This window comes from Elaeis guineensis, chromosome 3, assembly GCF_000442705.2.
Source record: "Elaeis guineensis isolate ETL-2024a chromosome 3, EG11, whole genome shotgun sequence".
Classification (NCBI taxonomy): domain Eukaryota; kingdom Viridiplantae; phylum Streptophyta; class Magnoliopsida; order Arecales; family Arecaceae; genus Elaeis; species Elaeis guineensis.
The window spans coordinates 1,143,710-1,215,798 of NC_025995.2; the positions used below are offsets into that span (position 1 = coordinate 1,143,710).

The 72,089-nt window shown below is 38.3% G+C and overlaps 3 protein-coding genes across 15 annotated transcripts in view; all 3 read left to right on the forward strand.

The window, feature by feature from the left end:
• The window catches only part of LOC105042434 (uncharacterized), a 9,476-nt gene extending 7,064 nt beyond the window's left edge, over positions 1 to 2,412 (forward strand). For 4 of the 6 annotated variants that reach the window (XR_831521.3, XR_002164107.2, XR_002164106.3 and 1 more), the window contains exons 3-5: positions 1 to 94; positions 993 to 1,403; positions 1,913 to 2,325. The exon at positions 1 to 94 is cut by the window's left edge and continues 154 nt beyond it. Coding sequence is in view for 1 of the 6 variants with exons in the window: in XM_073253486.1 (XP_073109587.1) it covers positions 1 to 94; positions 993 to 1,349 (451 nt within the window). In the remaining 5 variants the exon portion in view is untranslated. Of the gene's footprint in view, positions 95 to 992; positions 1,633 to 1,912 lie in introns of those variants that run through there. The other 2 variants (XR_012139522.1, XM_073253486.1) reach the window with 2 other exon arrangements.
• A 10,105-nt stretch (positions 2,413 to 12,517) lies between these two features.
• LOC105042433 (ubiquitin carboxyl-terminal hydrolase 8) lies at positions 12,518 to 34,162 on the forward strand. Of its 5 annotated transcripts, XR_012139523.1 has the most exons (14): positions 12,527 to 12,830; positions 12,935 to 13,228; positions 13,491 to 13,635; positions 14,126 to 14,185; positions 14,288 to 14,383; positions 16,765 to 17,106; positions 17,280 to 17,420; positions 17,540 to 17,710; positions 18,029 to 18,286; positions 18,402 to 18,550; positions 31,323 to 31,889; positions 33,049 to 33,322; positions 33,551 to 33,899; positions 34,002 to 34,162. XR_012139523.1 is itself a non-coding variant. In XM_029263747.2 (13 exons), the coding sequence occupies exons 1-12, from the start codon at positions 12,763 to 12,765 to the stop codon at positions 32,494 to 32,496; spliced, it is 2,388 nt and encodes a 795-aa protein (XP_029119580.1). In that variant the 5' UTR covers positions 12,518 to 12,762; the 3' UTR covers positions 32,497 to 32,508; positions 33,049 to 33,186. The 5 variants fall into 5 exon arrangements, 4 of the variants coding, with proteins under 4 accessions (XP_029119580.1, XP_073109588.1, XP_029119579.1 ...); XM_029263747.2 differs by lacking the exons at positions 33,551 to 33,899; positions 34,002 to 34,162 and adding an exon at positions 32,400 to 32,508 and having other exon boundaries at positions 12,518 to 12,830; positions 33,049 to 33,186; XM_029263746.2 differs by having other exon boundaries at positions 33,551 to 34,162.
• Positions 34,163 to 40,265: 6,103 nt separating this feature from the next.
• On the forward strand, positions 40,266 to 49,487 carry LOC105042432 (protein YABBY 2). Of its 4 annotated transcripts, none has more exons than XM_010919639.4 (7): positions 40,266 to 40,404; positions 40,522 to 40,645; positions 42,595 to 42,711; positions 44,303 to 44,429; positions 44,863 to 44,914; positions 45,062 to 45,137; positions 49,179 to 49,487. In XM_010919639.4, exons 2-7 carry the CDS (start codon positions 40,577 to 40,579, stop codon positions 49,236 to 49,238), a joined length of 501 nt encoding a protein of 166 aa, XP_010917941.1. In that variant the 5' UTR covers positions 40,266 to 40,404; positions 40,522 to 40,576; the 3' UTR covers positions 49,239 to 49,487. The 4 variants fall into 4 exon arrangements, with proteins under 4 accessions (XP_010917941.1, XP_010917942.1, XP_010917943.1 ...); XM_010919640.3 differs by having other exon boundaries at positions 44,866 to 44,914; XM_010919641.4 differs by having other exon boundaries at positions 44,312 to 44,429.
• Positions 49,488 to 72,089: the final 22,602 nt, after the last annotated feature.

Genomic DNA, 72,089 nt, shown 5'->3' on the forward strand with positions numbered 1-72,089 from the left:
TGAAGGTCTAGAACAGAAATTTCTTCATGATATAATGAAATTATCCAAGGAACATCAGGATGCAGAAGATGCAGAAAACGCTAGGCACAGGGAAGTAAGTTGAAGCATAGTTTCATTTAAATAAATAGTCTAATTGACTGATTATGGTCTGCAGTTTTTTTTTCCCCAAGTTTTATAAAAATGGAAAAGCTGTGCAAAACTGTATGTTGGAAACAAATCTTTTTGTATGAAAGGCGTAAGCTTTTATTTCTTAGTATATGCTATCTTAGCAGCATGGTCCTTCTACTACATACTCTAATTTTAATTGCATGGATTTAGAACTTGAGCATGGTGGTTATTGTCTAACACATTGTTGACTTCGGAAACTTGGTTGAATATGTGCGTGTGGTGGGAGGCATATCTGTATATAAATGTATTTTTTAGGATTAAGTAATGCTAAAACCTTCCTGGTAGATACTTCTTGCCAGGTATTTTTTTAACATCAAATCAAATTGCTAATTAGGTTCATTAAAGTGATGTGGATGTTGTTAAGCATGTCCTGAAAGTTGAGCAACCAACTTTACAAAAGTCAGTCATAAATAATCTCCTGGAGCAAATTGTGTTGGTATGTTGGTCTCAGAAGTTGCCTCACCAGTAGCTAAGAAGACAAATTTGGTGCTCTTTTTATTCCATGGTCCACAGTTTGAGTAGCTTTAATCAATCGTATGCTTCTTTTCATGGAGAAATGTGAAGGAAATGGTTGAAGACTTGCATTTCTGTTTGTGCGTGTATGACATTTCTGTGGGCTTGTGACTCTGTGTTCCATTTCCATGAGCTATGTTCCTGCTAGGGTTTATTAATTATGCCTACTTTTTTCTTTTGGTTGCTAGTTTTATTAATTTCTTGGTCCACCCCCACCCCCCCCCACCCCCCCTCCAGCGCCCCCCAAAAAAAAAAGTTTTTTTTTTTTTGCATGAAAGATGCTAATCGTTATTATTCCTGCATCTTACCAGAGGCTGAGCGAGATCAATGCACAGTATCAGGAGAAACTATTGGCAGTCCGAGCTCGTCAAGCTACCCACCGAGAGGAGTTCCTTCGCAAGGAATCACAAGCACGCCATCAGCAATACCAACAGGCTAATATGAACAGCTATCAGAACAGTGCTGGACCCAGTGAGGCTTATGGTTATGGTTCAGCTGCCACAGCTGCCAGTGCTTATGGAGATGCACATCGGGCCTATGCTGCAAGTCATTTGGACCCCTATGGGGAGAGGTCTGAATTTATGGGAAGTGCTAGGGGTCATGGTTTTGAACCTCGTGGTCAGTATCCTGGTGGCCGTGCTTACAACATGGGTGGTCGCCATTTTTGAGGAAAAGTTGCAGGAATTAGAGCTATCTTTTGAGCCTTCGCTTTTAGTTCACTGGTATAATATTGCTGTGTTCTTTTTCTATTCCACTAGTGTTGTTTACTCATTAATAGTTGCTGTACTAGGCTACAAGGTTTCATTGATACCATGCTTGTGTCCATGTGAGATGGGTAATGGTGCAGGTTACTATGGAGTCATTGGGATCTCATTTATCATGTTTTGTTAACTGATGGATTGTGTTAGACCTCCAACCCTTAATTGCACTATCTTCATTTGCTTAGCCTAAGTGGGCAGTTTGTTTCAGGTTTTAATTTACATGTAGATGCCTATTCTAGCTAGGAAAAGAATCGTTGTATATTGTGAGAGATGGAGTTTCAACTAGCTTGCTACCTTTGCCTGGTTTTGCTGTTTGATGCATTTGTCTCTGCACAAGCATTAAAAAGGACTTATATACAATTTATTTGGTGTTGAGAATTATTTGTTTTGTTTATTTGTACTTACACATCTCATTTGTTATCTGGGCATTTTATATGTTTCTAATGGGTCATGATATTTCTTGTGGATAGATTGCATTTGTATAGGATCGCATTCCAGCTGCAAAATTGAGTGGCGGCGAAAGATCCATGTCATCTGTCAGCACCAATTGCCTTTGGACATTGCAGTGACGCTTAATGTGGATAAGAAAGAAGCTTATCATATCTGTTTTGGAACTGATTCGAGGTGATCTTTCCTTTTTTTTTTGGGAGCAAACTGATGTAGAATTGTTGAAAATCTAGCTCCGATTTTATAAAGACCAAAGGATTTTGGTTCCAGGCTCAACAGAATACTAGAGTTTTAGTAGTTTTTGTTTGGACATAGGATCAACTTATTGGACCTGGAGGTTGGTGTATGGCCAACTGAACCCGGCGTCCTGGATTAATTGTCAGCATTTTCTTATACAGGTTTCGAGGCGTGCATTGCAGAGTTCCACTTCCATTCACATTTACAACCGCTCAGTCTGATTTTATGCAAATTTGTATTTAACTATTTCTGGAATGGTCTATTATTATTTTCTCATCACGGCAAATTGGAGTAAAATGAACTAATGCCATAGCTGTTTGAAAATTAACAGATGACAGAACCATTAAAAATATCAAATAATAAATGACTAGATAAAGCACACCATCTCTTGAACAAGCAAACAGAATTTCTTTATTTATATTTTGCCAGTATTTATCTTTTTCCTGATTAGCTTACTTTTGACAAAATTTATAAGACCTGTCTATCAATGCATGCTTCTATTATCAAAATAAAACTCCTCTTTATTTAGGTAATAACAAAAAAATTTCCTCTCGTTTTTGTACGAATCCAGGTTACTATGATTTTATAATTTCCGCCATGATTGTTTGTCCTCCATACGCAAGCGTATAAGTGGGCTTTTTAAATTGAATGTCAACCACCTCTATGGGCATTCAGTTTTTTTTCTTTTTAGTTAAATCGAGTAAAAGGTTTCATGTATTCTAGGTGTGGATCAGCCACCTGTGGTTAGGTTGCGGGGAGACTCAGACTATCGTTAGGGTAATGGGTTACATGAATGTGTTTAGGACTTATTTTGTTCGTGGGAAGTGGAGAGGGGGGAGAGGTAATTTTTGAAAAGAGTGGAGAGGAATTTTTTATTTGATTGGAGTTTTACTAGGAGAGAGTAGAAAAATTTTTTCTCGTAGAAAGATATTTTTTATATTTTATAAAAAATTGAAATCTATGAGGGAGTTGAGTTTTGGTACTTTCTATGGGATGAAAATTGATGATATTTTTTTTTTCAAAAATATTTTTTTAAAATTTATAATTAAAATTTTACAAAATATCAATGGACGGTTAGGATAAATAATAAATAGTGATATAATATTATATTAATATTATCTTAATATTTATATAAATATAATATTAATATTATAATATTTATTATATTTTAATATTTATATTAATATAATATTTTTATTAATATTAATATAGCACTTATATTATTATATTAATATTATATTATATTTATATATATTAATAAATTTATTATATTAAAATATTATGATCTAATGTTATATTATAATATATTATAATATAAACATATTATTATTTATATAAAGTTTAGAAGCAAAAAGATATGTTCTTATATTTATTAAGGTAGCGTTGGGACGTTCAAATTTTATTCTTGGAATAGAGATATGAACTACCGGTGAATAGCTATTCACTCTTGTTATTCCAGATTTCTATTTGGTTAGAAATTTGGCATTTCACATTTATTTTAGTATAATTAATGCAGTATTATTTCAACTCTTGTTTGGTTGACATGGGAATAAGTCTCTATTCCTTGAGGAATAGAGGATGAATTTTTTTAAAAACTTAAGAATGCCCTTGGCTTATGAATTTATGTTTTTTTTTGATACAAGCTTATCCAACAACCTTAGAACAGTAGTTGCTAATATTGGAGAAGTTCTTTTTTATTCGTAATGATATTTATTTTTAAAGTTCTTGTGTGCTTGAGACTCCTCAAATGACATTGTGTTCAACTTTACAATATTTGATAAAAGAAGACTGAATATGTATTAACTGAGAAGTAATAAGAACTGTACAATAGAATAAAAAGTAACCCAACAAGAATTTACAATTGTAAAGTCAAAATGTTATGAAACAAAATGTTATCCAAACTCAAAAAAGAGAGTAAAAAGGAAGATATATCAGTTTGATCCAGAATATAAGACAGTGATAACCCAAAATAAAGATCGAGTATGAATAATTTGTATGGCAGACCTGCTAACATGAGATCTGGATGATCCATAATATATGAGTTTTTGGATAGTTATCTGCAAATATGAACAGTTATCAACTTCCATTGACACATCATTTGGGAAATAATAATCAAAGCACACTATGCAGAGAATATATTCCCATTCTCATCAATTTCAGCTTCTATTGACACATCATTTGAGAAATACTAGCTAAGGCAGCAGAGCCAAAAATCCAGTTGTATGTTTTAGGATGAGCATGTGGAATACGAGCCCGCCATGCAATCCAAATACAACCATACAATTGTTCAAATATGTATAATAGAAGGGACTGCCAATAAACTAAACATAGCACAAAACAGCACATTCATAGGCTGCCAAGATGTTAAAGTTCAAATACATCATTAACAGTTGCCTAGAATAGTATTAGAAGAAGAAATGTACCGTGGCACGTAAGGGCTGAAATAATTCTAGCATTTCAAGAGTGCCAAATTAATCATGCCATGATACTCATCATTGCTTTAGACCTGTTCCCTACCTAAGCATTCATGAATAAATCAAAAAATGCTGGCAAAAAATAATAGAGGGGGAATTAAGCTCAGAGGTCATGGCCAATATGGGCTGACAACAATTTAGACTCAAAACTCAATAATCAAGTCACTAAAAGTTCAAAATCAAGAAGGAAATAAATTCAAAACAACTTGTACAACAAGTTAAATATTTGTACAGAACAAGTCCAAATACATCATCACCATGGCAAAAAGTAAAATCCAAACACATCATTAACTTGTAAAATACTTTGAGTTAAAGCCCGCAAAGAGGGCATCCAATATTACAGCGTAAATAACACAAGTTAAAGATGTCCAAGTCCAAGCCCAAGAAGAAAGCCTACAACAAAAGCAACTACAATCAAAAGTAGGGTACCATCACATGCACACACATTCATGGGGTTGCCAACAAGGATTTTGTCCTCTTTAAACTTTTATCATCATATTGTTCGCAAGAGGAGTAAGGAGATTGTAGATAGCTATTAAGTGCAGCAATGGCCTCTTCTTTAGTTAAAAACTTTTTGTATAAGGCATGCTTATATCCAGAGACTTTCCGCTGACACTCAGTCCAGGAGTCATAAATTTTTCATGTACGTCCCTTAAAAACCACATAGAATCTTTCCGAATACATCACTAGAACTCACTGAACACCTCCTCGAGTTCCTGCATTTATGTGCAATCAATATCAAATACATTATATATAATAATATAAACTATGCTACAATTAGTATACACATTAACTTTACTATATAGCCCCAATTATGAAATGTAATCCATTGGTTATGAGTAACCCATAGCCTATTAGCTATCGAATTGTACAGTTCTTCGCCTCTACGGATTTCATCGTCCCCTACAACCAAATAGAGGTCGACGTCGTCAGGACCTTCAAATAGCTATTAAGTTAAAATACATGTTAAAGTTTTTTTTCAAGACCTTCAACCAATTCTTGAGATTTCTATACATGAAGATCTTTTTGGTTCGCTCGTTAAATATATTCGTCATTTTCTTTCAGATTTTTTGGGAGAAGATACCATTTTGACAATTGCCTTCATCATTCTCTTGCCTCATCAAGCCAAGCATGACTAGATCAAGGGCATTAGTCTAATTCGGTACCCTCCTACGTGATGATCCTACCCTTGTAGGTTCGAAATCATCGGTCGTATGGACTCTCGGCATTTTAGCTACATGAATACAAACTTTGAGACAATCAATTGCAAGAAGCCAATCTATGGCAAGGATAAAAGGGCATACAAAAAAATATATAAATCATTATACAAGAAGAAGAAAATTAATAAAAAATGATATGGAAGGTGGCTCAGGACATGCGAAGTTGAAGTCAATGGAGCATCGTGGCTACAAGATATAAAAACTAATTATATAGTTAAACGCTTGTCTTCTAGCTATGCTCAATCATAAGACAGCCCATCAACTGTCAAAATAAAATACAAGAAAAATAATATAACTTAATATAGATACAAAATAGGTAAAAAGCATAAAAGTTCAAAGTCAAGAAGCATTAAAAATAAAAAAAATAAAAATTTCATGTAATAAACAGGAGAATCCACAGACATAAGGCAACATTCACAGGTACCATTCACAGATTTAAGGCGGTATTCATGTTTGGACACCACAAGGCAACAAATCTCCTTAACATTGTTCATAACATATCCAACTTAAAATCAAAAGGTTCCCAAATTAAAATTACCTTAGCCACTGCAAGAGGGATGACAACAGTGCACACGAGAAGGAGACATGCTTGCTGAGAGGCCGAGAGAGTGTGGGGCAAGTGCAGCGGCAATCGGCAGCCTTGAAAAGCAAATCGACCGACGGAGGACAATGGAGTGATGGAGGGGATGGAGAGAGGGAAGGAGGTCTGTGAAAGATTTCAAGCCATCAAGAAGGTGAGAGGGTATGAGCGATGAACACGGCATGAAGACTAAGAGAGAAGGACAGAGGGTGTGAGGTAGGTGCAGTGGCAACTAGCGGCCATAAAATCCAAATCGAACATAGGAGAACACTAGAGCGGTGGAGGAGATGGAGGGGAGGAGGTCTGCGGAGGAGATCAAGCCATTGAGAAGGCGAAAGGGTATAAGCGGCGGCTGCGGCGTGAAGACGAAGAGGTAAATAGAGGGAGGTAATAAGGTTTCACCATCTCTTTCACCGTCCTCATTAATTTTTGGCAAATGACACTGATTACTCCTGGGTCAGTTAGGAATAAGGAGATCTAGAATTATCAATTCCATGGGGGACCATGGAATTGGTATTCTAGAATACCAATGGATTGACTGGAATTGCTAAACTAGGGTGGTTCACCACAAAATTTTTACCTATTTGGAATAAGCTAGAATAAACCCTTATTCCACCCAGAATAAGGCAACCAAACACTACCTAAGGGTATTATAGGTATTCTATATAGTTTTTTTTGAAAAAATAGGTGCTTAACCAAACATAAGCTATTCTATAATAAGTCACTTTTTCATGATCAACTAAATATGATAAAATTTTATTTTCAAAAAATAACTTTCTAAGAAGTAACTTCTGAGAAAGTTACTTCCTAAGAAGAAAAGTTCTTCTCATGAACCAAATGAGTCCTTAGGAGATATTTGGTTGGGAGAGTTGGGGTCTGGAATAGGAATGAAAATGGATGACTTTCATTCCAACCATTTGATTAGAAGGAATCCCATTACGATTTTGAGGTAGAATAGGAATGACCTAATCTATCCAAAACTCAATTCCTACTCTCTCCTAAGAATTCAAATTTTCATTATGATTCTGATTTCAATTACGAGCCAAACATGTTGGGGATTTGGCCATTTTGATTTTGATTCTGATCCATTCCGATTCTCATTTTGATTTTGGTTGCGAACCAAACACCATTTTAGTAGTCTTTTGGAGGTGAAAAGATCATTGATTGTGTCAAGTAAGCAAGTTTGAGAATGATGATATGATCAAATCAAGTTGATGGGCCTGCCAAAAAAGAAATCCAAGTCAAATAAGCCATGATATAATAACAAAGAGAAATAATATGTCAAAGAATGCCTTTCTATGCATCATCATCATCATTATTATTTTTATTTTGAAGAGAAGCCCCTCTGGCCATTTGTAGACAGTATTGAAGCTAGAGAATTTTGTGAATTCATTCAGATGAATGGTTTGGTTGACTTGGGATTCTTCGGCTCTAGATTTATTTAGTGTAACAATCGTCAGGGGGAGCGAGGGTTTGGAAGCGCATAGACAGAGCACTTGGCACAACTAGATAGATCCAGATGTTTGTAGGATTCTAGATTTGCCATCTTCTCATGATAGCATATGATCATTGTCTGATGTCGATATCCACGGATAGCAACTTCTTGTACAGAAGTCTCTTTCGGTTTGAGAAGTTTTCGCTATTCTATCTCCGATCTTGGGATATTGTTTGTGAGGTGTGGCAGTTTTCAATTCGGACCGATGTGATGTACCGGGTCACTCGAAGACTGGAACTATCAAGACGCAGACTTTGTTGGTGGAACTATGAGGTGGTCGGTGATATTTTTCAAAGATTGAATGAGATAGAGGCTACCATCACTGAGCTCCAAAGGAGGAAGGACCATGATGGTGAGTTGATAGAGGTGGACCTCACGGAGCTGCGAAGGAGACTCACTCAGCACCATTTCTTATTGAGTCAGCAGGAGATGATATAGAGGCAGAAATCAAGAATCCAGTGGATTAGAGAGGGTGATAGAAATAATAAATTCTTCGATCAGTCGACCATTATTAGGAGATAGAGAAATTAGATACGGATGATGAAGGATGACCAGGGGCATTGGGTGGAGAACGACGAGGATATCAGATAGTAGATTTTTCACTTCTTCTGGATGAGGTGGATGGAGCACATTGGGAGAGGTGAGATGTCTGTCATTCCTTCTCCCACTGATCATGTTTCGACGTGGGACAATGACATGTTGATTAGTCCGATATAGGCGAAGGAGGTCTACAGAGCCTTCTATGCTATGGCGGAGGATAAGGCTCCCAGCCTGGATGGTTTTCTACCTTTCTTTTTTAGGTGGTATTGGATGATTATTAGGAGCGAGGTGGTAGAGGTAGTGCAACAGTTTTTCACATCCAAATCTATGCCAAAAGGTTGGAAGAGGACATTCATTGTGCTTATCCTGAAACATCAGCATGCCTTGGAGCTTGGTCACTTCAGACCCATCAGCCTTTGCACTACTCTGTACAAGGCCTGTGCAAAAATCATGGTTAGTCAGATGGAACTGGTGCTCCCCAGACTGATTTGTCCTGAGTAGGATACATTTGTTAGGGGTCATAGCATCTTTGAGAATATGATGATTGTGCAAAAATTTATGTATGATCTATAGAGGGGTCCTGCTCCTCACAGCCTCATGGCCATCAAGCTTGATATGGAGAGAGTGTATGACTGCATCAGTCAGTAGTTTGTGGCATACACATTGGAAAGCTTCGGGTTTCATGAGCAGTGGATCCGATAGATCATGGGTTGCATCCAGGCACCTTCATTTGCTCTCCTGATCAACGGCACACCAACAAACTACTTTCAGTCTATGGTCGGTCTCCACCCTTGTCCCTTATCCCCTACCTCTTTATCTTTTATGTTGATGTATTGTCCAGAGCATTGCGGGCAGCAGTGCAGGATCTTGACCCCTATGAGCCCGCGGTGGGAGTCAGGCCATTTTTGCACCTCCTTTTTGTAGATGATTGCCTCTTAGTTGGTCGGACAACTGCTCGAAATGCGGCTTGTTTTTGATGGATCTTGAAGTATTACAGGGCATTTCGATAGAGGGTCAATATGCTGAAATCGACCTTATACTTTAGCCTGAAGATCAAGAGCCGATTAAGGTAGGTGATCCACGAGAGGATGGGGATCCTAGAGCACATTAGGCCATGTCATTATCTCGGGGTCCTAATCACTGGGCGCAAGCTTCGGAGGATAGAGTGCATGGGGATTGAGGAGTCGATCCGAGGTCAGTTGGAGGGATGGTAGGCCAGATGTCTTTTCATGATGGACAGGGTCACATTTATCAGATCAGTGGTCAACTTTGTTTCGATCTACCTGATATCCCATGCCATTTTGCTGAAGATTGTATTGATGAGATGTGAGTAGTACTTCAAGAGCTTCTTATGGAGGTCTCACCAAGGCAAGGTGGCGTCCATCTATTGGCATGGGACATGATCTGCCAGCCTATCAGGAAGGGGGTCTAGTTATCCAATCCCTTGTGGCATGGAACGATGCTTTGATTGCCAAACATGCTATTAGATTTTTATTACAGTCGGATTGCCTTTGAAGCATAGTGATGAGGGCTTGATATGGCTCTTAGTACCTTGATAATGCTATCCATCCTAGTCAGCATAGCTCCTTTATGTGAAGAGAGATTTGCTTTTGGGCTCAGCTGGTCTTGGATTGAGTCAGGTGGCTGGTGGATGATGATCAAATGATTGATATCCTGTGAGACCCATGGATTACTGAGCTGCTATTGAGTAGATGACCTACCTTCATGAGCATGGAGACTATCAAAGTGAGGTATGTTTGTGACCTATTTCACCCAGGGGGGAATGGATGGAATGTTGGCATAGTTATCCATCTATTTGGCACCGAGTTGGCAAAGAGGGTGCTTTCTATTATGCTGTCTATTCACACTAGCCCGATGTGAGAGTGTGGAGATTGGTCTACATCCCACGAGTGGTGACCAGAGATCTATATGAGGCTTATAGGAGGCCCTTGACTAGAAGATTGGATGGAGCCTGGATATCGAGGTTGCACATCTACCTAAGAGTTAGCCTATTCATTTAAAAAGTAGCTTGGCACTGGCTCCCGACTAGGATGGTTCTGTGAGCTAGAGGCATGGATCTTCTAACGACATATCTATCCTGTGGGTTGGAGGAGGAGACAGTTGATCATATCCTATTCCTGTGCCCCCATGCTTGCTTAGTGTGGCGGATGGCCGGCATTTATGTCAGGATCATTACTCCCATGGAGCCTACTCTGGACAGTGATATGTAAGGGTCATGGGAATTCGGGCGGCCTACATTGCCTACCATATCTAGTTGGCTAGGAACAAGGGCTTATTCGAGGATGTTTGACAGTCCACGAGGCTCACTCTTGAGAGGACCTTATTCCAGGCTACTGAGATCATGTGTTGCACCTTGATCAGTTTGACCTTGGCTACTGGAGAACTTGGGACTCTCTGGCTGCTCCAGCAATGCTTTGACTGGTATTCATCACTGGGGAGCCTCCACCTTCTGGGTAATCAAGGTCAACTTCGATGGCAGTGTTAGAGGCAACAGAGGAGATGTAGGATTTGTGATTCATGATTCAGATTCTAGATTTCTAACTACTGAAGGTCATCACATCATAGGCAGCATGGTTCCAAAAGCCAAGCTGCTGGTGATGTGGGTAGGCATTACCTTAGCTAGACTGAGATTTGGAGCTGAGAGACTTGTGCTCGAGATAGACTCCGCCACGATGGTCGCTTGGTTATGTGGATAGGCGTCATCAGTGGTAGTGCATCCTCTCATTTATGACTGCCAGTGCATGGCGGAGAGTTGCATTTCGATGGAGATCTGCCACGATATTAGGAGGCTAATAGTGCTGCTGATTGGATGGCCACTTGTGTCATAGAGCATACTGGAGAGACGATATGGACTGTGATCGAAGATCTTCTTTCAGTCTTCAAGGATATATATTTTTTTTGATCCTTTTGAATGAATTCATACTCGATCTATATGAATCATCCAGCTTATCACAAAAAAAAAAAAGAAAAAAAAAAGAAGAGAAGCCCCTCTGCTTTGTATTTTCAAAAGAAAAACTATCAACCAGTAGTTCGTGATAACTTTTTTTGAACGCAACAGTTGCATGACAAAAGTTGTGAGGGCTATTCATCAATTCATAACTCTGGTTTATATTTGAATTTTCTTTAGTCAATTCTACTAAAACAATAAAACAAAACAAATGCACAGGAAATGTGATGCCAAAAAAAAAAAAAAGCACAAATGAGATGCGGTATATGTATTAATTTATTCGAGCCATTGTCGATGCTTTGTTTCTCCTCTTTTCAATCACCAATGCCGACTTCGATGCGTCGATTTCCCTTCCAATCTTGGAAATGAGATGCCGGTATATGTAGGGGTGCAAATGGGTTGGGTCGGATGGATTGTGAGTGATCCCGATCCGATCCAGCTTCTTGATCGGGTCCTAATGTTGGATCCAGATCCAATCTAATCAAAAATCAAGTCAGATTAGATTGGATCTATGATCAAAAAGTCTGTCCCATTGAATCTTTTGGGTTGGATCGGATTCATGTATAATCCGATCTCAATCTAAAAAATTTGAATTCGACTCGGATCCAAATTTTAATCGGATTTGGTTCGTATGATAAACTAACATATGCAAAGTTTATGACAAAAAAAAAAGTATTACTTTATCTTGACTATTAATTTATAAATAATTTTTCAAAATCTCACGGTCAAATTGAATAAAACTATATAAAAAATAAGAATGCTATAATAGCATTTGAAATTCTAATTTCACTATATTTGTTTTATAATTTATATATTGAATTCAATACTGAATTTAGATCTGATCGGATTCTAATACAGTAAATTTAAATCTGATTTGAAATATAGAATTGATCCAATTTTAGAATCCAATCTAATTTTATAAATTTTTTAAATGAATCTAAATGGGTCGGATTGAGTTGGGAGATTGACTCGTATCCCAACTCAATCCGACTCATTTAAAAAAAAAAAAAAAAATTTAAAGAAAAGAAAAATACCATCTTTTTTTGCCATCCAGACAGTCTGGAAAAGCCGTTTGATCCGGAGCTTGACAACCCTTCGGTCTCTCTCGGTTCCCTCGGATTCAGAGAACCAACCTCTTTGTCTTTCTTTAAACAAAGGAGAGAAGGAAAAAGGAATAGGGTCTGAGTTGATTCCCTTGTCCAATCTTCTTCCATCTTCTCAGGATAATATAATAATAATACCTTTTTTTTTTTTTGTTGTTTTAACAAAAAAAAGTCATCTTCCTTCTTTCCAACCTGACCTTCCCCGGTTTCCCCGGCGCCGCATCGCGTTCGTTTCTCCATCACAGGAGGAGCCGCCATGGACGGCGAGGAGGCCCCAAATACCGAGCAGCGGCAGGATGAGCGCGTCTACCTCGTCCCTTACCGGTGAGTAGTCCCAACCCTCCGGCGAATAACCACAATCAGCATTTGGATCGATAATGGAATCGAATGCTGGATCTCATCTCTCCATGTTGGATCGAATCGATCAGATGGTGGAGGGAGGCGCAGGGGCAGGAGCGGGAGCGGGAGCCGGGAGGCGGGATCCCGTACACGGCATCCCCCGCCCCCTCCTCCTACGGCGGCCCCATGAAGATCATCAACACCATCTTCAACTCCGATCTCGTCTTCACCCTCCAGCGCTCCACCACCACCTGCAGCTGCACCATCTCCGACGACCAGCGCCAGCGGCAGCAGCAGCATGACGATGCGGAGCAGGGCTGCTGCTCCGCCGGGAGCAGCTACGCTCTCCTTCCCGCCGATATGTGGCGCCGAGCGCTCAGGCGGTAAGACAACGCCCAATGCTTGTCTTGGGTTTCTCTAATCTTTTAACTGCTGCTGCTTGTCTAAATGGCAATGCACGTTACTTGTAATTGCTCGAGTTTTGGTGCCTCCTCGAGCTTCTCTAAACTCTCTTTTGGGGTAGCTGCTCGAATTGCTTATACCTTAACTCTCTTTTCCAACCCTCCCACCCCTCCCTTCCCCTTATTTTTTTATTTTTATTGTTGTTGCTTCTATTTCCTCCTTTCTGAAAATTTCCATCTCTAGGCGCAATGGTGGTGCTGGTCTGAGAAAAGGGAGTGATGGGAACTGGTCCTTCGAAGAAGATGCCCCAGTTGATGTTTATCCTTTGAAGCTTAGGATCTCTGTTATTCGGGACACATGTATAATGACTGTAAAGATCACCAAAAAGGTCTGTGTCCCCCACCCTTATTGATCGTTTCTTACTTAACCATGCCGATCCTGGACTGCCCAATTGATATGATCACAATATAAAAACGGAATTTGTATGCGGTGGAAAGTTTTAGTTTAATGACCTGAGGATGGAATGTACCATGCCATACAAACCACTTGTACCTTTCGAAGTTAATGTGTAATTATGCCTTATGCATCCATTATTTACTTCCTCTTCTGTTGGAAAGGTCCTGAAACTTTAATTGCCCATTATTATTGTTGCTGTTTGCAACACTGTAATGCAGCAGCAGCAGCAGCAGATGTACTGTCTAATTTTGTTCAATGCTTCTTAGGTGGTTGCTACAACTAAAATTAATAAATTTGCGTAATGGGATACATTGAGATAGGAGTCACAAACTATATCCACTTGTTAGCAGTGACCGTCCCATAAAAAAATAAAAAAAAACTTTTCTTTGCTCTAGCTCACTGAAATATATATGCTCTCTCAGGACAATGCAAATGAAAATTACAAAAAAGCATGCAAGATCTTCACTGTTGATTCCGAAATGGTATGTTGCCATACGAACTACGTGTTTTTATTATTCCCTGAAATTTTTTTAGCATAACAAAGTTGTTTACTTGTCTTTTTGCATCTTTTTTATTGGAACTAGGTCTGTGTCTGGGACTTCTCTGGGCAAACAAATCTTATAATTATGAACGAATGGAATAGAATGTCTCAAGATGGTCAATGTCAGGCAGATAATGAGGTATGACTTATTCTATGATATGTCCTCAATATGAACTCAAAGACGATTATCTGCATGCACTTGTCTTTTTTGTACTTCCAGTTGGCGGTTTTCATCAAAAAAATGTTCTCATAGGAAAAACTTTTACAACTTGAATTTCAAATAAGGAATACATGTATTATTATTTTTCTTCGGCATTTTGCTCTTGAGCCTGTATATTTGGAGAATTTTAGATGCCACTTTCATGCAAAGGAAACATTTTACTCGATTTATGTGTCAGTCAACTTGTTTGTTTCAATTCAATAGTACCATAACTCTAAGATCTTATTCAAGAAGAATCAGCTGTACTGCTAATGCGTCTGACTGATGATGCCTAATGTACTAAATTTCAGCAATTGTTGAGTTCTTTATATGATGAGTGGTGTGCACTTATGGAACAAGTACAAAGTATGTGATTTGAATGGGCATCATTACATCGAGGGTCATCTTGAGAGCTTGTTTCATGATTGATTCCGAAGTGGTTATTTTGTTGCAGAAAAGTCTCCATGAATATAAGATCCCTTGGTGGACATGCTCATATCTTGTACCAAGGGTCTAACATCCTTAATGGGGAGGCATGCAGGATTGTTGGCTGTAATGGTGGATGGCTGATTATATAGGAGATGAAATTATTTTCTTTTTAAAATTGGTGAAAATAGATATGTACGGGTGCTGTTCTCTGGTTGGATATTCCTTATACTTGTCCATGTACCTAGACATTTACCAGATTAAAATAATATTAGAAATAGTACAAAATTTCTCTATTTTCTCTCTTACACCCTTGCGTCTTTAACATATTGAAGAACACTGAAGATGCAAGCTACTTATGTTTGAATTAATGGAGAGTATTAGAGATCTATTTTCATCTGTATGCTGTCTTGATCTACTAGTTTTTTTTTTTTTTTGGAACTTCTATGCAAGTCATAACTGGGGTCTTCTTAATTTATTCATGGTTTTTCAGATCTAACTGGTAGTAACATTTGTTCCAGAAATTACAAGGAAACTTTATTGGCTTATGGGATCATTCTTTTAGAACTATAGGATTTTAACCTGCAGCTGGTTTGAAACAAACAAGAGAACTGGTGCATGCTAGGTTTATGTAGATCTATTTTGGTGTTGCATATTCTTATCTTGCAATTTAGTATCATTTGCTGGATGATTACTTAAGCATTAGGAATGTAGATTTTTGAGTGATATTCAAGTTTGATGCTGCTAATCTTTACTTGTAGGTTCTTTAGATTTGAGATACCATATGTTTAAAATAATGAGGATTTTTCTATTTGGTATGCCAACTATGACTTTGCGTTGTCTTTTCCATTTCTCATTTGGAAGTATATAACTATTGCCTCCTTTTTGAGTATCTTTTCCATAAATAAAATCAAATGTTAAGGTCAACTGGAGAAGAATCAGTGCTCTTTATGAATGAAAAAGAATCTATGACATTTAAATTTAATGGATCTTTAGTGTTGATTTTGCGTGAATTGTCTGTTCCTCAAGGATAAGCCCTTTTATTTGGAATTTTATCTAAACTTTAATGTACAGTGCTGCACTAGCAACATATGTGGGAGTTTTTTTAGCACATCTGAACTATAGAAGTCTTCTTTTACTTAACCCTTTCATTTCAAGCATGCGGAGGAGTTTTATGTGTATGCACATCGATGTCGATGTGTGCAATGTAGCTGTCTATGTCAGCCAATATGCATGTGTCTATACACAGTCTGGATGCTTTGTGGCTTAAGCTGTTGGACTTCCTTTGTGGTCGCATGGCAGTTGGCACATGCAGGACTCCAGGCAGGTCAAGCAGGATACTCTGCCTGAACTGCATCTTCCTCACCATGCAGGCCAATCAACACACAGCCATAGAGGAGACCAAATGGCATTGGCCATGGAGGATCCACACTCACATACAAATATTCAGAAATGTGTGAAATTATCTTAAAGATTTTGAGAAGTTACAAAAGAACCTGGTGTATGCAGATTAATTAGGATTCTTTGATATGTTCTAGGTACCAGAATGGCTACTTTAGGATGGTTCTCATGCTTTAGCCTAGCCTTTCTCACTGCTTCTGAAAGCATTAGCTCGGGGCCCTAGTAGACTAGACCTGTCTCATTTCATTTGGTCTTCTGGGACATTCTTGCCAGTTCTCAGAAGTGGCACATGTGTACTTTCCAGACAACAGCTGGCCACTTAATCCTGTATTATGTAGTTTTTAAATAAGAATTATAGTAAAAAAAGAAAAAAAGGTACATGTGAAACTTATTTTGGTTGATTGTTTCTCTCCAGTTGGTCAACTATGAGATCGTGTGTTTCATATTGGTCACTTGTTTTAACTTAAATTCTTTTAATGCTTCTATCTTCGCAGATTTTTCTGGAGATTCAAGTGTATGACTTGGCAGAATTTAGGACCTTTAAAAATGAAGGCAAGAAAGGTGACTTGGCGCCGCAGCAATCTAGGACAACAAGGTCCTCTTGTAGTTCTTCACCTGTGAGCAATGGCAGCTTAGAACATAAGGACTCTGATTTTTGTTTTAGTGGAAAATGTACAGGAGTTGGTTCTCTAGGGTTAACAGGACTGGAGAATCTTGGAAATACATGCTTTATGAACAGTGCAGTCCAGTGCTTGGCTCACACACCAAAGCTCGTTGAATATTTTATTGGAGATTACACTAGAGAAATAAATCATCACAACCCACTGGGAATGAATGTAGGTTGACACTTTCTGGTAGCTTCATCTTATGCAACTGTGTAATCTTGTGATTGCATGATAGTTTCTTTTCTTTTCTTCGTAAAGTATTGGTCTCAATGTTGTTAGAAGTTTCATATTTATGGTTAGAAAAGCTGTATTTCCAGAGTTCGAAGTATGATGTTTCTTGACAGGGTGAGATTGCTTTAGCATTTGGAGGACTTTTAAGGAAGCTATGGGCTCCAGAAAAAACATCAGTGAGCCCACATGTTTTTAAAGGAAAGCTTGCTTGTTTTGCTCCCCAGTTTAGTGGGTTCAGCCAACATGATTCTCAAGTAAGTGAATTTTCCTTTTCTCAGAATAATGTTAAGTTTATGCTATAAATAACAATTTTTACTTTAAATGTCGAAACCAAAATTAGGAGATGGGCTAGTTGATTTTTGGTTGCTTGTAGGAACTTCTTGCTTTTCTGTTAGATGGGCTTCATGAAGATCTGAATCGTGTCAAATGCAAGCCATACAAAGAAGCTAAGGATGCATGTGGCCGTCCAGATGAAGAAGTAGCAGATGAGTACTGGGAAAATCATTTGGCTCGAAATGACTCTGTTATAGTGGATATTTGCCAAGTGAGTGTGTTTTGTTTCCATGTTCTTATAACCTGCATGTATCATGCCTTTTCATTCAGATGTCAAATAGATATTACCTTTTTGCTCCTAAAGTCTTCTAGTCATTACTTTAATCTTTTCTTGTGGCAATCTTTCGCAGAGTGAGTGAGTTAAAGTATTTTCTGGATACATTTTTAAGAGCCTTCATGTTGAATGGCCTTGCATTTTATGCCTCCTGTTCTAGGATTATTTTGAACTGTGTTCGGTCTTCAACATTTATTTTTTTTCCATGCCCATCTGATTTTTTTTTTTTTTTTGAATTATTTGAGTTAATGACAGGGTCAATACAGGTCAAGATTAGTATGTCCTGTCTGCAACAAGGTGTCTGTTACCTTTGACCCATTTATGCATTTATCTCTCCCCCTTCCATCAACAAAAATGCGGACAATGACTGTTACAGTCTTTAGCACTGACGGTAGTTCAGTGCCATCTTCATATACTGTGAATGTGCCCAAGTATGGAAAAAGCAAGGATCTTATTCATGCTTTAAGTATTGCCTGTTCATTGAGGGATGATGAGAGCCTATTGGTTGCTGAGGTACATTTTGTGATGCTTAACAGGTTCTGCTGCATGCAGCCATAGTGACTGCCTATGTGTGTGTTGTCTTTTTTTTTTTTCTGAATAATTAATTTACAAGAAGAGCCTTCTGCAGGTATACTCTAACCGCATTATTCGTTACCTTGAGGATCCTTTGGATTCACTGTCATTGATTAGAGATGGAGATCGGCTTGCAGCATATAGGCTAGTCAAAGATTGTGAAAACTTTCCCTTGGTGGTGTTTACACACCAGTCCTTGAAAGAGTAAGCTTATTAAGTATTACATTTATTTATTTAATTTTATTACTGGTTATATTTTGCCAATTCATTACTTTGAAATTATCTTGCCATTTCCCCCCTACTTGTAACCTCAAACTGTTAGGTAAACTTATTCTAGTGATAATGCAATCTCAGTGTATGAAGCATAGATGTTGCAGCGTCTGCTCATGTGAACAGATTTTTCTCGAACTGGAATTTGGCTTAGTGCTAGATAATGCATATGCATATATGGTTGATGTGGCTGCCAGAGTTCAAGCTTGTAGATTGGAGGCTTGGGGACTGAGAGCATCTAGTGATGATCAAGGACTTTAGTTGCATCAGTTGTCTTAGTTGATCGAACCATTTTTCTTATTCATCCTTAGTTTTACTGTTTGAGTGTTTAGATGAATTCATGTGATTTTTAATTGATTTATTTTATTTTGAATCACCACAAGTTATTTGGGCATAAAGTATTGACTTTTTTTTTACTTGGTAAACAAATTACTTGAGCAGGAGGTAATGCTGAACATAATTAGTTTTCAAGTGGAGAGACATTTTGATCACAAACCACTTTTAGGTCATTTGTAAATATTGGTGTCTCCTCTATTACGAGGATGACATAGTATTTATGAATGGATGCACCCTTCTTTTCATTTGAGTTATCCTTCAGGTGATACAAAGTTTGGATGTGAGGCCCTCTATAGCCAGGTCCAGTTACCATATCTCTTTGTGCTCGATCTCTTTTATCTGAGGCATGAGGTCCAATCACAGAATGAGAATGCCCTGGAGTGAGTCTGGATCTTTCCATCTTCCTTTCCCTTCTATCTTTTTTGTAATTTTTTCTGCACTTTTTCTTATGTTTTTGATCTGACTCCGGGGGTGAGTCTGGATCTTTCCATCTTCCTTGCCCTTCAATCTTTTTCATTTTTTTTTTTGCACCTTTTCTTCTGGTTCTATAAAACCATCTCTTTTTTATTTTAAGCAATTGCCTTATGCCATTAAGGATAACTTATGAAAATTTGTCTCTTCTTGCATTTTTTATGTGGAAATTAGCCATGACCTCCTATTAACCACTGAAAGTAGAAGACAAAATAGATGTTTCTCTTTATTAGTTTTGTCTGACGTTGTAGTACGTGGACTCTGGATTTTAATACACATTTTGGTATCTGTTGGTGCAAAAATCCGCCTGCGCCGGAGAAGCTGGAGTCGTGGGAGTCGCGGTCGCCGTCGGGACCTGCAAAAGAAGTCTAAATCGGAGGTGGGGTTGCTCCGGCAAGACCCTCCGACGCTCAAGTCAGTTCTCTGCCTCAACAAGAATGGAGCGCTCGAACGAAAATTTTAGCAGAGTTTTGGGATAGAAAATAGAGCTTAGAGAATAACGTATCTGGGATTCCCTTTTATAGACGGGGGGAGCAGCGGGTTGATAGCGACTGTTTATGATCGCCTCGTCGTGGGCCGTACGGGGCCAGGAGGAATTTATCATGAAGAGTAATGGGGTGGAGTCGTGGCTGTCACCATGGCTCGCCACGTGGAATCAGTTGCGGGGCGTGGAGCGGCGTCCGTTATCGTGACTCGTCAGGGAGTGGTGGAACCGCACAGGATCCGCCGCAGGGAGTGGAGCAGAATCGTGGCCGTTACTGCAGCCTGCCAGAGAGTAATGGAGCCGCGTAGGATCTGCCGCAGGGAGTGGAGCAGAGTCGTGGCCGTTACTACGGCTGCCAGGGGGTCCAGACTTGTCGGCTGAAGTTCGGTTGGAGTCTGTAGCTGGAGTCGGAGGCGAAGTCCGGCTCCCGTAGGAGCTCGGACGAGGTCTTCCTGCAGTCGAAGTTGGGGACGAAGTATGGCTCCCATAGGAGTTCGGATGGAGTTTGTCTGCAGTCGGAGTTGGAGACGGAGTCCGGACGGAACTTACCAGCGTTCGAAGTCGAGGATGAAGTCCGGCTCCCGTAGGAGTCCGGACGGAGTCTTCTTTCGATCAAAGTTGGGGGCGAAGTCCGGCTCCCGTAGGAGTCCGGACGAAGTTTGCCTGCAGCGAAGTTGGGGACGGAGTCCGGCTCCCGTAGGAGTCCGGTCTGCAGTCGAAGTTGGAGACAAATACGGCTCCATAGGAGTCCGGATGGAGCTTGTCTGCAGTTGAAGTCGGAGACGGAGTCCGGCTCCCGTAGGAGTCCGGATGAAGCTTGCCTGTAGAATTTCCGAGGGGTCACTCCGGAAAGTCGGAGACGGAGTCCGGCTCCCGTAGGAGTCCGGATGAAGCTTGCCTGTAGAATCCCCGAGGGATCACTCCGGACACGAACTTCGGCTGGGGGGGTTTTACACCCAACATCAGTCCCCCACTTCCGAGTTCGAGTTTCGATCGGAGGAAGTACAGAAAATTTTTACAGCCGAAGTCGTTTCCTTGAATTCTGCACACGACCGCCCTCGGAAATCTTGGCATTTAATGCGCGCATGCTGGAGCTTTTTTCCGATTAGGGCGACTCGAAGAGTCTTTTCGGAACTCCCACCAAGATGTGATCCTAAGCGTCGCACCATGAAAGTCCGCGAACGGTCAACCCTATGCCGCGGTGAGTGGGACACGTGGTGGGCACTGGTTGGCCTAGGGACACCTGCCACCATAACTGCGCCAGGCTCCGTTGCTTATTTAAGCCCCCGCCTTTCTTCCAGGGGCTTCACTTCGCCTGAGGGTCGACGCCTTTCTTCCGCCTGAGAGCTTAGCCACTCAGCCACTCCATCGGTGCCCTTTCCAACTCCAAGCGTCCTTCGCGCCGGTCTTTGCCATCTCCGCCGGCTCTCCGCCGTCTTCAGTCCCCTGAGTCTCTCCGAGGGTTTCTCCCGTTGGGGCCTCCGCCCCGGAGACCAGCCTCAAGAGAATGCCATAGACTAGGAAGAGTGCGAGGAGGAGAACAGCGGTCTGCGAGTTCTCCGGTTGTCAAACTGTTGCTGAGGGTTCCCGTCGCCTTAAAGGGGGCTCGAGGGAGAATTCCTTCAACAACAGGGGTTTAATAACGGGGACAACCGGTGAAGGCGCTCCGCCTGAGAATTTTGGAGTAGCTGAACAGGGCGACACCGGTCAAGAGGGCAGAGCTGTCGTCACAAGTCGTGACGGGATCCTTGATGTCGTCGGGGCCGAGGGACCAGAAGCGGTCGGCACCGATGGTGGGGCAGTAGAACTTGTTGCGGGGACGGTGGAAGTAGCGCATGCCGACCTTACCGGAACACCTAGGACGGCGGTTGTCGTGGAGCACACGGTGGTGGCACATGCCTCCGGCGCCATCGCTGCCTCCGGGGTAATTTCGGTTCTTCTTGAAACAGGTCATCGTCGCCGCTGCCGTTGCCTTTACTGCCCCCTGAATTCTATCCCATCCTTTTCCCCCTAGGGTTAGGATTTCGGAGATAGAGCGGAACGAGGCGGGGGGCGAGAGCCGAGAGGCTTGTCACACGTACTGGAAAATGCTGCTGGGAAGGACAGAACCGGGAAGAGAAGTCTACAGCTCGAAGTGGCCTCCGGTGTATCCCTTTCGAGTCTTGTAATAATGTTTTCTTTTTCTGGCCCTCCGGGTCTTGTAACGTACATCTTGTTAATCGAAAAATGAGAATGAGATTTTGTTACTTCGTTCACACTTTGCGTCGAATCGTTGTCTGCCGAACTTCTTTCCTTTACCATTGTTGTTGTTGTATTCTCTTCTCTCTATTTCTCTTCTTTTCTTCTTTTTCTCCTTTTCTTTTTTTTTCTTTTTTTTTTTTTTGACGTCGTCCGTAGGTTACCGGTAGTTGTCACGTCGGCTCGCCTTTCAGTTGTCCTTCTCCCTCAACCTCAATGGCTCTATGATGTATATTTGACGAATAATATGAGAAGAAATTTTCTGCTACCTCTTTTACTCATGTGTTGAATTGTCGCTTGCCGAGCTTCTTTTCGGTCTTTGCGTCGTTCGGAGGTACCCGATTGCCATCGTATCGACTCGTCTTTTTCGTCCGTGGCTGCAGATTCGTTTGGGGCTGCTCGGGTTTGGCGCCCCCCATCAGGGCTCGAGCTCGGAGGTCTGAGCTTCCGTCACCCTGAGGAAATCGTCTCATCTCGGGCTTGCGTTGAAAGCTTCCTTGAAAGCTGGGGTTCTTGATAAGAACCCCAACCCTTGCTGAGACGGGGTTCTCTGCATCTTTGACGCTGTTTGTTTTTCATTCGTCGCTGATGTAGTCCATCGCTTTCCCTTTTAACTCCTCTCCCCTTTTTCTTTTTCGAGTGGGATTTTTCCCTCTGCTCTTGGTGGGGCTGCGGGAGTTCGGCTCCCGTAGGTGAAGTCGGGGCGAAGTCCGGCTCCCGTGGGAGTTCGGACGGAGTCTACCTGCAATTGAAGTCAGAGGCGAAATTTGGCTCCCGTAGGAGTCCGGGCGGAGCTTACCAGCGGTCGAAGTCGGGGATGAAGTCCGGCTCCCGTAGGAGTCCGGACGGAGTCTTCCTTCGATCAAAGTCGAGGGCGAAGTCTGGCTCCCGTAGGAGTCCGGACGAAATTTTATTGCGAAGGGGCCGCTGGGGAAGGTCCCCCTTTTTCTCATCTGGTCTTGAATGACCAGACCTTAATTGATGTTGGGGCGAGGTTCTTTTCCTATTTCTGTCGTAACAGGTTTCAGCTCTGGTTAGGACAAGGTTCGCCTCTTGTCTTTAATGCGGCTGTAGGGGCACATATGGGCGTTGCTGGGCCCTTCCCCCTATCCGGTCTAAAGAGAACTAGGCCTTCGACTTTGCTCAAGTTAGGACGAGGTTCTCCTCCTGTCCCTAACAGGACTGTGGGGGCGCATATGGGCGTTGCAGGGCCTCTCCCTCCATTCGGTCTAAAGAGAATCGAGCCTTCGACTTTGCTCAAGTTAGGGCGAGGTTCTCCTCCTATCCCTAATAGGGCTGTGGGGGCGTATATGGGCGTTGCAGGGCCTCTCCCCCCATCCGGTCTAAAGAGAATCGGACTTTCGACTTTGCTCAAGTTAGGGCGAGGTTCTCCTCCTGTCCTAACAGGGCTGTGGGGGCACATATGGGCGTTGCAGGGCCTCTCCCTCCATCCGGTCTAAAGAGAACCGGGCCTTCGACTTTGCTTAAGTTAGGATGAGGTTCTCCTCCTGTCCCTAACAGGGCCGTGGGGGCGCATATGGGCGTTGCAGGGCCTCTCCTCCCATCCGGTCTAAAGAGAATCGGGCCTTCGACTTTGTCGAGACGAAGTTCTCCTCCTGCTTTCGACACAGTTTGTTTTGACTGCCCTGTCGATATAAGCTAGTGCCAAGAGGGGAGACATGTAGATATGCAATTTTTATTTAAAATAAAGTTATCGGTAATACATTCGTAAGTTTTTCGAGCTCCATGGTCGTGGGAGGTCTGCTCCTCCGAGCTCCTTGAGGTAATAAGTTCCGGACTGGACTACTTCTTTGACCTCATACGGGCCTTCCCAGTTTGGGACGAGCTTCCCTCGATCCTGAGGTTGCGAGACAGCGGCTCGTCGAAGCACTAGATCTCCTGCTCTAAAGGCTTTATTCTTGACCCGAGAGTTGTAATAGTGGGCGACTTTCTGTCTGTAGGCTGCCATTCGAACTTGAGCTACCTCCCGCCTTTCTTCCAGCAAGTCGAGGTTGGCTTTAAGACCTTGCGAATTTTGATGTTCGTTGAATGCCACGACTCGTGCCGACGGGAGTTTAAGCTCAATTGGGATGACGGCCTCCGTTCCGAAGGCTAAAGCAAAGGGGATCTGCCCCGTGGGCAGTCTTTGGGTAGTTCAATACGCCCACAGCACATGATAAAGTTCGTCTGCCCAAGTTCCCTTCGCCTTTTCAAGCCTTGTCTTGATCCCCTGCAGCAGGGTTTTGTTGGTCACTTCAGCTTCGCCGTTCGTCTGAGGATGGGTTACTGATGTGAAGTTGTGGGAGATGTTTAGATCTTCACAGAATTCGGCGAATCTTGCTCCCGCGAATTGCCGCCCATTATCAGTGATTAAGGTCCTTGGCAGATCGAACCTGCATATGATTGACTTCCAAATGAAATCTTGCACTTTAGCTTCTGTGATTTTTGCCAGGGGTTTGGCTTTAACCCACTTGGTGAAGTAGTCAATCGCTACCAGGAGGAACTTCCTTTGCCCCGACGCCACGGGGAAGGGTCCAAGGATGTCCATCCCCCATCGCGCAAAAGGCCATGGGGCACTCAAGGGTGTAAGCTCAGTGGCGGGTTGTCTCTGGATGTTGGCATATCTCTGGCATCGATCGCACTTTCTGACGTATTCAATCGAGTCATGATGCATCGTCGGCCAGTAATATCCTTGACGGAGCAACTTGTGGGATAAAGATCTAGCCCTCAGATGGCTTCCGCAGATTCCTTCATGCACCTCCCACAAGGCGTAATCAGCCTCCGAAGGTCGGAGACATTTTAAAAGGGGCAAAGAGTATGATCTCTTGTACAACTTGCCCTCATAAAGGATGTATCGGGAGGCTTGATTTCGGAGCTTCCGAGCTTCTTTCGCATCCTGGGGGGAGCCCCGTCTCTGAGATATGTTATCAGTGGGTCGATCTAGCTGGGCTCGTGGTCAATTTTCAACACGGGCCGCGATTCTTCCGTACTCGGGTACTTGAGCACTTCAAAGAGAACACCCTTGGGTAATTCGACCGGAGCCAGCGTTGCCAGCTTGGAGAGAAGGTCGGCCCTGGTATTTCCAACCTCGGAATCTGCCTGATGTTGAAGCTGCTGAAGGCGGGGACGAGCTCCTTTACCTTTTCAAGATATTTAGCCATGCTGTCCTCCCGCGCTTCGTAATTTTCGTTGACTTGTCCCACTACTAGTTGAAAGTCGCTGTGGACCTGGAGCCGATCTATTCCCAGCTCTTTGGCGATCCTCAGTCCTGCGATCAGAGCTTCATATTCTGCTCTGTTGTTTGTTGCAGGAAACTCGAAGCGCAGAGCGTACTCCACGACGATTTCCTCCGGACTGATCAAGATCAGGCTCACACCTGCGCCTGTCGTGTTGGAAGACCCGTCCACGTAGAGGACCCAAAAGCAATCAGAGGGATCCGCTTCTCCTTTGGGGGAGTTCGGTCGGGATTCCAGGTCGTCAGTTTCGCCTTGTTCAAGTTCGGCCTCCTCTGGGATAGTACACTCCATTATGAAATCCGTCAATATCTGGGCCTTCACTGCTGGCCTGGGTCGATAGTTGATGTCGAATTCTGTGAGCTCGATTGTCCATTTTGCCATCCTCCCGGAGGCATCCATCCGGTGTAGAATCGCCTTGATCGGTTGGTCGGTGAACAGCGTTACGGTGTGCCCTTGAAAGTAGGGTCGGAGCCTCCAGGCTGCAATCAACAGGGCGTAAGTCAGTTTTTCCAATTTAGTATACCTGGTCTCGGCGTCTCTCAACGCGCGACTGACATAGTAGATCGGCCGTTGGACTTTTGCTTCTTCTTTGACAAGGACTGCCGCTAGAGCCATGGGAGAGATCGCCAGGTATAAAAACAGTTCCTCTCCAGGCTCTGGCTTCACCAGCAGTGGAGGTGAGCCGAGGTAGCTCCTTAGTTCTTCGAATGCCTGTTGGCACTCAGGGGTCCAACAGAAGTTCTTCGGCTGCTTGAGGGTTTGGAAGAAGGGTAAGCACAGTTCGGCCGACCTCGCGACAAAGCGATTCAGGGCTGCTACCCTCCCTGTAAGGCGCTGAACCTCTTTTATCGACTTTGGGGCTGCCATCTCCTGGATGGCACGAATTTTCTCCAGATTGGCTTCAATTCCGCGCCCCAATACCATGAAGCCTAGGAGCTTTCCTGAGGTCACTCCGAAAGCACATTTACTCGGGTTCAGCTTTATTTTATATTTTCGGAGGGCGTCGAAGGTCTCCTCAAGATCGGCGACGTGGTCCATGGAAGATTTGCTTTTTACGAGCATGTCGTCCACGTAGACCTCCATGTTGCAGCCGATCTGCTCTTTTTTGAAGATTTTGTTCACCAACCGCTGGTAGGTTGCGCCTGCATTTTTGAGGCCGAAAGGCATGACCCTGTAACAGTAAAGGCTACGGTTAGTAATGAAAGCGGTCTTTTCTTCGTCTTCCGGCGTCATCCTGATTTGATTATAGCCGGAGAATGCATCTATAAAGGTGAGGAGCTCATGGCCCGAGGTCGCGTCCACCAGTTGATCAATTCTGGGCAGGGGTAGCTGTCCTTTGGGCAGGCTTTATTCAGCTTTTTGAAGTCTATGCACATTCTCCACTTGCTGTTTGCCTTTTTGACTAGGACAACATTGAAAATCCAATCAGGATAATAGACTTCCCTAATGAATCCGGCCTTAAGGAGTTTGTCCACTTCCTCGGCTATCGCCTTCTGCCTCTCTGGTGCATGACCTCGAATTTTTTCTTTCGTCGGTCGATGCTTGGGATCGATGGCCAGGCGGTGTTCCATGACTTCTGTGTCGATCCCCGGCATATCCGACGGAACCCAAGCGAAGACGTCCGCATTCTTTCGTAGAAAATCGATGAGACGCATCCGCACCTCTTCCCCCAGGTTGGAGCCGATCATCGCCACATGCTCCGCATTCCCATCGTTCAAAGGGATCGGTACCAGATCTTCAATTGGGCCGCCCCTCTCTTCAGTGAGGTCGTCGCGAGTATCCAGCCCATCAACTGGACAGGGGTCGGATTGGTCGCTTCTTTGCAAGGTTATGTTGTAGCAGTGTCTGGCCAGGGCTTGGTCTCCTCTGACCTCTTCGATCCCCTGGTTGGTAGGAAATTTCAACTTCAAATGGTAGGTTGACACGACGGCTCGGAGAGCATTGAGGCCAGGTCGGCCGAGGATTGCATTGTAGGCTAACGACGCCTTCACCATCAGGAAATTCACCAGAGTCTGAGATTGCCTTGGATATCGACCCGCGGCCACAGTCAAAGTTATCATTCCCTCCACCGGAACAGCGTCGCCGATAAACCCTACTAGAGGGGAGCTAATTGGCTTCAAATGACCGTCAAAGATGGACATTCTTGAGAAGGCGTCGTAGAACAAAATGTCGGCCGAACTTTCATTGTCGACGAGAATGCGGCGGACGTCGTAATTTGCTATATTCAAGGAAACTACAACCGCGTCGTTATGAGGGAATTGGACTCCCTGAGCATCTTCTTCAGTAAAGGTTATGGGCTCCTCAATCTTTTGTCGCTTGGGGGGTACGGCTAGTACGTTGGTTGCTTCCTGTCGGGATCCTCCCGAGATGGTGTTGGCGAAATCCGTCGGAGGCCGATTGTCTGACCGCTCCATGCCGGCCACCATTGCCGGAGGATGCGGGGCCTGGGAAACTGGAGGCGAGGCCGGAGCCTGAGATCTGGCCGCGGAGGCCGTGGGTCGCCGTGCGGATGCTTCGCGAGAAGGCATCGGGCGAGGATCCAGTGGAGGAAGGAGGAGAGGACGCCGGAAAAGATGCCCGGGGGCGATCCCGTTGAGCGTTCCTTTAAGAACAAGGGTACCACGAAGACACAGTCGCCTTCCTCTAGCGTCAATCCTGTTGGTGCAAAAATCCGCCTGCGCCGGAGAAGCTGGAGTCGTGGGAGTCGCGGTCGCCGCCGGGACTTGCAAAAGAAGTCTAAATCGGAGGTGGGGTTGCTCCGGCAAGACCCTCCGACGCTCAAGTCAGTTCTCTGCCTCAACAAGAATGGAGCGCTCGAACGAAAATTTTAGCAGAGTTTTGGGATAGAAAATAGAGCTTAGAGAATAACGTATCTGAGATTCCCTTTTATAGACGGGGGCGAGCAGCGGGTTGATAGCGACTGTTTATGATCGCCTCGTCGTGGGCCGTACGGGGCCAGGAGGAATTTATCATGAAGAGTAATTGGGTGGAGTCGTGGCTGTCACCATGGCTCGCCATGTGGAATCAGTTGCGGGGCATGGAGCGGCGTCCGTTGTCGTGACTCGTCAGGGAGTGGTGGAACCGCACAGGATCCGCCGCAGGGAGTGGAGCAGAATCGTGGCCGTTACTGCAGCCTGCCAGGGAGTAATGGAGCCGCGTAGGATCTGCCGCAGGGAGTGGAGCAGAGTCGTGGCCGTTACTACGGCCTGCCAGGGGGTCCAGACTTGTCGGCTGAAGTTCGGTTGGAGTCTGTAGCTGGAGTCGGAGGCGAAGTCCGGCTCCTGTAGGAGCTCGGACGAGGTCTTCCTGCAGTCGAAGTTGGGGACGAAGTACGGCTCCCGTAGGAGTCCGGACGGAATTTGTCTGCAGTCGGGGTTGGAGACGGAGTCCGGCTCTTGTAGGAGTCTGGACGGAACTTACCAGCGTTCGAAGTCGAGGACGAAGTCCGGCTCCCGTAGGAGTCCGGACGGAGTCTTCTTTCGATCAAAGTTGGGGGCGAAGTCCGGCTCCCGTAGGAGTCCGGATGAAGTTTGCCTGCAGCCGAAGTTGGGGACGGAGTCCGGCTCCCGTAGGAGTCCGGTCTGCAGTCGAAGTTGGAGACGAAATACGGCTCTTGTAGAAGTCCGGATGGAGCTTGTTTGCAGTTGAAGTCGGAGACGGAGTCCGGCTCCCGTAGGAGTCCGGACGAAGCTTGGCTGTAGAATCCCCGAGGGGTCACTCCGGAAAGTCGGAGACGGAGTCCGGCTCCCGTAGGAGTCCGGACGAAGCTTGCCTGTAGAATCTCCGAGGGGTCACTCCGGACACGAACTTCGGCTGGGGGGGGGGGGGTTTACACCCAACAGTATCCAAGTATCTGCTTAGAGCATTATAAGAATTCTAATGTACATCAACATCAGGTAAAATCAGGCCAAATTTTGATTTAAAACTTTAATCACATTGAAGTGCATAACTTAGTAAAGTATGCCATGCTAGAATCTATCTCCGGGAAGCACGGTACAGTATCCAAGTCTAAGCACAAAATTTATACATGTATTTTTAAGAAGATCATGCAAAATTTCACATAGGGTAAATCTTAGGAGCTTAGGCTTCAAGCCTTTGTTTCATTCTGCTTAGCTAAGTTTACCCTTTCCAAATACTGTTGATAAAGATGTATGTGCTCTCCTGGATTCTCATTTGGGAAGATCTTACATTTCTGTTGACAGAGACAGGTGACCTGAATGAATTTTATGCACATTGCAATGAGATTCTTTCATTGCAGTTTTTCTCCTGGCCCCAAACACACACACAAAAAAAAAAAGGAAAAAAAAAAAAAGAAGGGAAAAGAGAAATGAATAAACAAACATAATGGTAGGAATTTCAGGTTTATCCATTTGAACTATTCTTTGCTTGATACCAACTCGATGTTTTCTTTTACTTCTAGGTATTTTGATAGCAGCTTTAGCAGGAATTTCAGGTTTATCTGTTTGAACTATTCTTTGCTTGATACCAACTCGATGTTTTCTTTTACTTCTAGGTATTTTGATACCAGCTCCATCCCCCCTCTTCCTCTGAAAAAAAAAAAAAAGGAATTAATGACAGTAGCTTTCATAAGTCAAACTTTGTTGTTAGATAGGACCAACTGGTCTTTTCATGATATAATCATATCACTTAACTGATAGGTCATATTTTTAGCTGGAATTCTTTTGTTTTTGTTTCTTGTCATATTTGTAGAGTAATCTGATCTTAAATAGCTCCACAGTATATTAATATTTTCTTAAGATTATTATATGTTCTAATAGTGTCCACCAATATCTTCGATCTTTAAGTTGAATGTTGCTGTCATCATAGAACATCATTACTGCAGTGGACCTATCAGTTCCATTACTGGAATGTTCATATCGTAGCTATCAGAGCCAGACCAGACCAGCCAACTGGACTGGAAACCTGGTGACCTGGTCATGATTTGGTTCAACATCCTGGGTTCAACCTGCTGAAACCTATCAGGTTACACTCAACCTGGTGACTTTCAGTGAACTGGGTGAAACCCTTGTGATCCGTTTCGATTAAAGAATTCCTACGAAAATAACTGGGTAAATCAGGATGGAAAGATGGATTGAATTGCTGACTTGTGATAGGTAGGCTTGTTCTTTTAACCAACAAGATCCATCCCCGAAGTTGTACTACGATCCTCATAAAAAATACTTAATTACTTATCATAGTATATAATATAAATATTTTAAATTTTTATTATCTCCTTGTCTGACTGTTTGACCTCGTGGTTGGACTGGCAAAGTGGGGATCTGGCCTCTGGGCTGGGTCAATGTCCAGTTTGGTCTTGAACTTCTGATAACTATGGTTCATATTGTTATTCTTTTCCTTGATTAAGTAGACTAACGATCATGATCTTCTGTATAGATATCAATATGTAATTTATTGAATGTGATGGTTCTCATGTAATTTTAGATATAGCTTTTAGCTCCCCCCAATGTAGTATGTGAATCTAAAGAGCATGCTCACAAATCAAATTTTTGTCAAAATGTGTTTTTACATATAGATCTATGCAAGTCATTATTGGATTAGTTATTGGGTTATTGTCTGGACTTGGTCGTATTCCCATCTGATTTACTAAACTTATCTAGTCTAGTATTGGGATCAAACACCAAAATTTTCAAGCGATCAGGTCAGATTATCATGTCATTGGGTGCCATTGACATCTCTAGTATAGAATATAGTACATATTTTTCTGATTATATCCAGATTATGCTTCGGTAAGTAGCTTTATCTTAAGATTTTTTTTGTTCTCTGCTAGCAGATTCATGATATCATTTTTTTGTCTTAATTTAATTCTCTGCTATATGAACATGTGGTATCATATTTTCTGACTTCTGAGTGTTGTCTGAATTTGATTCCTTTGCTAGGTGCATCATACATATATATTTGTTAATTGATTTTTTCTGATCAGACTATGTATGTCCAGGCAGTACCTTCATAGTATAACAAGTCCACGTTGGAAAACATTTGGTGTCCCTCTTATAGCAAGCACATCAAGCATTATCAGTGGGTCAACAATTCGCGACCTGTACTTGAAGTTGCTCCAACCTTTTCTGGAATCAAAAGTTGCTGTCTTAGATGTTGATCAAGATGATGGCAAAAGTAGTTCCTCTAGTGAAGTTACCGAGATGGACATGGGCTCCCACATGGCAGATTTTGAAGCCACAGCTGACACTGCAGAGGAAAAAGATTTCATGGATGAATTTCAGTTTTACCTCACAGATGAAAAGTGCCAAGTGATGAATTCCAAGATAGAAATGAGTGAATCAATTTTACTAACAGGGTTGCAGAAGCAATTGCATGTGCTTGTCTGTTGGCAAGACAAAGCAATGGGACGGTATAATATTTCCCTTCTCAATTTCTTACCTGAGATACACAAGTCTGAACTCTTTGCGGAAAGACCTCAAGAATCTGTTTCTCTATATGCATGCCTTGAAGCATTTTTGAAGGAGGAACCACTAGGACCGGATGACATGTGGTTAGTATACTTTGAGTATCTTTTACTTCAGAATTTTAGTTTCAGAAACAATCCTATACAGCAAAAGTAGACCTTTGAGGAAAATGACAATTAAGAGAGGGGTAATAATGATAATTTAATTATGTTGTTATGGTTTATGAGTAAAGGATTCTTGAAGATAGATGAGATATGGTGTGTTGTTTGCATCTGTTATAGATCCTGAGAGAGTGTCTTGGATCTTCCGAAGTGTTGTCTGCACAAATAACCAATTTCTTTTTCTGAGTTTATATGTGCATAAAAATTAAGTTAAGCACTAATATTATGTTGCTATATAACAGTAATATTCAAGAAAAATATGAATTCATAAATAAGTCAAACATCTTCCATGCAACCATCATGTCCCGGTATATAAATCTGTATGGACACTATGTCAAGGTTATCTCTCTTTAGTGTTTTGTGAACATCCTGTGCTATTTATCTGTGTTCTTTAACTGTCTTAAGATTTGCATATTTAATGTTTTCCTATAACAGTTTAAGTGTTCGCCTTGAAGAATCTAGAAGGGTCAGACAAGTATTTATATTGATAAGCCTGACAACACTGCTCCAATCCAATAGAAGGATGAACTAATATGAAACTAAGGTTGGTTACTGTTTTATGCTTATATGCAAGTTCTCATCAATGAAACCCTAGGAAGAGTTGTTAATCTTGGAGCCAGCATGTTTGCATAAGCTGTCCAGTAAAACTGGTATGCATTAATATCCTATTATATAGCATACCTGTCTCTATCTGCTGACCACCTGTTACTTTAAGTGATCGTATTTTCCTAGGACAGATGGTGATGATTGCTAAACTTGAAGTCGAACAACCCTGGTTGTTTTATCATTTTCATTATACAGTTACATTGTTTTCATGGAAGCCTCTAATATGTTTTTCCCTAAGTTATTTGGAAGTATGGCCTCTTAAAATCGTCCAGAACAGATTAGTAAAGTGATTGTTGTAATAGCTTGTCGATTCAGCAGTTACCCTTGGCCTTTCCTGACTTAAAGAAAAGCAATTTCTGATAGATTACTGGCATATTAAATGTAATTCTAATGTTAAAATGCTCTTTTATTTTATAGTGGTTGATTGGATTCCTCTTCATTCTTTTAGCAATAAAAGTTGTTAACCTTTCTGTTGCAGGTACTGCCCAAGCTGCAAGAAGCATCAGCAAGCTAGTAAGAAGCTAGACCTCTGGAGGCTACCGGAAATTCTTGTTATTCATCTAAAAAGATTTTCTTATACACGGTTTACAAAAAACAAGCTGGAAACATTCGTAGACTTCCCTGTACATGATTTGGACTTGTCGCCATATATTGCTAATAGGTCTCCACAGCCATCCGATCATTATGCATTGTATGCTGTCAGCAATCACTATGGGAACATGGGAGGTGGTCACTACACTGCATATGTTTATGTAAGTAGCATTTTAACTTGCTTGAGATTTCTTTTTTGCAAATTCCAATTGGTTAAGTGCCTTCGGCAAAATATTCATTTCTATAATGCTTGTGTCATCTGAATTGTATCGAACATTCATAATTTCATCCTTAAAATGAATTTGTTAGATTTTCCATTCGATATGAATGTGAAAATGCAGAAATTTTTTTTTTCTCTGACTATGCTGACACCCAAGTTTTCTTTCCAGCATGAAGGAGAGGAGATGTGGTATGATTTTGATGACCGCCATGTTCTTCCTGTATCCGAGGACAATGTAAGGTCATCAGCTGCATATGTTCTTTTTTACAGGAGAATTCAACCCAACAACTCAGATCCCTAGGTTATGCCATTAGTGTACTTCTAACCATGGTAGGGCATCAAGGTAGAGTTGCTTGTATATTCTGGTACCTGAACAGATGCATTTAACTGTACAAGATTTTTGTAGCAATACCAACTCACGTGTATCTTGACAAAGTAACCTTGGTTTTCGCGGGGGATGATCACATTAACAGAACTGAAGCAAATTAGCATGGAGGAATGTGCTGGAGGTTCAGTAGGTATGACACATAGCACACTTAGATGTAATAATTCTTGAAGCAGCTCGTAAAACCAATATTTTATTTGTATGTGCATTTACACAAAATTGTTGTGTCCGACAGTTTGAGAGGCTAGAGGGCTACCTCCTAATTCTTTCTTCCCTTGGTACGATTGGGGAAGCTTCAGTGTATTTTTTTTTTTTTTTTCTTTTTCAGATTACATACTGGATGTCAATTGTTTGGTTGGTTTAAGAAAAGCAGATCGCACATGGTATTTGACCTCTCTTCATGAGAATTTTTTTGTTTTCTTCTGTTCTTGGTTTTTATTCTGTTTGCATCAACAGTGAATGCTGTTATATTGTGTATGTTCGAAGAAATTCGCCTTGTGGAATTTTGTCAGTCATGTGAGAAAAGTGCAGATATTAGCTTAGTTTGAGTTGTAGTATGTTCAACATTGCCTTGGCAGGAAATTGATCATTTTAATGCTAGACTACCATTTTACCGTCCAAAGACCTTAGCGGGCCCCCACTTTGATCTTTAGCTGTGACAAAAAAAATGATTCAGCCGAAACCTCTCGGTGCAGCTGTTGAAGACTGACAATTTTTCTTTTTTGGGCTCTTTTGGTAGACAACTGTGGGATTCACAGGCCCGTCCAGCCCACGGTCTTGACCGGACATACGTGAACTCGTGAATGAGCACCGGACCGGGCGCACGCAGTATATCTTGGTACTATGTTTACGTGCTTTGAAAGAGGACAGGTAGGAGACTAGATCATGCTTTGATGTACTTATCAGATCATATATGGTGTGCGATGAGCATTTGAGGATCTTGGTGTTATTGCTGCTGGCCATTGGCCTGGTATTCTAGGTGTTTAAGGCTTAATTATCCTGAAGAAGCAACGGAGTGCACAAGATCATCCACATCCACATCCAACTGCTGTCGTGGTTGTCACACTTCCCCGAAACACGCATCCACATCAACGCGCCCGGTTGCCCGAAACACGCATCCACATCAACGCACCCAGTGGTCCTGGTCCACGACCCCAGTACGACCACAGCGACAGCAGCGGCGATCGCGACCATTCGTTCATGGGGGATGACTTGTTACCTTCCCCTCCCCAACAGAGTTATGTATAATGCATGCATGTGGCCCGTTCTGTGCCGCACCGATCCAGTGATCCAGTCCATTGTAAGGTATACGTATCACAACCATTAACCATGATAAGCGTGGTGATCCAAGGTGGAAAGCTGACAAATCTTTTCTTCAAGAACAAGGACTAGCTGTCAGGTGAGTACGATGGTTGGGATTCACCTCCTGCTTCGATTTACGTGTGCGACAGCGTGCCCGGGTCCACCCGTCCGCCTGCCTGCTAATATTTAGAGTATGACAATGGCTTGCTCCAATTCAATGTGGTCCACCACCACCACCACCACTTTTCTTCTTCATTTTTTTTTTTCCCACTTCCTCCTCCCGTTCTTCTTCATTAATGTTATTATTATCGTTGTAGAAGCAAACGAATCTTGCATTGAAAAAGGTTGAGCCTTTGTTTTTTATTTTTATGTAATGAGGTTCAGGTGCGAATAGAGAGAGAGAGTACCTGGCATAAAGCTGCATCTTTATATCATTGTACTGATTTCTCATCGTCAATCTACATTCCCAAAAAAAAAAAAAAAAAAAAAATGTAGCTTCTGATCTCTCTCCTCGGTTGTGCGGGACACATTTCATGAAGTCAAGCACTGAGATTGATGCGAGGACCGATCGTAGCTATTTATGGACAGCCAGCATTCAACCCAAAACACGTTGCATACAAGTTGCGTGGTATCGGTTGATGTGTAGGTGGCATCGATTTTTCCATCACGAGCAAGCAGTATCGTATCATGATTTGGTTTTGCAGTGGATTGGAGGCCCAAGACATCAATCCGAAGTCTCATAACAAAAAGCTAGAGTGCTAGGCGACCGTTCGAGATTCATGTATGCGGGACTGGACCTTCCCACACTTTACCATCTCCAACAATTGTTCCTGTTTAGCCTAATTTTTGCTCCTCCATTATTAATCTAGGACTCGGTGGTTCTACATTTTTCTTCTTTCTTCTTTTCTTACTTTTTTGTTAGAAATTTTTAGGTTCAGATGTGATGGTTAGATTAATCATTTGTGTCACGAGTCGACCCATTTCGTCATCCCTGAAAGCATGGTCAGGAAAGATATTCCATGAACAAAATATGCAAACTATACACGTGTAATTAAGATGAAGAAAATTGAATCCAACCATCATTCTTACATATTTTTACTGCAAAATTTTGCATCATCAAAAAAACATGGAAATGTGTTCAGAATATGACATCGAAAAAAAATATCTTACCATGCATATTCATGACTTATAATAAAAAATGAAACAATAATGCATATAAAAAAATTACAAACTACACATAAATAATTAAGTGGTGGCACCTGTGCCTCGTATGAGAGAAGGGAAGGTTCTAGCTTCAAATTTAAATAGTGCTCGGCTCCAAATATTTGATCCAGATAATTAATTATTATGAATAGCAATTCTGTTATTATTATTATTATCATCAACGTCTGAAGAAAAACTATATATGAAAATGCGAATTACCTTTAGAGGTTATTCTCCATCACCGTTCATTAGGCCAGGGAGACGCTTGTTTTAAGTTTTGAAAGCTCATCCGCACACTGTGGCACTCCGTCACGTTCAAGAAGAAAAATCAAGGAAAGCACATCACGATACTCGTGTCCAAAATATCGCATCAAATATCTGATCCACGCCCACTTTTTTTTTTTTTTTTTCCAGAAAAAAAAGGAAAAAGAAAAAAGGTTGAACCGACCCATTGTCCTGTCCTCCCCACCCCCACAAAAAAAAAAAAAAAAAAAAAAAAAAAGGTGGATCGTGGGGGACCCACCCCAAACAAGTGATTGAGGGAACATGAGGCTGGCTGGGGTCAATACACCGCACAGGACAATCAGTCTATAGAGAAGCGAGATATGGATGTGGTCTTCCAACCATGATGGATGGATGGATGGATGGATGGTTTGCATGTGGAGGAAAGGGACAAGCTTGCTTTCTGCCTCTGCCCTCCTTGTCCCCCATCTTTTAGCTTACCTTGTCGTCCAGTTGTCCAGAGTGCACAACGTAACAAGATCTCAAAGTTGGAACCGTCCATCCTATCCATGCAGCTATATGTATGTAGGTATCTCAGGGGAGTCCTAGCTCCTTAGTTGTACCCAACACTGCTCCATTCCCCCCTACAGCTAGCTATACGGTAGCAGGGGATTGATGGGTGAGTTGGGCCATCCAGCAGATGCCAAGCTACAAGTGGAGACAAAGATGCAAAAAGAGGGAGGGAGGTGGTACATGACCAGGAGTAAATCTACAAGTATACCACATTTCTTTTACGAAAAGTAATTCTGCTGCATGAAGCTGCGAGGAAGCTACAATCATGACATGCCGAATTCTTTCCCGATGCTTGAGCGTATCATGCATGAGATACACGATAACACAACACAACATATATTAGTTCTTGCTGTTCTGTTTATATATATATATATATATATATATATCAGAGCCGTCTCTCCTAACCAGCCATATACATATATGCGTTCACATGCACACATACATAGAGAATATTTTAATCACTCTAAGTTCTTTCGAACACAACTATATCCTTAAAAAAAATGTCCACGAAATGGTTGGACAATTGAATGTCATAGTCAACCAAGCATCCATCCAGGAGTTGGATTTATAATATCTAAAGATAATTTTCAACTATGTCTGAAAACGAATTTTGTGTTTTTTGGATACCAATTATTTTCACGTTCATATCTTGAAGAGAACATTATTTGTGTAGCCATAATATATAAGATGAACAAGCTTTTTCCACCGTCTCTCTTTCCTGCCCCAGATGGTTGGTCAATGTCACACCTACGATCCAAAGTATGAGCTGGGCATGTGACACAGACCTTATATTCTACATGGCATAATCCTCTAAAATATGTAAGGCCTGCTGAAGATTAAAGAAACAAGCATTTTAATCACTAATTTCAAGAATGAAATAAGATAATTTTTTTTATGCATAGGGATCCATGCCAGCGTATATCTAATTCCATATCGATTATGCACTAGATAGATCCTGAATATTTATATAGAACTAAGAAATCCAAATAATATCTTTTGATTAATCAATCTTTTAAGTGAGGTCCAATATTATTACAATCAAACCATCATTTAGAAGTTTTTGAACAAGCAAAATATTAGTCTACTCATGACTCATATACATGAATTTTATGACTTGTTTTGCATTCTAGTATCTATATCATGTTATTAGTTAATATAGAAGCAGCTATAGATCATATACATATAGAATGATATGTGCTGCTTTATTCCAAATTTACCTAAACCATGTAAGTATCCTAACCGATGGTTGGCTGGAATCATTTGGAAGATATCATAATACATGACATGGTTTGAAAATGAGCTCTAGCCTCTAATCATCATGAGCCAAAATCGCCTCATGGCAATATCTTTTTGTAATTAAGTAAATGAATTAGAATAGAAGAAGAAGCTTAATACCTCATCTTTAATTTGTTTGATTGTGGTTTTATATTTAAACCTAACACAATTAGCATAAAAACATTTTTGTCCATCCAAGCGTGCACTTTAATTTGTGTAGTCAAATGGAACTGGACATGAGTACAGGTCCTCACTAACTCAGTATTCAATTGGTGTATGTAGAGTGGTTGATCAATCATGACTGCTAGTGTATCGCAAGACAACTATGATTATATGGTACCAAATAATGCATGAGACAATGTATCCTGTGGGGGTCTCATGCAGTCACGACCATCTCACCATATATGGACAATCGTGACTAATTAGTAGACCCGCTCCAATTAAATTGAAGACAGTTAATGCGGACTTGTTGGACATCCTACTAAATAGAACTTTAAGTCATAGTTTGAGTTAATTTATAGGTGTTTACGGGTCGGAATGCTTAACCCATTTAATTAACCTGTCTAACTAGGTGCAACCCATTATAAGTCGGATTAGATTATCTGTTTAATAAAAAAGATCAAATTTGGATTTGAATTTTCAATCCACTTACCAGTAAGTTAGGTTTGGATTGCAAACTTTTAACCTAACCTGTATCCGACCAAACTTATATCTGATCCGGTCCGATCGGATTGTCAACTCTGTGAGTGTTGATGTTTTATTATTCTACTGCTCTTTATAACAGCTGGCAAGATTTTTTCCTTTTTTTTTTTTTTTTTTTTTTTCTATCAGTGAATGAAAACACGCAGCATCTATTCTCTCAATCATTGCACCCTCTTTACTGTCTAAAGTTCCAAACCATCCAATCGAAGTGACACCACATGTGTTGAAGTTTGCTCTCATCAATAATACAACTGTTGTGCTTGCACTTGTTTGCACATATAGCTAAAGAAATGAATAAAACACAAGATGCCAAAAGCAAAAATAAATTAGAGAAAATAAAGGACATGGGTGCTGAAAATGTTCACTTTAGCTAGCAACGAAGATATTACCCCACAGATATTCTAACATACATATATACATCCTTTTTATCATCATCATCAGTAGTTAAGGGAAGTGAACACCCTGATCCAACATTTTTATATTAAACAAGTGTATGTTGAAAATATAGATTGAAAACTATAGAAATATATAAATGCTTTTAGGGGAGAAGATGCCCAACCTACTTGAGAAATTAAGTGCACAGACAAATATAATTAATTTGATTCCATGCAAATCAAAGACAACATAAATTTGATGAGGATTCAACCTACGCATGTGGTTAAGTAGTGCAACTATGTCATAATTCAGAGTGACACAGGCAAAAAAAGGGTCTTTTGGAGGAAATAAAAGAGCACAAAATAAAACATGAATTAATATATATGACTTATTTGCCTTCAGACGTGGCATGAGTTACGAGCAATGCTAATAGAAGCATCTTGATGTGTAGAATTCATTTCAACTGGGAATTCAACATCTCGATCGTGCGCCGTTGGTAGCATTCTGAACTAATGTTACCCTAAGAAAATCTAAATGTTGGTACAACCCTTCGACTGGGGAAGAGATACGTATCAGCTGCTTTTGGCTTGCATCGTTAATTTTGTCATGACTTGGAGCAAAGCATGCAGCAGTAACCTATATCTTACCAGAGCTTATCATAATCCCCATGTTTACGTTATCAGTTACTACAAGCCACGGTTAAAAGCGCTCTGTCTCTTTCATTCTCTCTCATATTGATGTCTCTTCCTGCCCCACATGTTCTTGAGCTATACAGAAAGCAAAGCGTGGGAGAGAGAGAGAGCAGTAGACTCCGATCCACTCATTCATTCAATCATAACCCTTCCACCTTCTTCCTCGCACTCCCCATAAAAAAAAAAAAAAAAAAAGAAAAAAAAAAAAAGAAAAAACATCTCATCCACCTTCCGTTCTCTCAGGTCTCAACCACTCCGTACCGCCCCAATTTGCTACTGTGCACCTTCCTTTCGGTAGGAGATTAGAAGCAACCGGAAAAAAGAAAAAAAAAATGCAACTCCTTTCCTCTTCCATACCGTATCTCGTTTAAATCTAGACTCCTCACTCCCTTAAATCCTCTTTTGCTCCAGCTTCTTGCTTAGCATATGCACGAAGTCTCCAAAGCCTCGGACTTGGCGATTCGAAATGTCGGCCCATATCGCAACCGAGCAAGTCTGCTATGTCCACTGCAACTTCTGCAACACCATCCTGGTGGTATAAATCGCATGCCTCTCCCTCTCCTCCCTTTAATTTGGTAATAGCTATTTTATTGTCTGCTATTGTGAGTAGAGATGCAAATGGATCGAGAGATCTGAAAAAAGAAAGGCCATCAAAATTTCAATCAGCTGAGTTCATGGAGATGATAAGATTGCACTCAACTATAAGATGATTTTCCAAAAAAGAAGTCAGGATCGATCTTCTTATTTTTCTACCTTGGCTCTTCTTCTTGCTATCTGATTTCTAGCACCTCGTTCCTAGAAACTAGACTAAAAGCTTTTTTTTTATTATTATTTTTTTTTTAAAGTAAAAAAAAAAAAGGAAAAACTGCTGAAAGGTCGTGGAAAATATTAAACGATTAAAGTCATCGACTTGATCAAATTGAGGTAAGTGACTTATGTGATGTTATATACATTGATGAGCATGAGATGACTCCTTGTTATTGGGTTAGTGTGTAGAGACCGATAACTCATACATTTTAGGATGTTGAAGTCTATTTAAGACTGGTAATTGGAAGAGCAAAATTTCTTTACATGCTCGTATACACTACCAAAGCATCATCGAGCCCTGAAGAAATATTATTGCTAAAAACACAAAGTTCGAACTAAGAAATGACGGATTAACTAGACATCTCATAACTACGAAAGAGAGGAAAAGGAAAAAGAAAAAAGTTGGGCATCCCACAATGTGATGTATCATCAACATTCTTTTGTTGTTTCGCTTTTCCACTAACATTTTTGAACTAATTCCTTTTAAGTATAGAATTACAGTATATTTACATATAGTTTCTAAACAATATATTCTTCTTCAAATGTAATGGGAATGCTACTGCAGTTGCGTGATTCCCACACCCCCTTCCTCACTCTTTCATTTTTTAGCAACGTTGGGTAGGCCACCTCATAGTTGGGTAGCCAACCAGTATTGTGATTGCACACCGTCCAGCTCGTTCCATCCTTTCGGTGATCATAATTGTCATGTCATCAAGTACATACGCTGGCTTGCGAAAACACAAATCCTCTCTCTCTCTCTCTCTCTAGGTGAGAGTGGGATGTTGTTTCAGCTGTCCCATCATTTTCCACTGCCTTTCTTGATTCTTGTTCTACCTTCTCTTTCTTTATTAATTTACTTTCGAGCAGAGAGAGGTCAGCACTGGAGGGTTCAGAAAGATGAGGGGAAATGGCATGGGGCTCTCAACTCGAAAGAATGCTGCACAAGAAACCAGCTTTTTTATTTTGCCATTTCGTTTAAGTTAGAACCCTCTGTCGGAAGGCAGAGAGCGAGAGAGAGGTTGCGCAACTCATAAAAGCAAGCATCAAAAAGTGATATTATCAAGGGAAAAGAAGAAGAAGAAGAGGAGGAGGAGATCCCCTTCCTTTTAATTATCTCCGAATAACACTATGCCTTCTCTCCCTCTTCTTCTTCAACCATCTTAATTATCTCCGCTTCTTCTTCCTTAATTTCCAACCATCTCTTCTTATCCTTTTTTCTGCATAAGCCATTTCTTCTATTCTTTCCTGCCAGCTACTAAATATGCGCGCATACCATGGCCGGTTACTAGATGATGCTACTACTATTGTTAATTCTTCCAAGCGTACTAAATTGCGCAGTATATATCCTGGATGAGGAAGGGGGTGCCAATCCTCATACCCTTGTCGAGGTTATCAAGGTGAAGGGGCCTAGCCATCGAGGCAGCAGGAATGGAACGGTGATCATTAGTTTCTTCAGTAACTTATGACACTACCAGAAAGTAAAAATTCTGTCTTGAAGCTAACAGCAATATATGGTGAAGCAGCGAAATAGATGACAAATTCTGTAGTTCATTTCTAGCGTAATATGAGATTTTACTTCAACAACAAGTTTTCTTCAACTGCTAGAATTTATCTCTTGCTTTTTCGTTTATAAATAAGTCTCCTTCCATTTCTTTGCCCCTCTTGTTACTTCTTCAGGTTAGCGTCCCTGGCAGCAACTCCCTCACCATTGTGACGGTAAGATGCGGGCACTGTGCTAATTTGCTGTCTGTGAATTTAGGGGCTCTTCTTCAAACACTCCCTCAAGGTGTTCAGGTCCAAACATCGACCCATTAGTTTTGTCTTCATTCCTATTTTGCTGAATTCCTGAAGTATATATTATGAATGCTATTTACATATATATATTATGATAAACGTACTTTGTGCACCACTACTCAAAGCCATATCATCGTATATCCATCTTCATCTATGCACATAGAATAGTAGCACACACAGAATCATGGATCGATCTTGTCATCAACTTTATCAGTGAAAAAAGTCGTTCTCGTCTTTGTAATTCTTATATCTATGCATGCACATGTACTAAAGTGAGCGCACAATAAAATAAAATTTTCGGTTATATATATATATATATATATATTATATGTAATACTTCACATATTATATATGTTATTTCATATTTCTACATATGCGCAATTATTGCAGATGGCGGAGATTTCATATGACCATATTTTATTCAAGGCACTTTTAGTTCCATGGCAGAAACAAAGCTTTATTTTCTTTCATAAGGAAAAAAGAGCTTCCTTAAAAGGAAATAGAGAAAAAGAACTCAATATTATGTACGCATTGAATTTATTGATCCTCATTTTTGAGGCTTAGGTGTCCTTTACATGTACCTATTTGAAGCAACCCCCTTCAAAACTTAACATGGCTTTGTTCCTCATAAATAATAGCCAATTAGATGTACGTGGTAATCAGGACTTTACTCTAAAAGACAAGCCACAAGCTATTGTTTGAATTTTCTAGCCTTGTACGTGTATCCAAGTTATCTCTGGCATACAACCAAAATATATAGGACTAAACAAATGCTCACATGGGTCTCACATACATCCTCCTCCAGTTAAGGATCCAAATCGAATCAAACTGAACTGCAGACACCACCATCGACCCATACTTAGTCTTAGAATGACTCATATGCTGCAACCTCTACTCCACAAAGGCTATAGGATGTATTCACTCTAATATCTTTATGACGGACCAAAAAAAGGATAGCCAAAAGATATTATTTGAATTTATCGGTCTTATATAAGTTTTCGAGATATTTCTATTATACAACTAACATAGGACTAAACATCAACATACCAACACAAGTTCTCAATAGAATTTCCACAGAGGAAAGATAATCATTTTTTTTCTTCATTTATTTTTAGGGTTAATTATTTTTTTGATCACTGACCTATAAAAGATTATAACAAAATGATCACTGACTTATAATATATAACAAAATGATCATCGATCAATTTCAATTTTATAACAAAATGATCACTGACTTATAATATGTAACAAAATAGTCATCAATCAATTTCAAATGTCCGTTCTTAACCTAACAGTCGGAATTAGCCAGAGTGACCATTTTGTTATAAAATTAAAATTAATCAATGACCATTTTGTTACATATAATAGGTCAGTGACCACTTTATTATAAAATTGAAATTAATCGATGATCATTTTGTTACATGTTATAGGTCAGTGACTATTTTGTTACCATCTTTTATAGATCAGTGACCAGAAAAGTAATTAACCCATTTATTAATTAAGGTGACTATTCACTCACAAGCTTGCACATTGGAAAACTAAGATTATAAGATCTCTGATGATGGAGTTTTTTGTTTTATTGTTGGGAAAGAAATTGCAGAATCATAACCTAGGGTCTCAAGATCTCAATATGGATTGTGGGTCATCTTCTAAATGTAACAAGGTATCCTTGATGAACTCCATGGAAAATGTTCAGCAGCAAACATTACCTATTCGCTGTAAGTCTCACTACATTAATCTCATATGTATATAGTTTATGGTTGCACAAACAAGATCTGTTCTACAATCATGTACATGCATCTATATGGATGCAAGCAAGCAAGCGTGTACATTTACAAGATTTTGAAAAACTCCAAAGCTCAAAGGTAAATAATATTGTAGATACTTTCTATTAATGGACAAACTTTTTTTTTTTTTTTGAAAAGAAAAAACATTACCTTAACATGACTATGAATGTAGTGATTTTGCTTTAATTATAGGAAGCAACCTAATTTGGTTAACTGCAGTTCCCTCTCTATGATCTTTTTGTTTCACATTCGTGGTCGGTAGAGCATGGGGAAAGATTTCTGGGCTTAATCATCACAGTTCGCAAAGTTTTCTGCTGAGAATTTTGTCTAAGATATCATGACTTCCAGTTTTCCTTTTTTGAAGCAGTGCCAGAGAAGAGACAGCGTGTTCCTTCTGCTTACAACAGATTTATTAAGTGAGTTTTAAACATTCCACCTACCATCATTTTATTATATAATTTTAGATGGTCAGAAGAACCCCATACTTCTATATCCATATTATGCGAGTCTAACAACATGTCTTTCCTATGGGCTGCCCATCTATTATCTTTTTTCTTCTACAGAGAAGAAATACGAAGACTAAAGGCTACAAATCCTGACATTAGCCACAGAGAAGCTTTCAGCGCTGCAGCAAAGAATGTAAGTTATTGTGAACGATATTAACCAGGTTATCAAACTGATAAAATTTAGAACGGTCAACGAAATTTATGCTCGAACATCAATTCTCACTAACAACTACTCTAGAATAGTTCTAAACAATTTTTATCCAAACCAAGAGAAGGTTCAAGATTGGGAAGGAGATGCTTTTGACTCTCAAGTATTTAAATCGAAGCATATGTATAAGTAGTATTTGATGTTTACAATGCACAAGGTTGAGATCTACGTATTCGTTCTATTACATTCTAAAGAAACACAGTAACGAAAAGAATAAATGGCACAACAATGAATAATTTGTCAAATTTCTAATTTGAGATTCCAAGTAAGAGATCCTATTTGAATGGTCTGATTTAAGGAAAATATTTAATTAAACATACAGTCTACCATTACCAATAACACATATTCTGCCTTTATGTTTCTTTTGAAGGCATTCATAGGTTTTCTCATCTTTCTTGACTTCACAAGCCTTCCTCTATACAAACATCAGATCTAACCATCCTTACAAGGCAATACTAAATGATCTGGCTCAGTTCTCCATTATTAATTTACCTATTTTGACTGTTACTACTCAAAATCGCTAGTAATATATATATTGGGGTAGAGGAAGTGACGAAGCAAAATTTTGCAATTGTTCTATGTGCACTCCATGATCAAATGGATGTGTGTGAGTACTTTTCTCTTTGATTTACTCATTCTCCACACTTTCTTCACAAGCTTAAAATCCTTGACATCCTTATGTATAAACCATGTATAACTCTTACATTCCCTTATGTGAATACATCACAACTTTCCAATTATGTGCTGACTCTCAGATATTAACGTACTACCACTGGGACTAACGATCATTAATAGTTATTTGAACTTTAAACTTTCCCATGACATAAACTTACTAACTTTTGATTAGATTTTAAATTAAATGCCAACAGATGTAGCTTCTTCCATAGGCTTGTTTCCCAATATATATGATGTGTACACAGCACAACCTTTTACAACATATTGTGACGATAAATTCTTTAAAGGGATTTTGACATGTTAGTCCTCTATTTGAACCAAATTCCAAAATATTCCCTTTTCTTGTAGAAAGACAAAGTGACAACTGTTTTCTGGTAATTGGAACAAAATAGTCTCCTTTTTTTTTTCAACTGAGAACTGATTCAATTGTTGATTACCATCTCCTGTAATGATGTTCATTGTTTGATTTTTCTATTGTTATGATAACTTATAGATGAATAGCTTACTCTCCTCTCTTCCCTTTTTTTCTTTTTTTTTGGAAGAGTTCATACTTCAATAATGAACGGAGGTTGTAAATGTCATTAAACAGATGGCAATCAATCAAATCAGTCATTCGTTGAAAATGGAGACAATTTATCCCGGTAATCAAAATCAAGTGCTACATATCTACTTATAGATAAGGGACTGTTTAGAATTTGATTGAGAGAAGGGGAACTAACTTCAAGATTTTAAATTCTAATGACCAAATGTTCAAAAATCACCTATCTTCATAACATAGCATTTTTTGTTTCTGGATTTGTCTTGTGGTGTTGTCTATATATATATATGTGTGCGTGTGTGTGCATGCATGTATGTACATGTGGGTGTCTATGTATGCAAGTAATGTGTGCATATCATCTTAAGCATATGGTTCAGAGACAAGCAGTAATAAATTGCAGTCAACTGTATATTAAAATCTATAGGCAGTCCCCCACTTTGTGGGCAGTGGTATTAGAAGTTAACTGATAAACATAGGGAGAATTTTTACCAAGAGATAAAAGGATAGGGAGAAATTAAAAACAGTTTGCTGATGAAGAGTGGAGAGAACGTAATATGAACATTATAGTTCATCTTTTTTTCCTTTGAATTGAGAAAACTAGAATTCATAATAAAATAGACATTTAAAAGAGACTATAATATTTTACATCAAAGTGCAATTGTAAAGATGTCTTAATATTGGTATCTGCCATGAAATTCAGAACCAATGCCCAAATAACCAACATAACCAACAAGCTTGTGATCATCTTTTTGAGATTGATATGTGGATCCTTATATATCGTTACTTCCTTTGAAGGACTACATCATTGTCAACATAAGCTTATCCATACCATTCAAAACTTTTTGTCTGCTCTCCTTGTCCACGATTAGCACCAATTACAATTGCCAAGAAACCCCATAATCAATCAAGATGCCTTCAGTCTGTATAATAAGTACTTGTGGTATCTCCCTTACCACTCATGCTGCTTAAGTTTCAGATTAAATTTGAATTATATAAACTTTATTAAGGCAATAGTTTGAGAGACTATTAGTCCACTATCATTATGATTTACTTCATAACTTCAATTAGATTCACACTTGTCTGTGTAAACATTATCATTTTCACATAATAATATGTACATTTAGGACAAAACCTTATACAAGAAATGCAAAGCATGAACAACCAGAATTTTCCTGACATAGTATACCTACAATTAATATAAGACTTTCTTAATTAATTTATTTTCCAAAGTCCAGTTATAATTAGAAAAAATTGTTCAGTAGTGGCAAATTTATCTTATTTATGTAGCTGTGCTTGATCTGATGAGTGAGATATCATTCAACGAAATAGAATGGTTGCTTAAAGCTATGGTGCATAGGCTTAAATATCAGACTTTGGTTTGTAAGGAACTTGCACCACATTCACCCGCTATGTACATTCATTTGAAGAAGCATGTTTGTACATAATTACAGGGAAAGTGTCCTACTTTAACATGGTAGCTGAGTCTCAAGTCCCAAATGAAGCACAGAATAACAAATAAGAACAGCATGGTAAAATAAAATCAATAGTTGACAAAGAGTAATGCAAGAATGCGTACCTCACTCATCAAAGGTGTGAACGGGTAGGAATACGCATTGCTAGGACTTCAGATACAATCTTTCTTATAGAGATTAAGAATCCTCTAGTAAAATCTATTTTCAGTATGCATTATTCTGAGAAGAGTTCACATCCAAATAAAACTTCTTAGAGGAGAAACGAGAATATATAGTCAAAAGCACATGATGTTAAGTCACCCAGATTGAAGACCTATATAAGCTTCTTTCATTCTACCAGGTAGCAACCACTTATATGAGTTGCATGCGCTTTTGATATTAAGGAGATATATAATTAATTTTAGTATATTCACCTTGCCTCTGCAAACCTACATTTCCAAGGACCAACAGTTTTCTTCTTCCTCTCCCTGTACAACTACAGGTAGTCTTCCTGTTTCTCCATCAAAAAAGGTATTCCTGTTTCATTATATTAAATATCCAGCATTATCTACTGCAAAGGTTCCACGTAATATTTGTTTTTGCACTGTTCCTCGCAAAAAAGTTAGACCTTTGAAAGTGAGTTATAGTGAGCTTCCACATCTGCTTTCTTTTTTTATTGACTCTGCCATTTCAACAAACTCATAGCAGCTCCATTTGACAAGAGCACTATCTGCCTTAGGTATAAGTTCTGGTATTCCAAACTTTAAAAGTTAGCTGACTGTTTGGAAGATTTCAGTTTGGAATTTAACGTAGTTTGATGGTTTGGCTTTTTGAAAGATGAAACAGCGTCAGTTGGACTACCTTAAAATATGCACAAGATCATTAATTATCATATGAACAAGTACAATTCTTTAGACACCCACTACCCCGCAGGATCCATTGACACCCTTCTCACTGTACAAAGCCAAACCCCTGCATGCGGTTAGAAGGGTGTGACACGGGGTGACTGGAGAGTGCGTGTTTTCGGTATCCTTTTGCATGCACACACTGCATGGTGAAAGCTCGCATCCCGTAAAGAGACACAAGGTGGTAGGTGAGGAAATTAAGGACACAAAAATGGTATTGGAGAGTGTTGCCATGATCTTTCTCTCATAAATGCTATAAATTAGAGCAAATGTGATTTTATATATATATATATATATATATATATATATATATATATATATATATATATGTTTGAAGAGTGAATTATTGCTATTCATTTGTTTGAGTGAAGAGTACTCCATGTTTGTTGTTTTGCAGTGGGCACACTTTCCTCATATCCAATTCGGGCTATCCGTGGATGGGGATAAACAACAATAGCTTGGCGAGGCCATTAATTGCCTGTCAAGAAGAAGCACATGGTGAGCAGATGGTAGAATTAAATTATATGTTTATCGGTATTATTTCCATATGCGTCAGCGTAAGAAGTCCTTGTACCTACAATGACCATATCTAGCTAGGAGCTATTATCATGGGTTGTCGTCAATCTTTCAACACTTTGTGATTGTATGTTAGCAGTGTCAACTGTTCTTCAACAGTACTAATGACCTAATTTGTACTATTATTCAATTGTCTTGCTCGATAAAGCCAACCCAGCTAAACAGCTCAAAAAGAGACTTCCAGACTCATGCATATACAAGTCTCTGTCTAGCTACGTACGTGCAATATCCCTGCAGAGGATGCGGTCTTAGTTTACTAATATATATCATCCTGGTTATAAGTTATAACAGTTTCAAGACCACCAGTCTTCACCTGCTATGAGCTTACTCCAAATTTTTTTATAGTGTTGATGGCAGTTGCCACTTGGCTGCATCAAAGATCACAGTCTGCGCTTCTACGTTGGAACTGTACTTAGAAAATAATAGAAACGTTCGTGAGATTATGAGCATTTTTCAGAAAAAGCAAAGTAATATGGGAGAAGAAAATAATAGAATACAGGCATAGCAGAAGGAAATTAAAGCTAGGAGGAGTACCTCCTTGGTGTAGCAAGATGAACTTGGAATCATCTTCATGAGCTGCTACAGCATCCCAGCAAATTAACAGTAGTTTGAGAATATTTTAAACTGGTTGGTGGAGGTTTAAATTAAAATGAGAGGATGGGAGTACCGAATGGTAAAGATGATTAAAATAATACAAGTGAGGGATGGCTCCAATTAATATGGTCTAAAAGAGGAAGAGAAGAATCAAGTGGGTTGTCTGGAATATATTAGATAGAATGGATTGGAAGTGGTATCAGCAGGAACCAATATGTATTCACCAACTAACACACACACAAAGACAGAAAGAGAGTAATGTAGTTATGTTTTGGGGTGTAGCATATAGGAGTAATGGGGAGGTAGGTACCATATATATATATACAGACTGCTAAGCGGCATATTACCATGGACAGTGATTCAGAAAAGGGTGAGGGAGGGCAGGCAGGCTGACGCGGAGGACGCAACAGAAGGCTCTTTCTTTTTACTTGCTTCTCTCCCAACCCCCCAAACGAGACGTCAAAAAGGTTTTTAATTTGAGAGGGAATGCGGCGCGGAATCACACGCCCATAACTCTGGCTGCCCCCTGTATCGGCACTTGCACCGCCGGACCCTACCCATCCGCATATGCTAGGCACGCATACTCTCTCTCTCTCAACCTTTTGGCCGATCACCAACTTCCACAGAGGATCAATCAGTAATTATATGACAGGTCATCTCTGTCATTTTCCTCCTAATTTTAAACTACTTAAATTTTGAGAGGTTATAAGTTTGGATAAGAATTTTGATTTCAAAAAATAAAAAATAAATTATAAAAATTTTTCTAATATTTTTAATTTTTATACTTGCGTTCAGTAATTTATAAAACCTATATTTACATCCAAATAAATTAACAATGCCAATCAAACTATTTGCGTTAGGGATGGTAATATATAGGATTTGGATCGGATATTATATTACCCATCCTCAAATCCAAACTTAATATTCTATATCCAAACCATATCTAATATCCGATCGGATAAGAAAAGAAATACCCATCCCCATACCCAATAGGTCCGAGGTACCCATGAATAACCTATTTCTCCATACCCAATCCATACCCACCCCATGCCTATCCCATACCCAGAAAAAATAAACAATCAAAATAATTTTATGCATATTATCAATCAAAATAAAATTATCAAACATAGAACATAATTTATAAATCCAGATTTATAGAAATCAAACATAGAAATAAAATTATAATTCAACATAGAACACATAAATAACCAAAATAATTTTATGCATATTATCAATCAAAATAGAATTATCAAAATAGAATTATAAACATATATATTCGGGTATGGGTTCGGATATTATCCATACCCGTAGGTTCGGATCGGATTCGCATTTGGATTCAAATTCGGATTTGGATAGAAAACAGTACTACCCATACCCTATCCATATCCATACTACGGTTTTCGGATTTTACCCAGATCTGAATCCAAACACAATCAAACCTTATTTTTCGGGTTTGATCGGGTTTGGGTAGGGTGCATACCCATCAGGTCGGATTGATTTTGCCATCTCTAATTTGTGTAATCTAAAAAGATAAAATAATCCTCTAAGATCTTTTTTATTTTTTATTTTTTAAATGATACTTTTCTATCAAACTTCAAAACAACATCAATCTCAAAATCCTATTATCTCCTTCCTCGCCGAGCTCAAATCTATTTCCGACCCTGCTGCCACCCTCCACCACCTCTTCTTTGCCTCTCCAGTCTTCCATAATTACCCAGCCTACGCCATCCTCATCTACCATCTCATCCATGTTTGCCTCTTCTTCCACCTTAATATCCTCCTCCATTTCCTCCGATCTATATATAAATCTCCGACAATGAATCCTTCTTCAACTCTCTCATCCACCATTTCGACAAAGCCCACTTCCATGATCGAGCCCTCCATCTCTTTCTCAACTTTCCCTTTATCAACTGTCCTCTGCCCCTCCTTTCAGACGTTTAATTTTCTTCTCAATTCTCTCATCAACAATGGCTTCCTCAACAATGCCCAAGATTGCTTGATCTATGCTCCGACCTCCACATATATCTGAACACCATCTCTTATAATGTAATTCTTAAGGGAATCTACCACAAAAGGGATGGACTTGAGGAAGACTATCGAGTGTTCGACAAAATGGTCAAGAAAGGAATGACCCTACACTTATAATATACTTATTGGTTTTTGAGTAAGAATGGGGATGTGAACATGCGTTTGAGGTTGAAAGAGGAGGTAAGTGGGAAGGGGATGCAACATAATACGATTACCTATACTTTGCTAATGGAAGGATTGTGCTTGAAGAGAAAGCATGATACTGAGAGAAACTAATGTTTGACATAGAGTTCACGCAAGTGATAAACAATGATGAAGCATAAGCACATCCAATTAATGGTTCTTATTATTCCATGAATTTCAAATTACAAGATTGTGTAACAGTGTAAATCTTTTATGCATGATTATTTCAACTTGGGTGGGCACTTTTATAGCCATATGTTGAAATGTCTGATAAATGGAGAGGAGACCAATTATTAGAGAAAGAGGATAAATTGGGGGTGTTTCTAACTTCATTTTGACCACTTGGTTATTCAAGGTTATATTGGTCATTTTATAAATGTATTCTAATGTGCTATTTGGGTTCCATATTAAGGGCATGGGTTAAAGTGTAGGTTAAAAATAAATCTCAAAGATATAAGTGTAGATTTTTCAAGCTACAAGATACTGATGTAATTTATATTTAATCTTCAGGGTTTTCGTTAATTTACTATTTACTCAAAAATAAAGATGGAGAAAAAGAAATGCTTTGATATAATTTTTATTTTTTTAAGACCATTCATAGGTTTTGGTTTGGAGGATGTTAATATGGTTGGAGCAATTGGAAGAGGGTTGGTGTCGTACTTGAAGTTTAGAGATCTAGATCTGGTCTTCATCTTTTCCTTTTTCTTTGTAGTTCATTCCCTCAACGTATTCAGACCAGACTCAATTATTTTCCTCAAAAGTTATAATTATGGGGTTGAGATCCAAAGAAAGATCATGTTGGTACTCCATAATGTAATATCTTGCACAAATCTCAAAGCTTCAAAAAAAAAATGATGAGGAAAAAATAGGGAGAAGACTTCCATTAGGAGTCTTCTTCTCTTCTTCCGTTAAAACTTTCAATTGGAGTTGGAATCGGCGGCTGGGAGGGAGTCAAACTCATCCCCCTCTATGTCTCCTAAAAGGAATGGAGTCCCTTGTGAAGCCCCACACCACCGGCTGCCGAACCCTCACTAGAGAAGCCCCCTTTCTTTCATGTCTGTCATGGCCTTACATTGTGCTCGTCGGAAATTAGAGGTGGAGAGCTCACCGAAGCCCAAGGTAAGCTTCGGTCCTTATTCTTCTCTCTTTTTTCTTTCTTTTCACAGCATTAGACAACCACGCTAGCCGCTGGCTTCACCAAAAAAATTAGATAGAAAAGATCTCCTATTTTCTCCCTTACTTCCATCCCTTTTTTTTGGAGCTTTCCGGCACTGGTGGTCACCATCGATCGTCGGTCTGGGTTCTCTGGGCTACACCATAGCAGCCGCAACAGCCATCGGCCATCGCTGAGCTGGCCATGGCCTTCAATCCGACGAACAAGGAGGAACCACATGATCCTCTATTTTGCCAAAGAGGCCACGAGAAGAAAGAAGAAGAAGGAAAAAAAAGAGAGGAGAAAAAAAAGAAAAAAGAAAAAAGAAAAAAAAGGGGGAGAAAAAAAAGAAGAGAGAGAGAGAGAGAGAAAATTTCTCTCTCTTCCCTCTTCCCTCTCTCTCTCCTTGCAATCATTTCTCTCTCCTTTTTCTCTTTAATTTCTCTCTCTACTTTCTCTCTACAAAAATATCACTTTCTTTCTCTTAAAGTGCCTTTCTCTTCTAAGATTTTATGGACTCTTAGAAAGATCCTCTAATGACTTTGATTGATCCTGGTGAAGGGATCTTGACCGTTAACTGTCGAATAGCCAACCCTATAAGGATTTAGCATTTTTATTTCAAAAATAATCATGATTAAATATTTTTGGATATTAGGTTTAAAAAAAATTTTGAGAAGCTTGTTAAGATGGCTTCATGCCGGATAAAGAGAGTTGCTCGAGGTGTTGTTAGAGAGACATCAAACCAACAGAAGGATGATACTCCCCAATTGATTAGTGGCACCCCCAGTAGGAGGGAGTCGTTGACTCTACAAGAATTACTCCAACAGTACATCAGGAACCAGACATGGCATGATTAATGCAAACCTTAGTTGGGGTGATACAGAGGCAGCAGCAATTCCTGGAACAGCGTCAGATACACCGAGATATACCACAATAGCATAGTCATAGAAAACAACCAGTACAGCGAAACAACATCATAGAATTTTAAAAGCTTGCTCCACCAGCCTTCAAGAAGACTACTGAACCTTTGGAAGCTGATAATTAGATTATAGAGATAGAAAAGGCATTCACTGTCCAAGAGTGCTATGATGATGAAAAGATTCAGTATGTAACTTATTTATTATAAGATGAAGCATTCAATTGGTATCAAAGATAGCAACATAAATATGAGCAAGAAGGGGAGTGACTCACCTGAAAGAGATTTCGAAGGATATTTTATGATAAGTATTTTTTTCAAATTATAAGATTCAGAAAGAATAAAAATTTATTTATCCAAAATAAAGAACTATGACAGTTGCAGAATATGAAGCTAAGTTTACGGAGTTTATCAAGTTTGTTCCAAGATTGATTGAGGATGAGCGTGATCGAATGCATAAATTTGAGATGAAACTGAGGATAAAAATTAGAAAACAAGTGGTATGATATAAGTTGACTATCTATGGTGATATAATAAATAAAATACTAATAATTGAAAGGGAGGTCAACGAAGAACGTACAGAAAGAGAAAAAAAATCAAAAGAAAAGAAATAGATTAAATGAATCTTAAGATCCGAATGGTAAAAATACTTAGAGTTCTAACAAGAGATCTGTAAGTAACAATTCTAGATTGATTGATGATATTAAGTGTTTCAGATGTGGCAAGGCTCATGGTAAAAAAGATTATCTCTGAAACACTGGTGCATGCTTTGGTTGTGGTTAGAAGGGTCATAACATAGCTGAATACCCACAAAGAGTAGAAAGTCAGTCTATTCCAATAATTGAACAAAATCAAGACGAAAACATCGAACATTGGATCCAAAGAAGAGTTTATACTCTTACACAATAAGACTTACAAGTTTCTAATGCAGTGACGATGAGGGAATCTCAAAATTAATCTGACTGATAGGTTAGTTTTACTTATGAGGTAAGTAATACTTCATTTTTTTAGATTTATTGATAAATTATTAAATATTTTTTATATTGAAATACACATAATTTATGGATTTGATGCATAATATTTTGAATTACTGAATATACTCTTTTCTAAAATGTTAAATGATTTATGATCGAATATATTGAATGGGATATGAATCATTCCATTAATTTCATTACTGTATGGTTTATAAACTTTCTAAATTAAAATATAAAAAAGTATTTTGATTTAAGATAGATTGTGACTCGCAATCTGACTATATATCGAATCCCGTCAGTGAGAGTTAAATGTTGGTAATTATTTTGATACTCTATCAGTGGGATGGTTAAATACTAGTATTTTGATACTCTACCTGTGGAGGTTGTGCGCTGGTACTTTGATATCCTACCAATGGGATGATTAAACGCTGAAAATCTGATATCCAATCAGTAAGAGTTATGCACTGATTATTTTAATTTAGTTCATAACTGTCGAGATGAATGTGATGCTTGAAAGAATCTGATTTATGAATGACAATAAATTTGTGTGGATCTTATTTGGTTAGTAATATATATTTTGAATTGATGCATCTTGCATGTTTATTTTTATTATATTATTATTATTTAATTTATCTAGCTAAAATATATATTACTTACTGGACTGTCTAACTCATTCTTTTATTCTACTATTTTTATAAATTTAGAGATCTATCTTGACTCGGAGATTCAAAATAGGAGAGTAAACTAGAGACAGACTTTGACAAAGGGCTAGTTAAATGTTCACTCTTAGAGTGAACTAGAGAGTGAACATTTCATAAACATGATTCGAAAATCAATCTTGTCAGATAATTATATTATATTTCAAAATATTACTCATAGATATTCATACTATGATCATTTTATATCTGTGATAGAGCCATCATCATAATCGATAAGTTTCATAATTCGTATTTGTTACTAATTTTATACCCATTGGCAAAGGGCCGTTTGTCGATTGACCTCACTTTTGTAAGGTTGTCATAGCTATCTAAGAATCTTTAAAATATTTATATTATTTTTTTAAAATATACATATATATATAAGTAAAAAAATAATAAAATTCATACTTCATAAACATGCTATTTTCATAGAACATATTCATGGAATCAATACTCATAATAAAATATATTTTTTTATATTACATATGTTGATTTTTATTTTGTAAAAAATATGATTTCATCAATAAAAGATTATATATATAAAAATATAAAAAATTTAAAAATAAACAAGAAGCGTAAGATCCACTTACCTCGATCGTCCTAGATCTTTAGTGTTCTTTAAATGAATCAGATAATCCTATTTAAAATATTAAATTATGATCAATTTTTATTTTATATATTTAATAAAATTAAATAATAATAAAAGAAGATGGTTGACTCGATGATCAATCCGATAGACCATTCAGATGCTAAATTGATTTGGGGTTATCTTACCAGGGTCAACATAGGTCCATAGAAGAGGAAGACATGACTCGATATAGGTTCTATATATCTTTTTAGAGAGAGAAAGTGGAGAGAAAATTTTTGTATCTCACAAAAGTGGAATTCATGATCAACATCATCAGAGATTATATTAGGATGCTCAATAGGGGTCAACGACGATCAGATTCTATGAATATCTGGTAAGAATTGGGCTAGGATACAACCTACTGTACGGATATCAAAGCGATTCAAATCTTTTGAAAAGATCATACTAGGTTCACATTGGATTCTAGAGATTAGATAGAGAGAGAAAGAGAGAAAGTAGAAAGAGATAAGAGAAAGAAATTTTTTTTTTCTCTTTTTTTTTCTTTCTTCTTTTCCTTTTCTTTTCTTCTTCTTCTTCTTCTCTTTTCTTCTTGGCTGAATAGAGGAGGGACATGGGTTGGGGTGGGGGGCTGGTGCTCTGGCGAGATGTAGTGGCACGGTCAGAGATCCGATGATGGATGGTGGGGTGCGGCCGACGGTGGCCAGCAGTGGATGGCTGGCGATGAGGAGAAGAACGGTGACAAAATCATAGAAGAAAATCCAAAAATAAGAGATTTTATTTTCATGATTTTTCAACGAACTCAACGGTCGGAGATCGGGTGCAAGGGCATGGGAAGAAAAGGAATAGAGAAAGAAGGTGGGATTGGGGCTTACCTCACGCTCTGGCGATGCCTCTAGCTCCTATTTTTGATGAACACAAGTCTAGAAATTTGACAAAAATCGAGAAGAATGGAGAGAAAAACTTGATGATTTTTAGTGGAGATTCATAAGAGAGGGAGAAGGAGTTTTATAGTGTGGAGAGGAGGCTGAATTCTGTCCGGATTTGGCTTCCTCTCCGATCTATTCTCATGGAAGAAGACTCCTGCTGGGAGTCTTCAATATTTTCTCTTTTTTTATTTTTTTATTTTCTTATTCACCCCTAAGATTCGTGCAAGAGAAAATTTTTGGGGTGAGTATTACATTCTACCTCCCTTAAAAAAGTTTCATCCTCGAAACTTGGTATATCCTCATTTTTAAATAAGTGAGGATACTTTATCTTCATGCTATCTTTATCATACTTTAGATCAATTTTCATCAATCCTACTTTTCTTATGACGAAATTCTTAAACAAGGCATTGGTGAGAATAATTTTTCCTAGAGAAGAGATAGTATATGATGGCTTATTCAATTCTGAAGATATATAGTTAACTTGGAAGATGCAAAGAAATGATAAGAATCATAATCAAGTAGCATATAAGCATCTATAGAATTTGATTGGAATAGTACATGTTATTGCTTGATCACTTGCACTAGCATCTTGCTTAGTCAAAGCAAACATTCGTGCATTCCCTTTTTGATTCTGATTAGTGGGTTTGATTGATTTTGAGTTATCATTTTTCTTACTTGGACAATCTCATGCTAAATGTCCTACTTGACTACACTCATAGCATGCCCCTTTCTTCTTAAGATAAGGCCCAGCATGATACCTACCACAATAGCTACAAGTCTTTGTTCCCTTCTTTTTATTAAAATTGTTCTCTAAATTTTCATGCTAATCATTTTGAGTTTCTATTGGTCTAAATCTCTTCCTATCCTCTCTTTCTTATTCTGATCTGTTCATATCCAATTCAACTTTCAAAGCTCATTCCAACACATCCTTGTAGTTTTAAAAAGATGAGAAGATAAACGAGACCGAATTTTATATTCTAAACCATGCTCAAATCTATTTGCTTTACTTCTTTTAGACTCCATGAGCTAGGGACAAAATCGATCTAACTTACTGAATTTAATTGCATATTTCAGTACTGTCATGTCATCTTTTTGCCTCAAAGCCAAGAACTTATTCTTTTTTACTAATCTCACTGACTCAAAAAAATATTGATGACAAAATATTTTCTTGAACTCCTCCCATGTCAACTAGTTATCAGCATTTTCATATGCAACCTTTATTGCAATCCATCAAAATCTAGCATTTTCTTTTAGCATGATAATGGCTAGCCTAACCTTCACATCCTCAAGATACTGTAGTATATCAAATATCTTTTCTATTTTTCGAATCCATGTCTCTGCAACTAGAGGATCAGGTCCACCCTCAAACAGTGATGGATTAGGCCTTCTAAACCTCTCATAATATGACTCTAAAGATGGTACAGATTGAGGAACGACTTATGTCTGCTATTGCTGAAGAAGGTGGGCTATCACCTGACATATTTCAATAATGTCTGCTTGAGTGGTTGGGGCATTAGGAACCTACTCAACTAGTTGGTTCATAACTCTTCTCGTAGTCCTTCTTGCTCCTCTCTTTCTAGTGGCAGGGTTCGCTGATGAACACTTAATTTAAGTTACTAGAGATATTAAATATTATGATAATTGATGTTATTTTATTAAATTTTGATGCTTTCTAGTCTATTTTGTAGGTAATTGAGAATTTGAATTCATACAATTCAAATTAGACTCAAATTAGATCAGATTTAAGTGAACCAGATAATTAGCTCCTATTCAAATATGAATACGACTTAAATCTCAAGGGCTCAAATTAAAAGATCACTCTTCATGAAGATCTAAGTGTGAATGTAATTTATTGATCAACGGAGAAAAAGCAATATGAAGATCCAAGGGTCCTTATTCACGCTCCCATCTCTTTTTTCATGAAACCCTAGCCTCCTCTCTATAAATACACCCCAGCCCTCCTTTCTCAATACATCTGCCCCCTTGTGGGGTTCTTCATCTTCTTTCCGCTCTCTTCCTCCTCTCATCCATCAAAGCTCCTCCCTTTCTCTCTTCCTATCAAGCTAATGCCTAAATTTTCTCCAAGCTACTGTCCTCATCTCTCCTTCTTTCTTCTCCATAAGTCTAAAAGAGATACTAACCCTAGCACGCCTTCCATCAAATCTAGAAGAGGTTCTAATCCTAGTGCTACTATCTTTCTTTTTTATATTTTCATACTACCATCTACCTTTCTTCTTTGGAGTTTCTGTATCAAGCCTTCCAGCCATCCTGCCACTGTCTGCATGGAGGAAGATGAAAGGATTTAACAAAGCACATCACCATCGGGCACAGATAGAAGATCAACTTGGTATTGAGAATTGTATCCTAAAATCAATCATGCGACGATTAAATTTTTCTTTGTATATGAGTTATTGATTAATAAATAAAAATTATTCTGACATTTTTCATCATAAAGTTACATCTTTCTTGAACTCTTGTACTGTGATGAAGTCCTTAGAACTATGCTAGTGTATGATAAAGAAAGGATTTATCGTATAGTTCTTAAATATGTTCGCGACCAAATGATACATCATTACAAGACGATAATGTTTATCGAGTGGAGGTCATTGTGTGCTATATGGGTTCGTTGTCCTCTTAACCAAAGAGTGTGGTGATACTGGTATGGCATACAGGTGAGATGTAGGGCTACATCGTCACTGAATAAGTGACTCACCTGCTGAGCATTCTGCTGTCAAGAGCTGCTTGTGAAACACATGGGTATAAGTGTTCTTTAAATCTAAGATCATCATAGTGACTTGCAAACAGCTCACTGCGCTTTGGTGCCGGCCTATCTGAATTTCTAATGCAGTGACAGAAGGCTATTGGGTATAGTCAAGTACTTACGAAGTCTGTGTGTGGATCAAGATGGGATTGACCCCTTCAAATTATTGGAGTTGATGCATCACTATATTTTAATTTAGCAAAGCCTTAGTCAGGATAATCCATAAGATAGATTTGAAAGGTTGAAATACAATGTGGATGAAGCAATCTCGATTGACAATTAACCTGAGACCATCCTAGAGCAGTCGGGTCAAAAAGATGAATTATGCAGTAACCATGTGTATAGATTCTGAAATATTTTTTTACGATAATTTGATCTATCTGAACGTCGGAATCATTATTAGATGGTATCTCAATTAGTGCAGAAATTGATTCCTGTACTATCGACTTAGTGTTTGAACCTATGGAGTCATGCACACAAGTCAGACAAAGTATAAAGGAATTGACCTATGTTTATATGTCTAATTTGAAAGTACTTGACTTGATTAAATATATAAGCTAACTTGATTGAGAATTAAGTTATGGGTAAAACGTGATTAAAGAGTTGACTATGTCTAGCTAGCACTACATATGAGGTTCAAGTTCGATCCCGGAGATGAACAGTTTCTGATCTATAATCCATGAAGTATATGAAAGATTAGATTTAAATGCTAATTGATTTTAGATTAGATCTAAATTAATTAAACTTAATTGGGTCTAAAATTCTAAGTTAGACTTGGTACAAAAATCTTAAAGAGTTTGGGATTGACAGCCTTTCGAAATTGTTTCGAACCAGCTTCGAATTGGATTCAAATCGGATCTATTTTGAATGAGATACGAGAAATCCTACTTGCACTGAGAATCCTCCAGCTCCTATTTTTGGTGAACATGGGTCTAGAAATCCAACAAAAATCAAAAAAAATGGAGAGAAAAACTTTGATGATTTCTAGTGGAGATTCATAGGAGAGGGAGAGGGAGTTTTATAAGGTGGAGGGGAGGCTAAATCATGTCTAGATTTGGCTTCCTTTCCGATATGTTCTCATGGAAGAAGACTTCCATTGGGAGTCTTCAACATTTTCTCTTTTTTTTTTTTTTTTTCTTATTCATGCCCTAATATTTGTGCAAGAGAAAATTTTTGGAGCTAAGTATTACACCTACACCCAATCATCATTTAGAAAAAGCAAATATATGCGAATTGAATGATAACCTATGAAATACTACTACACTTTATGTCCAAAATAATTACAATGAAACCGAGCCATTTGTACAGTAAGATATCTTATTAAAAACACTTATATATGTGCTTCTTTTATAATTGGTGTGAAAGGTAAATTTCATGTTTTTCTTTTCTCAAGGAACATAAAAATATGCTAGCTAACTTAGGTTTTGCTAATATGGAATAGGTGCACAGACGGAGCTCATCTATTGGTTTAAAGAAAAGGTAAAATAAAATAACTTAAACTATAACTTATTTATATAAAATATATATATAATATCTTGAATCAAATTTTCTTTATATATTATATAAATTAGTAAGTTGCATGATAGGTGTGATCAACAGATTAATCAGGATATAGTTGCTTTAGCTTGAGATCCTAAAAAGTGAGCTTTGTACTATACATGTTATTATACTAATAGTTTTAGGTTTCACACAAAACAATGTGAAGAGAGTAAAAGAAGTCAAAATAGTGGAGTCATGATTAGAGGAGAATATGGAAGTGGTGATATTCCTTATTATGGATTCCTTACCGATGTTATTGAACTTCATTATACTGAAGAGATCAGAGTCGATTATTTAAATACGACGAGTATGATATAACTAGAGGAGTTGGATAAGAGAGAAGTCATCATGGAATTATTAGTATTAACATAGCAAGCAGACTAAGCATTCAAGAATCTTTTGTGCTAGCAAGCCAAAAAACTCAAGTTTATTATGTTGGATCAGCTAAAGATCCCACTTGGAGCTTTGTGGTTGAAACCAAGTTTAGAAATCTTTTTGAGATGCCCATGGAAGAGGAGGAACCATACCAAAAGAGGAGATTCAGATACATAATATGCAAGTTGTCCAAGTTAATGATGGAAATGATGAGCTCAATTGGACTATAAATGGGGTTAATGATATGATTATATAACGACTTTTGTTCATTTTATTTTATTAATTGTTTAAACGAAATTGGATGACTTTGACTTGCTTGGTTTATTATACAAAATTGGTTGACTTTGACATGCTTGATTTATTTCTATTCTGGTTTGAATTATGATTTAAATTCATAGATATGTATATATATATATATATATATATATACATATAACTAAGATGTGCTCTTGTAATAACTATTGCTTATTTAAGATGTAATTTAAATGATTATTTTTATAAGATAAATGGCAAGAAAAAGTAAAATAGGACTAATAGCGGTGCACGGCAACAAGATGGTATCTCATCTACACCTCAAATTCATTTGTAAGATGAACCACAATAAAAAACTAATGAATCTAAACATGTTGGCTCACCAGAAGTTCTACTATAATTTGAGCCTTCAGTTGATGCAAGCAACCATGGTAATATTTATCTTAAAATTTTATTTTATTTGCTAACTTTTACTTATGAATAATACATAATTATCTAGTTTATATTATTTGTCTTGGTAACATATTCCATAATTGGAAAGAAAAGAGACTGGAGAAAGGATAAAGGAGTTAAACTAGGATATGGTACAAAGTTAAAAATTTTTGATAAGAGATAATTATTTAAAATTTATTTTATATGGTTAGTAAAATCTTACAGTTTTATTATTTGATATGAATCTACTACTATTTTTACTTGAAACTGTATGGTTGACAATTTTGGTACTAAAGTACATGCTTACCTTAGTTATGCCATGATTGATTATAATTTTAGGATAATTATACCAGCAGCATGGCATAAGATTAGTGGTCTTTTTCTCAAAAATATTAGTGGACCTTGGACTACTTTTAGTCTATACCTAGAAAAGAATTGGAAACTTTATATTTATAGTTCAAGAAAACTGACTTTATATATACTTGTCTTGAGAAAGAAGTAAAGGAAGTATTTGACTTATATGTTAAAACCATCTATTCTAATTGGATGTGAACCCTTAGAAGAGGTATTTTTCAAAAGTATAAAACTACTAAGGAGCGCTACAATCACCCACCAGATAATATATCTCCATCAATTTGAAAACAAATGGTGGATAAATGGAGTGAGAAGAATTGACAGTTTTTTATTTGTTATGTATCATGTTAATTGAATATCCTTTTTTTTGGAAAAGTGAGTTCCTATAACTAATATTAATCATAAATAAATAATATATGTAAGATCGAAATGAGAAAACTAAAGGTAACAGATCGAAGTTTGAACTAGCTGCAATTGAAGGCTTAGTTTCAATAGCAAGGTATAAAGCTCAGAAGGTATGATAAAATATTTTTTTGAATTTATTTCTTAATGGGTAGATGAAAGGATCTGGCTGCATATATAACACCTGAAAATATATCAAGATACAAACAAATGGTATTTAGCATGTATATTTTTTTATTTCATTATATCAAAGGAAATAATAACAAAAAAAACTACAGGTTTGCAGAAGTCTTATCATATAAAATTCTTAGTATCATGCATGACCAATCTAAGTGTCCTTCTTTCTTTTTCTATTTTATCAGTCTTAAAATATTTCTTTTTCCCATATCAATGCCTATTGTTCTCAAATTATAAACACAAAATCTGAATAGCTTAAATATGAAATTACTAATATTGATCATCCATCTTTCTATATAGATATATAATATATTTTATAAGTATTTATGGGTAAAGAAAACTAATCATGAGCGTAGTATCATTGGCTGCTGAAAGAAATTTTATGTAAAAAAACATGAAAAGACTTGATCTACAGACAAAACAAAGAAAATGCATGTAGGAAATAAATGTTACATTTATCCCTATACTATTAGGATATTATAATATCTAATCTTTTATTATATATATATATATATTTGTCAATTCAAGAGCAAATGGAATCAATTAAATCAGCTACATCATCCGAAGGCTTTGCATCTAATGAATGGGAGATACATCAAGAAGTGATTGGAGAACCAAGCCATGGTCATGTACTTGGCATGGGCGCAGGTTTGAAGGCAAAAGATATGTTTGGCCTCTCTTCAAGCCAAAGTTACAACAAGCATTATGAAGCATTAACTGACCGCATAAAGCAATTAGAAGTTGGATATACAGAATTGATCAATGAGAAGGTGTCTTTAGTTATACTTGAGATGCTGCAGTCTATAGGTATTACACCACATATGTCTTCGCAAATAATTGCTACAAACCCATCTAACTTGGTATTAAATTGATTGAAATAAAAAAAATTAAATAAGTACTTATCAAGTTGCTAAATAGTAAATTTTTACTTCTTTATTTTTTTGTTTCATAATAGGCTGATGTAAATGAAAATCAAGAGAGTGTGCATGATGAAGATGAAGATGAAGATGTTGATAAGGACTCCAAGAGTAGTTCAGAGGATGATTAGTTTTTTTTTTTTTTTTTTCTTTTGAGTCACTAAACTTCACATTATTTTACAGATGTGGATGATAAAATTATAACTTTTATGAGATTTATTGTATGATAGAACTTTTATTACTTCTTTTATTTGCACCTTTGCATTTGTTAAATTCCTATACTATTATGATATATCATTAGAAGGTTATTGTGAGAATAATATATCTCATTGAGAATGATAAGTTTTTATATAAAAAGAGAAATTATTATAAATAACATATTTACAATTGCCAAAAGTTTTTCAGAAAAAATATTTGATCTCATCACAAATAGTTTTCCTAACAACAACATTTTCTTGAAATATAGTGGTTATGAAAGATATCTTCTTATAAATAGTTTTAGTGATGTCTATATGTTATCAAAAATGCTCATTTATCATGACAAAAAAAATCATTAATGACGGATATGTGCCATCATCATAGGAGAATTTGTATCACAAATAATTTAGTGACGATAATATATCCTCATTTTATAATAGAATATTGATGATATCCAAATTATTTGCAATGAATAAAATATAGTTGGTAAAGATCATAATAAATCAATTAGTCACAAATTAATATTTTTGACAAATTTAATATTCTCACAAAAAGATATTTTTTTCTCATTCGATAATTTTTTGCTGGTGGTGGTTATTTGCATTTGTAACGAATATCTTATGGTCACAAAAAAAATTCTAATCCATTTTTCTCATTTGCTAATACATTAATGATGATAGTTAATCTCATTTTTTTAAGACTATAAATGATTGAAAATGCACTATCATTGGCGGTCCATCACTAATAATTTTTTTTATGAGAATGATATTTGTGATGACTTGTGACAGTAATATACTATCAGAAATATTTTTTTTATGATGGGCGTTGGCTTTTAGTGAGAGAAAATGATCCTCGAAAAAAATCACTTTTTTGTTATGGCAGTTTGTGTTTATCGTGGGGCTGTTTGGTTTACTCTAAAAAATTTATATTTATTTCTATAAAATTTATGTTTATTCTATCAAAAGTTAGTATTTATCTTCATCTCTTGTTGTTTATCATAGGAGATTCTTTGATAAACCAATTCTTTAGAAAAAAAATTGATATTTATTATGGAGAATTTCTATTTATTCTGAGAAATAGTATTTAACATACATCAATTTATGCTGAACTACTTTGCATCATCTATTACGGGGACTAATTATTTGAAGTTCACAAGCATAACATTAAATATACAAAAAAAAATAGAACAAATCATATCATTATATAAGAGTAATATATTCATTCATAACTATGTATAATCATATATTTTTATATCTAAATAATTAAACTCATTACGTACATTGCTTATAACACTTATCCAAGTCAAAATAGTATCCATTATAATAGAAATATAGGCATATAATCTAAAACACCAATGAGCCTGCATGATCATCGACTTACTCTTTCTCAAATAAATCACTACTAATGCAGGCTCCAAAATTATCTCCCAGCATAAAGTAGAACCATCCAGTAAATTATAAGAAAAGAATTCTATCAAACTGTAACATAAATTAATCATTTAAGAAAATGTAGCTTTTACTAACGTTTGCCTTGTATATTTAAATATTATGATCCTTTTAATAATATTTCTTGTATGTCCATTGTTTATTTGATACAACATCCATTGGGTGCTTGAACTTGCTGAATTTTTTGTGATCTTTATAGTTAGAAACTGATGGATCTTTAAGTATAACACTATTATCATTTGTTTTATACTTGACTATACTATGTCGTAGCTACCGAAAACTACTGAGCACGGCTCTCATTTATAATACTTTGTTCTTTAAGTAGGTTCTTCTTCAATCTATAATTTTTTATGATGATAAACTCCATATCATTCATGACAAGATCATATGTTTTACCAAAGGTACAATCATCATATCGTAATTTCAAAAGCTTTTTACAGAGTTTATTGAATCTTGTAGTTCTTAACGTCATATCCTCTTGAATTATGCCTATCTTTGTGCTGTATCAGCATCTTCTTTCTTTATAAATTTTATTCGATGATTTAATATGCAATATATAGAGATACGGTGAATTCATAAAGTAATAAAAACTTTTAAGATATAAGCATAAAGAATACTGTTGAATTCAAACATTAAATACAAGCATGATAATTGGTCATCCGATATGATATATGTTATACAGTACATATAGTGTTCTCTTATTCTAATTTCCATTTGAAGCATCAATATCAATTACATAATACAACTTATACTTCTAGACCTCCTCTATGTCATGCATGGTGGTCATTTTAAGTTGCTTCCTAAAAAACTTAAATATTTCTTGTGTACACTTCAAGAGCATGCATCTCAATTGGATACTTCGGTCATAATTTTTGTTAAATGTGGTATGTGCTAAAATCCTCTTGGTCATATCTACTCTCCAAGACTATCTCATACTGAATAACAAACTTGAAACTATTCATGTGATTATCAACATAGTCCTTAAATAATGAGTATATACTTTTATTGTGCTGTGTTGTACATATAGAGTGAAGAATATATATATATATATAATATATGCAGATGCCCATTGGGCTTGCATGTTGAATAGATGATCAAGGTAAGTGTTGGACTCCTAAGAATACTTTTTGATAAATACATCCCAATATATAATGCTCAAACTACTTTAAAAAATGGAAGTATTGATACCGCAGTGAAGATCTTCCTTGAGTCTATCTTTTGTATTAAAAGAATGGACAAACATTCTTGGATATTCTTCAGAATATGTAACTTACAAAATTGATGGATGGTATTAGAAAAAATATGCTCAGTTGTCCTTTTCATTATTGGGTCTTGATCGATTAAGATGCATTTCAAGTGTCTACCATATAGTACCTCTAGAAAAGATTAAAAGATCCAAGCAAATGACCTGGTATACTCATCTCATATTAGTGCACAACCAAATAGAATATACTACATGTGGTGGTGGATGCCAATAAATGGTGCAAAATGCATGTTGTTTTTATTCATCATGTATACAATACTGAATGTCAGCATATCACTAAAATATTGGTAAGGCAATCTTGACCTCCCATCAATTCAAAAATATTCTGCATACTATTGTTAATATCTAATTAGATGGCATAAAAGAAGTTTGGATTCTTCACTTATAGAGTTCATAAATGATTAACTATTATTTGCAGATCAATATTGAATAACTATTTTTAGAGGTTAGTTCTAAAGCTACTCAGATCCTTCCTAGTAAAGCTAACATTTCATATAGCTCTATGTATTTATGAGATAGCATTCATGATTTGTTGAATAGAAATATTTTGCTCATATAAAGTCTGTAAAAACTCCTTATCTTCTATGATGATCTTTCTACGTGATCGGAGGAAGTGAGTTTTAAATGAGCTATGAATGAACTCATTATTATGAACATTATGACCTCCCACTTACTAATTTTATTCTAGTGATTTTCTTATCCTTGAAGGATTGATACAATGATCTCTTCCGAATAACAAATACTTTATGATAGACATATTGGTTATATGCTCCTAATGCTTCTTCTTGAGTATCGAAGACCATATATTCATACAATGCTAAATTATCGGCATTCTCTGAGTTTGGAGTCTAGTAAATCCAATCTACTTGCTCAGAAGTCCTCTTTATATAATTAGTATTAGCTGAGTTGAAAGTATCATTGAGTGAAATATAATCATCCACATTACTTTTTCTCCTATTAAACTACTTGATGTGCTAAAGATGGCTATCATGTTATCATCATATATACTTTTTACATCCATCATATATATATAATTTGATATAATTACTGCTAATAAAATAGAATTAATATAAGTGATATTCAAATGCATATATTCTACTAAGTAATGTACATTGTGTTCAACTATTCAAAGGGGGATGCAATTAAAATACAATTTAATCATACAAGATTAAGTTGGAGCTACTTGAAAACTCAACTTTATTGATGCATATCAAATATAATGCGCATGATAGATATCACACAATAATTTTTTGATTGTATTAAATATCAAATTTAGATTGATGCTATGCTCTTAAAAAGAAGTGCTACAATACTTAAAAATAAAAGATATAGCCAAATAAATTATATTTTAAACTTCAAAATTTTTAAGATATCACCATAATCTAGTCCAACATACATTTGAGACATCTTAAACTATAACTCATACTAAAAGTTTATCATTTATCATTCAGATAAATATAAATATAATCACTAAATATTAAAAGATCTTATAATTAGTAAGTCTCAAGTTCCAATCTGATTGATATCATTTAAATGATTTTGTCGAATAAAACTGATAAAAGTAGTTATTTACTTTATTTCTTAAAGTAATATTTTTTGAATAAATGAGGTTTTTATCCCAGCAATACAATTAAAAAGTTATTAAATATGATTCTTTTCCATATCATGCTAATAATAGAAATTTGTCTAACATAGATTGTAGAAAGAGAGTAAAACACAATCAAAGAGCCCAATATCTAATATTATTCTTATCCAAGGAATCAAAATTCCAAAGTCCAAAGTCCAGTCTCTGATCAATCAAACTATGAGTAGATTCTCATAATCAAAGAGTCTCTAGTTAATAGATAAATGACAAATATATTGAAACTAATTTACTATTTATTCAGACCAGGGTGGCATAATATTAGAAGGAGATTATAAGCATTTTCAACACATTGTACATTAATAATAGACATAAAGGGTAATAATATAAAACGATCTAATAGAGAAGATCATTCTTCTATATTAACATAGGGTTCAATATCAAATACAATTTATCATAAAAAAACTAGCTACCAAAATATGTAATTACTAGTTTATGTAGAATATTAATTATGAGCAAGTTTGCATTTGAATTGATAATATTCTTATTTTAACAAGCATTTTGAAGTAACTATGGCTAAAATATTGTATGATAATCTACAACTAAAAAAATTATGTTGTAAAATGTTATTTATTATTTAACACTTATTTTTTAAAATGTTATATATATATATATATATATATATATATATATATATATATATATATATATATATTTCATATACTCGATGAAATATTTATCTTCTAATCTAGTAGCAATGGTTAAGATGTACTTTTTACTCAAAAAATAGAGAACAAAGGATTCTGATGATCGGTCGATGACAGTGTAACCCTTTCCTTACTCAGTATATCTTCATTCAGTTTTAGATGAGTGTAAGTCTTTCTTGAACTACCTTTCGATGAGAAAGAGAGTGGTGGGGAATGGGATTCCGATGAGAGAGGAATAGAAAGCTGTGAGGTTGGAAAAAGAGGACAATGATATAAGCTAACGAGATGAAGAGAGTGTTGGATGGATGTCTGGTCAGGACACTATCTTTCAAGATTTTTTTGGTACTGCGCGATGCAGCAGGAAGAAAGAAGAAATAAAATAAAAATAATCAAAATACGTGGATGAGCCACAAAAGGGATCGCATCCACGAGGCATGCAAACTTTACTATGAAAAAAAAATTTACAAGAAGAGATCTCACCCTCAACCTTCGTACATCCAAGTTTTCTCTCACAGAAAATTTTTCTCACAAAAGCTCTCTCTTTTGGAAGACCCCCTTGAACCCCTGAAGCGACTGCTGTCCGCTGTCCAAGAGCCCTACTCCTCTCCCAATGTACGGCGTGTACTCCCTCTCTTTCTTTTCACGGGGTTTGGACTTCTCGGTTCACGTACGGAACCTTCCGCGCATCCACAAGAACAGCCGAACCACCTTGCTTTCTGTTCCTGTGCACAGGCCCTTTTAAAGGGCTTAAACATCAATTAGAGAGGGATCTAAATAAAGCCAAATAACCTTCCCAACCATTGGATCAAGATCGCAGGCTACCCACGCCCTCCGATTGCACGTCGATCCATGGAACAGTGCCGTAGACTGTGTAATACGCATGGAAAACATCCACGCGGTTCACAGACCAGACCGTAGACCGCCCGATCCACGGTGGATCGAAAAAACCAGGCCCCAACGGTGCCTGGAACGCGCCCGCATCGGGCGCCTGGGCCTAGGCCGCGGCCCGCACTCTCACCCGTGCCTGGGCCACGTGCCCCGCACCGACTCGCGCCCTGCGCGCCTAGCCCGCACGCTGACGTGCGCTGGGCGATGCCCCACCTTGCGCGGCCCACCGCCGGCAGTCCTCCACCATCTCAAGTTGCGTGCTGACTTCAAAAGCACGTATCTTCTCCGTCCGAGCTCCATTTGGGGTGTTCTTGATCTCATTGGACTCCATTTTGTATCGCGAACCTTGCTATGGGCTCAATATAGATCAAATCTTGAGACATCAAATCCTAACAATCTCCATCTCGACTCGATATTTGGTCTCCTCCTAACTTCGAGAGCTTCTGGATCTCCTCGTCTCCATGTCCTGGGGCAATCGCCTGCTGATCATGATGGACAAACATAGGAGTCGAGCCAGGCCGCTCGATCCCATCTCCATCGTATGCTGTGCTCCTCCTGACCTAAGACCTACTCGGGGCATTATCCTGCGGTAATAGAAATCTCACCTTGCGACGTCGCCTCTTGTCCTCTCGAGTCTCCTGTCTCGTGTACGATCCACCTGCACCTGGAGCTCCACCTCGTTCTGGACTCCACCTAGCTCCCGAAGCTCCACCTCACACGGGCTTTCCACCATATAATAATGTCCTCTGCTCCCCTTCTTCCCCTCCAGCACAATCCTATCGTCGTGTAGCACCCTCAGGATTCCTCCACCAGCTACCGTCCTGTAGCCTCTTGAATCTAGTCTGCTAAGTGAGATAAGATTCTATTTGAAATCGGATATATATCAGACCTCACCCAATCTCCTCACTGCACCATCATGTGTCCTCCAGCTGACCGTCCCAATGTCTCTGATCACACAGCTCGATCCATCCGGTAGATATACAGTGCCCTCACTGTTCTTTAGGGAGTCAAACTGCTCCTCTCTGCAATATACATGATGGGTGCATGCAGAATCTAATATCCACTGCTGGAAAGAAATAGATACCTCGTCAGATATCTCTAGGACATCTCCATCTGAATCACTGCTAGCCGTCGCCACAGCAGCCATCGTTCGATTTTTGAGTTGAGGATAATTTCTGGCTAGATGCCCCAACTCCTCACATCGGTAACACCTGATTTTGCTCAAGTCCCTCCTGGACTTGGACCGCCCTCATCACGATTTTCTGTCGCTCCGTCTACCGCCTCCTGCTCCTCCAGAAATCATCAAAACTGAGCTACCGCCATCTGAGCTTGAAGCTGGATTTTTTCTCCTAAGAATCTCGTTCTGGAGTATCGTCGT

Excerpts from the sequence above, each read along its gene's own strand:
- LOC105042433 (XM_029263746.2), top strand. The coding sequence starts at position 12,763 with ATGGACGGCGAGGAGGCCCCAAATACCGAGCAGCGGCAGGATGAGCGC. Across the intron at positions 13,636-14,125 it reads CTGTAAAGATCACCAAAAAG|GACAATGCAAATGAAAATTA; the intron begins GTCTGTGTCCCC and ends ATGCTCTCTCAG. Across the intron at positions 18,551-31,322 it reads ACACACCAGTCCTTGAAAGA|ACTATGTATGTCCAGGCAGT; the intron begins GTAAGCTTATTA and ends TTTTCTGATCAG.
- LOC105042432 (XM_010919639.4), top strand. The coding sequence starts at position 40,577 with ATGTCGGCCCATATCGCAACCGAGCAAGTCTGCTATGTCCACTGCAAC. Across the intron at positions 42,712-44,302 it reads CACTCCCTCAAGGTGTTCAG|AAATTGCAGAATCATAACCT; the intron begins GTCCAAACATCG and ends TTGTTGGGAAAG. Across the intron at positions 44,430-44,862 it reads GCAAACATTACCTATTCGCT|CAGTGCCAGAGAAGAGACAG; the intron begins GTAAGTCTCACT and ends CCTTTTTTGAAG.